The 52412-nt window shown below is 47.0% G+C and overlaps 5 protein-coding genes across 6 annotated transcripts; 4 read left to right on the top strand and 1 right to left on the bottom strand.

Annotated features, from left to right (window-relative positions):
• Nucleotides 1–14652: 14652 nt before the first annotated feature.
• Nucleotides 14653–19380, top strand: LOC136450453 (homeobox protein HAZ1-like). Its single transcript, XM_066450894.1, has 6 exons — nucleotides 14653–14823; nucleotides 16518–17949; nucleotides 18525–18690; nucleotides 18782–18905; nucleotides 18992–19104; nucleotides 19189–19380. The coding sequence occupies exons 2-6, from the start codon at nucleotides 16691–16693 to the stop codon at nucleotides 19363–19365; spliced, it is 1839 nt and encodes a 612-aa protein (XP_066306991.1). The 5' UTR covers nucleotides 14653–14823; nucleotides 16518–16690; the 3' UTR covers nucleotides 19366–19380.
• Nucleotides 19381–21398: 2018 nt separating this feature from the next.
• Nucleotides 21399–30451, top strand: LOC136450452 (uncharacterized). Its single transcript, XM_066450893.1, has 12 exons — nucleotides 21399–22868; nucleotides 23444–23609; nucleotides 23701–23824; nucleotides 23911–24023; nucleotides 24108–24264; nucleotides 25628–25986; nucleotides 26887–27156; nucleotides 27270–27359; nucleotides 27467–27805; nucleotides 27915–28235; nucleotides 28373–28462; nucleotides 28551–30451. The coding sequence occupies exons 1-12, from the start codon at nucleotides 21610–21612 to the stop codon at nucleotides 30042–30044; spliced, it is 4782 nt and encodes a 1593-aa protein (XP_066306990.1). The 5' UTR covers nucleotides 21399–21609; the 3' UTR covers nucleotides 30045–30451.
• Nucleotides 30452–31254: 803 nt separating this feature from the next.
• LOC136452968 (uncharacterized) lies at nucleotides 31255–32109 on the bottom strand. The gene has a single exon (XM_066453550.1). The coding sequence runs from the start codon at nucleotides 31998–32000 to the stop codon at nucleotides 31374–31376; it is 627 nt and encodes a 208-aa protein (XP_066309647.1). The 5' UTR covers nucleotides 32001–32109; the 3' UTR covers nucleotides 31255–31373.
• Nucleotides 32110–32277: 168 nt separating this feature from the next.
• On the top strand, nucleotides 32278–36791 carry LOC136452967 (dynamin-related protein 5A-like). Of its 2 annotated transcripts, none has more exons than XM_066453548.1 (8): nucleotides 32278–32803; nucleotides 32926–33117; nucleotides 33244–33450; nucleotides 33568–33996; nucleotides 34091–34318; nucleotides 34390–34585; nucleotides 35203–35860; nucleotides 36372–36791. In XM_066453548.1, exons 1-8 carry the CDS (start codon nucleotides 32432–32434, stop codon nucleotides 36556–36558), a joined length of 2469 nt encoding a protein of 822 aa, XP_066309645.1. In that variant the 5' UTR covers nucleotides 32278–32431; the 3' UTR covers nucleotides 36559–36791. The 2 variants fall into 2 exon arrangements, with proteins under 2 accessions (XP_066309645.1, XP_066309646.1); XM_066453549.1 differs by lacking the exon at nucleotides 36372–36791 and adding an exon at nucleotides 35996–36074 and having other exon boundaries at nucleotides 32279–32803.
• A 6272-nt stretch (nucleotides 36792–43063) lies between these two features.
• LOC136452966 (VQ motif-containing protein 4-like) lies at nucleotides 43064–43988 on the top strand. The gene has a single exon (XM_066453547.1). It carries the CDS (start codon nucleotides 43134–43136, stop codon nucleotides 43851–43853), a length of 720 nt encoding a protein of 239 aa, XP_066309644.1. The 5' UTR covers nucleotides 43064–43133; the 3' UTR covers nucleotides 43854–43988.
• The last annotated feature ends 8424 nt before the right edge of the window (nucleotides 43989–52412 follow it).

Raw genomic sequence — 52412 nt, 5'->3', positions numbered from 1 at the left:
ATTTATATCATCCATTGAACCTAAGAAGATAGATGAAGCTTTAAGGGATGTTGATTGGATCAATGCTATGCATGAAGAGCTAAACAACTTCACAAGAAACCATGTATGGGATTTAGTTGAGAGGCCTAAGGACCATAATGTGATTAGAACTAAGTGGGTCTTTCGGAATAAGCAAGACCAAGATGGGATAGTAATAAGGAACAAAGCAAGATTAGTGGCTCAAGGTTACACTCAAATTGAAGGTCTTAACTTTGAAGAAACATATGCCCCGGTTACAAGATTGGAAGCAATTAGGATCTTGTTAGCCTATGCTTGTGCCCACAACATCAAGTTGTACCAAATGGATGTGAAAAGGGCATTTCTAAATGGGTACATCAATGAGCTTGTGTATGTTGAGCAACCTCCCAGTTTTGAAGATGAGAAGAAACCCAACCATGTGTTCAAGTTGAGAAAGGCTTTGTATAGATTGAAACAAGCACCTAGAGCATGGTATGAGAGATTGAGGGATTTCCTACTCTCTAAGGGATTCAAGATGGGGAAGGTTGACACCACTCTTTTCACCAAGAAGCTTAAAAATGACTTGTTTATAATGCAAATCTATGTTGATGGTATCATCTTTGGATCAACAAATCAAGAATTTTGTGAGGAGTTTGGTAAGATGATGGCAAGTGAGTTTGAGATATCTATGATTGGAGAACTTAGTTACTTCCTTGGTCTTTAAATCAAGCAAATGAAAAATGGCACATTTGTAAGTCAAGGCAAGTATATCAAGGATATGCTCAAGAAGTTTGAAATAGATGAGAGTAAAGCTATTAGTACACCAATGGGGACAAGTGGAAGCTTAGATAGTGATGCTAGTGGCAATATGGTGGATCAAAAGATGTATCGGTCTATGATTGGAAGCCTACTCTATGTAACCGCATCAAGACCGGATGTGATGTTTAGTGTATGCATGTGTGCTAGATTTTAAGCCTCACCAAGAGAAAGTCATTTGAAGGCAACAAAGAGAATATTGAGGTACTTGAAGCATACACAACATGTTGGATTATGGTATCCTAAAGAAACAAGATTTGAGTTGATTGGATATTCGGATTCCGATTATGCGGGATGCAAAGTAGAGAGAAAGAGCACATCAGGCATAAGTCAACTATTGGGAAGATCACTTGTATCTTGGTCATCAAAGAAGCAAAATAATGTAGCACTTTCAACCGCCAAAGCGGAGTATATTTCGGCCAGTAGTTGTTGTGCTCAATTACTTTGAATGAAGGCTACTTTGAGTGACTTTGGAATCAAGTTCAAGCGAGTGCCATTGCTATGTGATAATGAAAGTGCCGTAAAGCTCACCAACAACCCGATTCAACACTCAAGAACAAAGCATATAGATGTTCGTCATCACTTCATAAGAGATCACCAACAAAAAGAGGACATTTGCATAGAGAGTGTGGGCACCGAAGATCAACTTGCCGACATATTCACCAAGCCACTTGATGAGAAGAGGTTTTGCAAGCTAAGAAATGAATTGAACATACTTGACTTCTCCAATATGAGTTGATGCACCCCCACTATATGACATGCCTCTCCTTCAAGCCAAGCAAGGTAAAGTTGATTGACATGTCTTTCATCCATTGCTAAGGACTTGTTTAGTGCATCTAGTTATTTCTATCATGTCCTAGGCTCATTCATGAAAATCAAATAAATTTGATGCTTGTATGGTACTACTATTGCTTGTATGTTTGAAATGATCTAGTGGTAGCATATGACATGTTTGTGAGCTTGTAAACCTAGTGTTTGATTTAGAAAATAAGCTATAAGTGTTTAACTCAACATGGTACAAGATAACCCTTATTTGGAGGTGTGAAGAAGCTTGTCCTTGGATCAAACCGAGTTAAATATCTTTTGCGAGTAATCTAGATTGAACTAAATTAGGAAAATGATCCTCATTTCACATGGTTTCACCCCAACATATCTATAATTTGAGGCCACCTTTTGTGCAAATTGTTGACATTAATAATCCTACCCTATCTATACTTTAAGCCTTTGAGGTCATTGATGACAAAGGGGGAGAAATAGTATACAAAGATAGTGAAACAAAGGGGGAGAGATAATATATGACAAAAGAAGGGGATCAATTAAAATTTTGAGCATACAAATAGGGGGAGCAAGCTCACAAACTTGTATAGTGCATTTGAATGTGCATTACATATATTTGCTTGCATGGCATAAGTTTTAATTTCAAATATCCATGCTTGTGTGGTGTATGCTAGCTGTAGGTTTGAATGTTGAAATGAAAAACTAGCATGCATAGGCTAAAGTAACTAGACCTATGTTCACTCTATAGAAACTAGATCCTTGCTTATAATATTGATCTCATGAGGTATTCTAGTTTTTGGTGTATGTCTAGTTACTAATGGTGCTAAGGATGGTATATTGGTGCACTCCGATTGTTATCACGCTTCAAAGGTCCATCTCTTATACCTTAGCATCATTTGGTAGAAATTGACTCCTATATTTTCTATCTAATCATATGTGCAAAGCTACAATCCAAACTCTTAGCACATGTGTAGGGGGAGCAATTGCTACCATTTGGAGTTCATAAAACTTATCCATATTTTTTACACATGGTAAATATGCTTGGACAAGCAACATGGATTCAAATGAACTTTAATTCATATCTTTGTATAAGGGTTGTCATCAATTACCAAAAAGAGGGAGATTAAAAGCTCTAGTTTGGTTTTGGTTAATTGATGAAACCCTAAGTGCTAACCTAGTTTATCAAAGATGATTATGAGATAGGTAGCACTACTCCAAGTGATGAAGCAATGGTAAAGATCATGACAATGGTGATGGCATGGTGATGGTCAAATGCTTAAACTTGGAAAAGAAGAAAGAGAAAAACAAAAGGCTCAAGGCAAAGGTATAAAATATAGGAACCATTTTGTTTTAGTGATCAAGACACTTAGTGAGTGTGATCACATTTTGGATAGATAGCCATACTATTAAGAGGAGTGAAACTCGTATCGAAATGCGGTTATCAAAGTGCCACTAGATGCTCTAATTCATTGCATATGCATTTAGGATCTAGCGAAGTATGAACACCCTTGAAAATGTTTGTGAAAATACGCTAACACATGTGCACAAGGTAATACACTTGGTGGTTGGCACATTAGAGCAAGGGTGAAGAAGTTAGAAGTGAAAACGAGTTGGTCGCGAAGACGCTGGCGTCGGTCTACTAACCGGACACTGGGTCTAAAAGCACCAGATGCTGGCAGCGTGCGTCCGGTCGAACTAGTCGGTTGGCACAGTACCTAGGGTATTGCACCGGATGCTGGTCTATGTCTGGTCAAGGTGGACCGGACATGTTCGATCAAAGAAATATGCCTCGGGGAGCTTACTGGAAATGATCGGACGCTGGGGCATCAGCGTCCGGTCAGTTTAGTCGGAGCGTCCGATCAACTACGTAGCCGTTGAAATCTGATGAACAACGTTTGAAGATAGTGACACGTGGCATGAATCAGTGGACCAGATGCTGATTCTAGGGTCCGATCAATATGACCGGAGCGTCCGGTCAGAGCGCGTTTTGCCCAGTGAAGGGGCATAACGGCTCTATTTGATGGGGCCTCTATTTATAGCCCCATGGCCGGCTCAAGCCATAACTCTTGTATATTTTCATTGACATAGCAACCTTGTACGCTTAGCCAAAGTCCTCCCACTCATCTCCATCATTGATATATCATCATTGTGAGATTGGGAGAGAATCCAAGTGCATTGCTTGAGTGATTGCATCTAGAGGCACTTGGTATTCGTGTTGCGCTGCGGATTTCGCTTGTTACTCTTGGTGGTTGCCACCACCTAGACGGTTGGAGCAGTGGTGAAGGATCGGCACGAGTTGGTGATTGTTCGTGGCCACCTTCGGTGATTGTAAGGGGAGTTGTACCTTCCCCGGTGGAGTACCGAAAGGTAACTCTAGTAAATTGCTCGTGTTATTGAGTTACCTCACTTGTGGGTTGGTTCTTGCGGTGTCCTATCATGTGGACGAGGTTTGTGAAACACCTCTTAGCCGTCGAACCACCAAGTGTTGGTCGACATAACGGGGACGTAGCATGTTGGCAAGCACGTGAACCTCAGGAGAAAATCGATTGTCTCTTTTCTTTGGCATTCTCCCGGTGATTGGCTATATATTCATCTTGTGATTGGTTCATTCCCTATACGGCGGTATAATCACCCTACTCACTTATTTACTTTCTTGCAAACTAGTTGATACAAGCTCTTTAGTGTAGTTAGAATTGAGAGCTTGCTTTATTATTTACATTCATCTGGTTGAGCTCTTTAGAGTAGCAAGATTGAGAGCACTTAGTGAGTAATTACATAGCAAGTTTGTGTGCCTAAGTAATCATTGCAACTAGAATTGTTGGATAGGCGGCTTGCAACCCTTGTAGAGATAGAGCAAGTTTGCATTACGCTATTTGTCATACTAATCAAATTGCTCTAGTTGATTTGTAGATTTTTAAATAGGCTATTCACCCCCTCTAGCCATATTAGGACCTTTCACCCATTTAGTGGGTCGATCGCTATCTATGGCTAAACATGCCAAGATGGGTAGCAGTTAGGGGCTCGGAGGCACACTAGTGCGAGCTGCAGCGGCGAGCGACTATCCGTAGCGGCGACGCGATCGTTCCAACGAGAGAGGAGGACAGAGGGGGAGGAAAAGTGGTGCGCGAGCACCAGTGACATACCACGAGTACAACCAATGCATCCGTGAAGTAGGAGAGACCCTGTGTGTTGCTGGCCATGTACGGCCGAGCGGGACGGCGGTGCTCCGTGATGGACACCGACGCGTCACCACGCCGTCGACAAGCATCCTGGCCAAAATAGCACAAGCACCGAATGGAGGAAGTCAAGGCGAGCTCAGGGTTATGAGCAATCGAACTGCTACCACTCCTACATGCCATACCTCCCAACCTACCGATTCGGCAGCGCCCATGATTGGCGACGAGCAAAAGGCCAAATTGTCAGTCAGTAGGGCATGACCGAGCTTGAGGGGGAAGAAACAGCTAGCCTACTTCCTAAGCTACCCGCTAGAGCGAGGAATTATACGGCGAAGCTGCTGGCGCTAGGAGGATAGGAGGAGCGGTGTCTCAGCACACCGCACGGTCATGGAGAGGGCACACGAGCGAAACCAAGCAAGTTAAGATGGGTGGCCCTGCTCGATGGTGGTAGTAGTACGAGCCTATGCGTACAGACGATGAGACCCTGAGGCTTGGCACGAAGTGCTTAGAAAGGTGTGGCCAAACCCGAGTAGGGCTCCCTAGTGTCGGTTAGCGAGGGCAAGTGAGGTAGGGAGGCATCCCATCGCCGTTGTGACTGGGGTCATCGACCTAGATGCGACAGGCAGCGGCACATGCTCAGAGACTCGACGCGGTAGGTAAAATGAAGGGCGAGGCGAGCGCCACGACGACAAGGCAACGACAGCCGCAACTTCATCTTGACCCCGCGCGTGGCTCGGTGGATGGATGTTGGCACGCGCACACCACGGTAGTGGGACCAGACCGCAGCCAGTCGGGTCGGCCAACGTAAGGCCAGGGCACAACGCGGCATCGGCTTGGCGCACGAGCTGGCCAGCGACCGTAGCCCGGTCACGACGTGAGCTCGGCGCCAACAGCATTATGCCCACGATGACCGTGAACTTAGACCGAGCGACTACTATTGGTGACGTGCACGCATTTTAAAGCGAAGCGAAAGCTACCAACGATCACAATTGAGGCCCAATTAATTCCCCTATCCTAAAGTCAACATTACCAGCGACCTAGCAAAGCCATTGTCATGGCCAGAGAGCAACCAGAGAGGGGGATAGAAGGATGCCAACATGAGCTCATCGCGCTGAACGCCAGTTCACGATCGAAGCCCGAAACCAAACCGACAGCGCGTTCTAGTGAAGTTAGGGCAATTTTTGCGACGCCACGCTAACTCCAACTCATCCGTGAACTACACTATGCTAAAATACTCACTTAGAGGCAACCAACAATACGAAAACATGAAGCTAGTGTTTAAGCATTTTAGTTAGAACTTAAACGCCAAAATGACATTGTCTACTCCCCTTTTAGACTTAGAAAGGGCAAGAGTCAGGTTTGAACTCATCAACCATGAACACTTTTGCCACAATTTTTAAAAGGCCTAAACCTTGTTAACTGCAACCCAGAAATACTCCATGCAAAAGTCCGTACTTTATACTAAGCCGTAGGAACAAAATATTTAAACACTATTTAATTAGTTTGCTCAATATAGTTCGCCAAAAATGGCACTTAAATCACAAATTCAACTTCCTCCCGATTCAACGGAAAGATCTAATTTTAATTTCAGATTTGATTTTTGAACTATCAAAAATACTATTGAACAATATTTATTCACCAAAACAAAAGTTGTATTTTTATCTACTAAACTTGCACTTTAATTTTTATTTAAGTACTAAATATAAGCTATATTTTATTTTTGCGTATAAAATTGTTTTTCACGCCAACCGATTAAACCCCTCACTTCGTTCTCCCTGTTAGGATTTCTATTAACATTTTACACACTAAGTAAATTAACCTACGATATTGATTGAATTTCTTCCGACCACAAAAATGAGTCACATAAGTTTTGTTTATCATTTCATGTGTGTGTTAAATTTTTAACATCCGAAAACCTGCTCTGCAAAGTTCTCTTAGGCCTACTTTGGCAGCCTAGATTCCCTGCAGGATCCCGGTCTTTTCCCTGGGCCAATCTGCCCCGTGCCAGTCTTCCCTGGGCCAAATGTTTACGCCCTTTGGCAGCCCACCAACCTGAGGATCGCAGCCCGCTTCCCCTCGTTTTCCGCATGGAAGAAATCCACGAGTGATGAGGCCAGGAGGGTTTCCCCGTGCCGACCGCTCGCGTAGCTCTTCGCCTCTTCCTCCGCTCGCGTAGCCGCTAGTCGCGAGGCCGCCGCCATCGCCCCGGCATCCCATCGCCGCCTCTCCTCCGCCTTCTCGTCGCTTCGGCTCACACCAACGGTGAGCCCGCCTCAACCTATCCCGCTAGGGTTTTGGTTTTCTTCTTAGACTGTTTCTCGTCGCCTCTCCTCCACTAGGGTTTCACCTCAACCTACCTGAGCCTGATCCAGTGCCACCGCCGCCGCCCGCCTACAGACGCGACCGCGCCGGCTCGATCTCCACCCCTGCTCCGTGACTGCCCCCACCTGGCCACCTTGCCTCATCCCAAGAACCGGTGAGCCCTTCCTCTCTCCCAAGAATATCATGTTTTATCTGGTTTCGGGTCTCATCCTCTCTTCTCTTTCTTGTATATCCTAGGGCTGCTGCCGCCACCTTAACGCCCGGCTGCGTGAAGCTTATCCAGTGCCGCCGCCGCCCGCCGACCGGACCGCACCAGCTCAATCTCCACTGCTCCGTGACTGCCCCCGCCTGGCCGCCTTGCCTCGTCCCAAGATCCAGTGAGTCCTTCCTCCCTCCTCCTTGTCCCTCCCAAGTTTGAGCTTCTGCGACTTGAATGTGTACCTTTTACTCATTGGATGTGCTTGTAGTAGCATGCTGAGAATATCATGTTTTGTCCAGTATATAATTTGACAAATTTATCAAAACCAGCACTTATTTCAAAAAATGGGAAACAAGTCAAATCTAATTCCCCATAATTCTCAAGTCTTGTTAGTTTTTTGTTTCTTTTTTTGAAGGAACGTCTTGCCAGTTTTACATGGCAACACTACCAAATACTAGTAGGATCTAAATGCATTTAGGGCCTGTTTTGATTGTGGCCTGTCAAGTATGTATGGTCTAGGTAAACAATTCTAGCCCCAAAATTCTACAATCGGACGTGTGGCAACTATCCCTGGCCGAGGCAAATTTCCCAAGCAGCAATCAAACAGGCCGTTTAGGCTCAGAATCAGCCTTACGTACTTGTCAGCAACCAAACCCAATAGCCCACATGACTGGTATGTTCGGTGGTCCAATCCAATTCTGTACGACAGCAATTGTCCTCGAAAAGAGGATAACCGAAAATTGACAGCATGCAAGTGTAGTTGAGTTGGGTCGTCTGGCCTTGTTAAGCATAGTGGGTCATATTCCTTTGGCTTTAAAATAGATAATTTGGCTGTTGTTTTTGTTGTCAGTCCTGTTCTAAAAAAATGAATGTATACATGCCTGGATGAGTAGGTGCTGGATCATAGAGCTACTCAAGGATCCATGACCACTCACTCACTACCGAGCTTTGCTTGTGCTTGGCTTGCTTCTACAAGGATGGATTGATTTGGTTCTCCTTTGCTTGTGCATAGCATAGCGCATCAACACTTGGACTGGTACTGGGAGGTTATGTTGGTGCTTCAGGTATAGTTGTTTGATCGATAGACGCAATAGTAGTTTTGATTGATGCTGATGATTGTTTGATTGCTTTGGATTCGGGAGTTGTGTGCCTGTTGCTGCTTTCACCTTGTTTCGCCGGTGCTCGCTCTTGTTGTTCAAGGGAGCTAGGCTAGTCTTTAGTCTAGTCTGTGATGCTGATGCTGATGCATGCAAGCGGTTGCAGCACAGTGTCTTCCATGACAACCAGCCACGGGCCAAGGTGCCTTTTGATTCTGCCCTTGGCTCCGTAATGTCAGATTCATGTAACATTTTTTAGATATATATATTAGCCTGCAAACATCTTGGTTGTCTGGAGTGTCTCCCACTTCATTTCATTCTATCTGCAGCCTACTATCGGAGCCACAGACAGCTGTAATGCTAACCAAACCTCTCCAAGTATAGAATGTTATAGAAAATGATTAGGTACTTCTGACTTTTTTAGACTTTTAATACTTGTTTTCTCTACTTATAATACTTGTTTTCTCAACTTTTTTAGACTTTTAATACTTTGAATCTGCCCTTCTAATACTTGTTTTCTCTACTTTGAGTGCTCTCCTTTTCTCTAGTTGATTTGAATTGGTAATATATATGTAATAATATAATTTCATATATGTAACACTAGATGGCTTCTTGGGAAGAGCTTGCTAGGAATTTTTTGTTGGAAGAGGAAGAAGATGAGGAGCTATTCTTTGTTCTTCTCCCTGCTGTAATGCCCTTTCTCGACGAAGAGAAAGCACCTGAGCATACCTCTTCTCTTCCTGGTGCTAAAAAGGTTAAAGAGATCCTCGAAGGACACGAGAATTGGTGCAAGGAAGAATTTAGGATGGAGGCTGAAATATTTAGAACTATAGCAAACTTTCTTAGGGCCGAGAACTTGCTGCGTGACACATGTGGTATGAAGATTGAGGAGCAACTTGGTATTTTTATGTTCATGCTCTCTCATAATGCAAGCACAGAGAGGTTAAAGAAAGAGTTTCAACATAGTGGTGAGACAGTGCATAGAAAAATATATGATGTCTTCAATATCATTCCAACATTAACCTAAAAATTCATCAGACTTCCGAATCCAAGCCACACACACATGAAGATTACATGTGACCCTAGATTTATGCCATTCTTTCAGGTCGGTTAATACATACAGTACACTTTCCTTAATAATTTTAACACAACTCTGGACTTGTTAAGTTGACAGCATGCAAGTGCAGTTGAGTTGGGTCATCTGGCCTTGTTAAGCATAGTGGGTCATATTCCTTTGGCTTTACTTTAGACAATTTGGCTATAGTTTTTCTTGTCAGTCATGTTCTAACAAAACGAATGCATACACTTGTGATTTAATCCAGATATCTAGTACACTTGCAATTGTTCAATTATTTTTCTGATCAACAACAGTTTTCAGTGACTGATCCTTGAAGAACATTTCTGTCTAGTCTTAATTTTCATGTGTGCCGACAACTTTTCCACATTTGTAATTTGCTTATTGTGGCTGTAAGATAACCTGCTGCCGCCTTGTTTTGTTTTGTTGCAGCAGAGAATTGACAATAGGCCATCTCTTGTTGTCCTTACTGTACTATTGAAGTATGACAATAGGCCAATTTAAACTTCACATCACCGAGCACTTAGAACCTCACTTGCTCCTCCTGCTGCTCTAGTTGCTAAGCCTATATGGCAATAATTCTGCTAAGCCTATATGGCAATAACTAAGATCTAACTAACTAATTGTTAGTAAGGTATTGATCTCCTGTGGTAATGTACAATTGTGTTGCTACACAAGCATTGACCCGAGAACTTACTTGATATGTGGTTTTTATGGAATATGATCTGACGATGGTCAAGCATGTTCATTTTCATTGTTTATAAACACAAGCATGTTCATACTACAGCTGAGTTTCTGGAAGTATTCAGGAAGTAAGGTGTTGAGATGTTTCACTTCTTGCATGTATTACACTGCAAGAAACTCAGTTGATAGAGTGATAGGTGTAGCCTGTAACGAACTTTCGATTCCATTCCATGTTTGTGTATGATAAAAGAAAAGAAAGAAGCCTCCACTAGTTGGTCTGAGCTGAACTGCCTCTGCATGTGTTAGTTTGGTGCGGCTTTATTCTTTAAACTTATTTTTATATATGATTCATTCATATACAAACTTGTTGGAAAAAGCCAAATCTGTTACAAGAACTCACCATTTTCGTTTTATGTTATTTACAGAGGTTTTGGTGGAAGAAATACATGTTTTGAGACAAGTGGAGTGTGGTCAAATTTTGTAATGATTATTGAATATTTCTGGCTTCTATGTAGCTACGCAAAGACTTGATTTCAGTTTGAAATACCTATGTAATTTTATGTAAACAGACTCATTCCTGAGATTTTTTTATCATTATGCGATACTAGTGTTGATATGTAGTGGCTTTCTTATATTATTTTCTTTTTCTTAGTTTTTTTTATTTTTCTTATTTTTTAAGTCGTTTCTATACTATATCTATAGTGAAGTTATCAAATAAGCCAAGACTTTATTCCTGGAATCCTGAGCATGATAGATGCACAGCACAGAAGCCTGTGAGCCATCAGGAAGGACTGATCCATGTATGCATGCTCATCTGACCGCTTTGTTTGGGCTGGAGCTGTTTGATCCCATCATCCATCTCCCCTTGCAACTGCATGCTTTCAAAACAGCCACAGGGAAATAACCTCCCACGTGAAATCTCTCCCTCCGGGTGGAGAGGGGATTAGCATGTGCAGAAAAATCCCTCCCCCTCAGTTTTCTTCCCTGGGTTAGTCACCCTTCGTTGCCAAAGTAGCCCTTAGACTTAATCTTGGTGTTAAGCGAGCTCGTAAGAACTAACCTGCTTAGAGGTTCAAAACACAACGATGGTGACTTTGGGCTCTGTGTGGTGCGGTAGTACAGAACTAAAGAGTGATGATCCATGTAGTGGAGCAGCTAAGTGCTCGAAAACAAATGAGAGAAGATGGGGCATTTGATAAAATTTCAGGTTTTTTTGTTGATCCTGGCAACCACAAAGACACCATCACCAACCCTTAAATGAGGAGACCTGAAAAGCAGGTCTTGTGGTTGAATCAGGGGCAGCAGATCCAACAGGAGACCCACTGAAAAAGCTTCACTCGAACCTGCAGAATCAATAGGCAATAAAAATGAGTCTGAGCCCAGTGAAAAATGTTGAGCTAAGGCAGTAGGGAACAGCAAGCCAAACGAAAGATCAAATGGGACCAGGGAATAATATATCTAGAAATGCATATCCCAGGAAGAGAAGAGCATGCAAAAGAAATGGATCACAACATCCAGTGCAGTGCAGAGGAATCGGGGCAGAGGAAAATCCAAACATGGGAAGATGAGGAAAACGCAAGAGGAAAAGAGCAGAGTAGTAAGCTAGCAGAGGATTAACGGAGAGGAAAGCACCATGGATGCGCGGCGTGGAAGTGAACCCCCAGCAATAGAGCGGAAGGAACAGGCGCCGAAGACGACAGACGCAGGCACCGCAGCGGCGGCGGCGTGTGCGAGGCTAAAGGCCCAACCGTCTAGGAACGACGACACCGAGGGTGGAGTCGTAATGAATGCACCATGGGCCATGTCGAATAGGAGAACTTAACTGGAGCCCAATTGCTGCGCAGGAAGGCAATCCACGCAGGCACACGGAGGGCGCTTGCGGAGCAGGCACGCGTCGAAGCAGCAGTGGCACGCGGCGCAAGTATAATATAAGCTCGGTTTAGTTTTGTTCGGTAAAACGAAAATCACGCACAGGAGAGCAGGGAATCCATACGGCATAAGGATGTACATATTTCTAAGGTGATTATGTTTCACTTAAATTACATTGCCTTATTTGGCAAAGCAATCTCAACATTGATAGTTTATACATCCGACGACATCCATGCTATAGCCTCTCTTCCAAATTGTAAGTCGTTCTAACTTTTCTAAATGCATAGCTTTTACTACACAATTAGATATACATTATATCTAGATATATAGTAAAAACTATGTACCTAAAAAAAGCCAAAACAAATTATAATTAGGAATAGAGAGAGTAGTTTATACATTTCCATCACCAGGGTGGAGCTTGAGGTTTAAACTCTTCATCACCATCCCTCTACATTGACTTGGAACATCTTCACAAGACGGGTTATTGGTGCCATAGCACAATAGGATAGGGGCTCAACCAAGGGATCGGGCAGTGCACTGGGATGAAGTTAAGGGCAACAGCTCAACTGACGTGATATGGCTTGAGTTTGTGGTCATGACTAGCAGTACTTTGGTTTCTACTGGTCGGGGGAACTCTAGCAATGATTTACCATGACACATGCAGACAGTTCAGCTCGGATGCGGGTCATGCAGAGGAGGACATATGGAGGGGAGGGTTTTTTTCTCCGTTGACAAAACTCTCACATTGTTGTCTATGCCAAGGGGAGGGCTAAATAACAAGGAAATTTACTACCAACGGGCCATGTGCGAAATTGCCATAGTGTCCTATAGTCCCATGTCTCGTAGCGGCGTAGTTAGGATTTGTAGGTAGTGCGGTCAATGTTACATACTTTTTTATAAATTAGTTTCAGTAGATACACTATAAAATATATTTTTATAATACACTTATTTAGTGACATAAACATTTATACTTTTTTTTCTATAAATCCGATATAAAAAATGTTTTAATACGACTCTATGGATTGTTTAGGACCTATTTGTTGGCTTTTACTAGCCATAAGCTAAAAATAAATATCCTAGCTGTTGAGTGGATTTTTGAAAAGTTGACTTCTGAAAAATGAATTAAAAGATGAAAACATATTGGGAGGAGTTTTTTTTTACTTTTAGTGTGCTATAAGAAGCTAAAAATCTATTAAAAAGCCAATAGCAAAAGGCAACAACCAGAAGTCAGAAGCTAGCTTTTGAACTAAAAATCCAAAATCTATAGCTCAAGCAAACGTGCCTTTATTCAATAACGGAGAGAAACATGCCTTCATTCAGTAACTGAGAGAAACATGCCTTCATCGGGGAAGGAGAGAGAGAGTAGTAGAGAAAGATATATGATGTTTGGTTTGAGAAATGAGTTAGTCCATCATCTTTTCACTCATCACTTTGTTTGTCGGGTGTGTGAAATGAAATTGGTTGATTTATTATCGCTTATTGTTCATAAGCTAATAATTAATATCACTACGAGAAATATAATCATTTTATCAAATTTAAAGAATGGACCTATGATGCATCATCTGATCTAGAATAGGACGATTTCTCGAACCAAATGTCATATGTAGGTGCACCTACTCTCAAGCCTGCCTACTTATTCGCATTAATTTAAAGATAAAACAAGAGCAGATCTGATGGCACGCTTGCTTGCCTTAAATCAGTTGCCCACTAAGGCTTGTTTTGTATAGCTTCACCATTGATGCTAAAACTATTAAAAAAACATTTGGTAAAACAAGTTTGCTAGGAAGATAGCAAAGAGAAAGCTAGAAAAAACTACTTTTCACCTAACTTTATCCGAAAAACTATGCATGTAAGGGAAGCTGAAAAAACAACTTATGCCAGTCTCAATAGAGGTTTCACGTCCCAGTTTTCAACGCATCTATATTTTGGAAACAGTAATGAAACTCTCTCTACTTTTATGAAATTTTTATTATCTCTCTTCATCAATATAGTGCCACATCAGCATATTTTATGTCCATGAAACTCCGATAAAACTCCATTGAGACTGGCGTTATAGGAAGAAAGGAGCGGTTTCATCATAATTAGTTTGGTAAAAAAAGCTAAAAATGACTTTACGAAGCCGGTGCAAAAACTGTTCCTATAGCGCAGTGGTGAGCGCTCCCGTCGTGGAGGCCACCCATCCGTGTTCGAATTCCAGTTGTGGATCGGCCGGGTATGGCACCGGGGGTATTTCCCCCATATTTGTTTCATGCAGGTCCTGGACATTCGCGTGGCGCTACAATGGGACTACGATGTGCCCGTCGTCTATAAGGCTCGTGTGGCTTCAGTGATCTCCAGAAGAACGTTTAAGGTGTATTAGTTGTAGCTTCTAGAAGTGTGCGTACGTGTGGTGGTATGAGTGTACTGTATAGAGTACGGATACTACAACTTGTACTACTGGTCCAGGCTAAAAAAAACTCAGCGAAATCAAACGGCGGAACTGTATCAAACGGCAGCAAACACGCCCTTGTCCCCTCTGCCGTTCCGACAGAGTGGCGATCTGTTTTGGACGCCTTGATTGGACACGTGGCCTGCTACAGATGCAAATCAGTACCGAGGTCGCCAGGCGTGCTCCCGAGTCCAGAGTTCAGACCGCGAGCTCACCGCTCAGCTTTCACGGTTCAGCCTTTTGTTCTCCGTTATTACTCCGGTCACCCCGTGAGGCGTGAGCTCTCCCTGTGTCTTGGCGACGACTGGGCGACCGACGACGAAGCCGTAGGCCAGGGCCCCAGGTCTTCCTCTGGCCCTTCGCCGGCGACGAGCACCCGCCAGGTGTGCCCACCCCTTCTCTTCCCTTCCTACCAGTGGCGGATCTAGATAAGGGGCAAAGGGGGTGCTGACCTTGGATGCTGTTGCTGGATTTGCATCCTCCCTGAGCCGCTGGGGGCGCCACCATGCCGCCGCTCAAGCCGCAGGCTTCCTTGCGCCTTCGCGGAGCTGGCTGTCGAGCGCAGGATCTCGCCGTCTGGGGGGTTGGGGGTCTCGATGAATATCGGCGATTGCTGGGGATTTTGGCAGGATTGGGGAGCACCGGAGTTCCTGTGGAAGACAAACGAGTAGCGCAAGGAAGCGAGGAGCGAGCCATGCTGGGATGCGCTGAATGACCTCGTGTGTGTTAGGGGTGTCCGGTTGGGCTTGGCCCTTTTTGGCTTGGGTTGTTGAGCATGCACAATGGGCGTGCTTAGCCAAAAAAAACCTGAAATTTACTGATTTAGCTACTCTCTAAAATAGATTTGACAAAAAAAAATACTAGAGTACTCCAACAGTATGTAAAACCAAGAGGCTAGATGGCTAGTGAGGTAGGCTATCCAAAAGTAGAGAGCGAATGAGGTGGGATGGAGAGCTACTAAATTTGGAGAGTCATTTATAGAGGCTGTTGGAGACGTTTTTCCTTTAATAATAGCCAAATTTACCTTTAGAAAACAATTTGACTAATCTCTTGGAGATGCTCTTAGCACCAATGCTTAATGCAAGTTAAAAAGGTGGCTGAGCTTATCTAACCGCCTGTTTGCACTGTAGGAATTAACTTCTATGCTGATGCTTAATGATTAACCATACTCTCTCTCCTTAAGCACCCATCTCTAAACACCATGAATTGTTAATGCCCAATGTTTCTTGGGCTGGACCTGGGCTGTAGCACCCCATCCGGGGGATCCAGATCCGCCGATGCCTCCTACTATGTGAAACCGAGCACCCAAACGCTAACCTAAGCTATTTGGTTAGCTGTGTTCAGATTTGATCTAAATAACAGGTGTTTACATGTATTATGCCTACTAACTTTGATTTCTTGCATAAATTATCAGGTGTACATGTGTGCACCCATGTCCTGTGCTCGCAAACCCCGACCTGCAAGCCCAATTTGCAAGCCCTACTAACTTTGATGTCTTAGTGGAGTAGTGGAACTCTAACCTGGTTAGTCTTGGTTAGCTGTGTGAAACTTGGAATGGAGGGTGTTGGTTTACATGTTATAGAATATCGTGTCAAAATCATCGTGCCAATGCATGCTGTGCCATGCATCACCTTTGCGGTATAAAGATCGTCCTAGTAAAACGGTGACATATTGCGTGCTAATTTTGATCAAGAAATGGATCTGTCTTGTTCTTAGATTAGCATCTCATGTTGGCAACATAAAGAATATGACATATGATATATGATATATTGTCTATCTGACTTATTTTTGACATTGAGATGAATATGTGCAGTTGCTGTGCTGCATATATTTAGTTTTGAACTGACTTATGTATATCGGTTGCTTGGGTCGTGTTCTCCACTTGTTGAATCCTGTGCTCCCTTGCATTATTACATTCATTTTCCCCTTAAGTTTTAGTTCTATTCTTTTGTGAGCCATGAAGAAAATAGGCCTTTTTCAAAGCAAGTACTGAGGACATGTGCATTAACGCAAGAACATTTTAAAATTTGTTGGCACTATTAATAAGCATATTCACATTTTTTTCCCATCACTGTAGGTGCTGACACATCTATTTTGACTGGACAACTTACCTTGTTAACGAAAGTTTCTCTGATATTCCGATGGCCTAGCAGTTACTGTGGAGGATGTTCATTTGTGTTTATCATTTACTTGGTCTTGTTCGGGACAACGACGACATTGGGAACAAGTGTACCGCAGACAAACAGTAAAATGGGAAGGAAAGGCTCAGAAGTGTCACCAAGTAACAGGTATCCCTTGAGGTCTGCGCATAGTAGTGGTAGAGTTCTTCGCTCTGCCTCAGCGAATGATAATAAGGACAGTGAGCCTCTGAATGCTGCTGCTGCTACCCAAGCCGCTGTGAAAAAAAGAATTGGCAGTCAATTGGATAGTCCTAATAGCAGTGTCAGGTTGCTTCGCTCTTCATCAAAAAATAAGGACGAGGCACGTAGTGGGCCTCTAAATGACAGGATCCCTGATAAGCCAGCTGCAAATAAAAGAAAACATGCCAGTCCCTCACAGGTGGGAAGTCCTAACAACAGTGTGAGGGTGCTTCGCTCTGCAATAAAAAATAAAGATGAGGCATGCAGTGAGCCTCTAAGTGACAGGATCGCTGGTGAGCCAGCTGCAAATAAAAGAAAAAACGTCAATCCCTCAAAGCTGGGGAGTCCGAGCTGTGGTGTGAGGGTGCTTCAGTCTGGTTCAAAAGCTAAGGATGAGACATGTACCAAGCCTTTAAATGATAGCACTGTTGTTGAACTAGCTTCAAGTAAAAGGAAATGCACCAGTCCGTCAAAGGTGGGAAGTCCCAGCAATAGTGTCAGGGTGCTTCGATCTACATCAAAATATAAGAATGAGACATGTACTGAGCCTTTAAATGATAGTGATGCTGTTGAACCAGCTGCAAATAAAAGGAAAGGTGTCAGTCGTTCAAAGGAGAGAAGTCCCAACAGCAGTGTCAGGGTGCTTCGCTCTGCCTCAAATAATAAGATTGAGGCATCTATTGATTCTCTAAATAATAGTACTGCTGGTCAACCAGCTGTGAAAAGAAGAAAAAGTGGCAATTCCTTTGAGGCAGGAAGCCCTGTGAGGAGTGCCAGGGTGCTTCGCTCTACCTCAGAAAGGAAGAATGAGGCTTCTAGTGAGCCTTTAAATGATAGTGCTGCTGCTCAACCATCTGCGAGGAAAAGAAAAGGTGGGGCAATTTCAAAGACCGATTGTCCAAAGGTTGGTGTTAGGGTTCTTCGCTCTGCCTCAGGAAAGAAGAATGAGGCAAGTAGCGAGCCTGTAAATGATAGTACTTCTGTTGAACCAACTGTGACAAAAAGAAAAATTTGCAAGCCTTCAAAGGATCGCAGTCCCAAGAAGGACTACTTAAAAATTTGTCAAAGAGTTAGATATATTTTGAACCGAATGAACTATCAACAAACCTTTATTCAGGCTTATGCAAGTGAAGGTTGGAAAGGACAAAGGTTTGTCATCCAAACATGTTTCATATTGCTGTTCAATTCCATTTTGTGCATTTTCCCCTTTTCTAGAATTAGCGTTTGATTTGGAGTATTTATTAGGTCACTTAATTCCAAAAAGGATAGAATTAGTTGGTACTAGGTAGGATACAATGTGTACAATATCCTCATATACTAAGTGTCTAACTCGGCTTTCTTTTTTATGTGTAACTGTTATTCCATATTTACTGTTTTTATTATTAGGGTGGTATGGCAAATACTCCCTCCGTTCCAAATTATTATACGTTTTGGCTTTTCTAGATACGTTGTTTTTGTTATGTATCTAGACATGGTTTATATCTAAGTGCATATCAAAAGCTATGTATCTAGAAAAAACAAAACGTCTTATAATTTGAAATGGAGGGAGTAGAACAGATCTTGGATCTTGGTTACATACTGGCTGCATTCAATGTTCCATATCTGCCTATAATATTTTGGGAATGTCTTGCAATTCACATTCCACTATGCATTTTTGTAATTCTATTAATAGACTTCAAGTGTGTCCTCTTGTCATGTACCGTGTTGATGGTATAAATGTGCAGTTTGGAAAAAATAAGACCTGAGAAGGAGCTTGAACGAGCCAAGGAAGAAATCCTCCAATGCAAGTTAAGAATCCGGGAAGCTTTTCGAAATATGGACTCTCTTTTATCCAAGGGGAAGCTTGAAGAATCTTTGTTTGATTCCGCAGGAGAAATTTCAAGCGAAGATGTAGGCAGTCTCATGTTATTCTTGATATCTCACATTCTTATTTAAGCCTGGTTGTCAAATTAGTGCAGAGATAATTTGTTTCATCTTTCAGATATTTTGTGCCGTATGTGGTTCAAAGGATGTTACTTTACAAAACGACATCATTCTTTGTGATGGAGCCTGTGACAGAGGATTCCACCAGAACTGTTTGAACCCTCCTTTGCTAACTGAAGATAGTAATATCCACTACATCTTTTGGTTTCCCTATGTTCTCAAATCATCATTGCATATGTTGCTCATTTATAATTGTTTTTATTTGTAGTACCTCTGGGGGATGAAGGATGGCTTTGCCCTGCATGTGTGTGCAAAGCAGACTCTATAGATGCACTAAATGAACTTCAAGGAAGCAAGCTCTCTATTCATGACTCATGGGAGGTAAAAACCTACGAAGTACCTGTAGAACGGAGATAAATGAGGCTAAATTAAATTCCAACATGATGCTGCCTTTAATCTCTGCAGAAAGTTTTCCCTGAGGCAGCTTCAATTGCCAATGGTTCTAAACAAGTTGATGCTTCTGATCTGCTGCCGGATCATATAAAGGACAGTGACAACCTTGCATTGGCTGAAGGGCATATGGTGAATGAAGTCAGGTTTTCTGCAGAGGATGACAGCAAAGGTCAGATTCTGATGTCTTAGATTTCATCACCTTGTTTGAGCATTCCAAACCTTTTAAAAACAGGTCTGTTCCCTCTATTCAAGGTTGTTAGGATTATTGCCTGGCAATATCAGATTACATCATAGAATTGGATTGTAGTATGGGATCATATTGGACTTTACGATATATATATTTTTAATGAAAGATTTGTGATATGGGCCTGATTGGCACAGCTTAAACTTTTCTATAAGCTAGCTTTTGATAGTTTACTACAACAACTACTTGTTAGAAAGCTGCTAAATGCAAAGGAGAAGCTGTCCCGTTGTGGCAGCTTGCTGGCTTTTCCTCCTATGGGGCCCACATGTCATGGAGAGGGAGAAATATCTTCCTTGTTGTCATGCCAAATAAGGAGGTCGTAATCAGCCTCGTCGGAGGAGAGCTCAGGCAGAGGTAGCTTGGTCCAGTGGATCTTAGCTGAGGGAATCTCTGCTCAGGCCTCGTGATAAGCCCATCCCTCATCTTTGCTTTTGGCCCTTGAGCCAAAGGAGAAAAAGCTGGGGGCGCCAGAACCTCCTTGGTCCACGCCTCCAAAATCAGTGAGGTGGACATAGGGGTGGCTTGGATGGAGGGAACGACGTGGATGTGGAAAATCGTAGGCAGATTGGCAGAAGAGTTGCGTGCGGGAGGAAAAAGCTGGTCTCCCGCCGCTGCCCAGAAAAGCTGGCATCCAGGTTCATTATTCAGACTGACAAGTTGTATTATTAGGGGTGTCCGGTTGGGCTTGGCCCTTTTTGGCTTGGGTTGTTGAGCATGCACAATGGGCGTGCTTAGCCAAAAAAAACCTGAAATTTACTGATTTAGCTACTCTCTAAAATAGATTTGACAAAAAAAAATACTAGAGTACTCCAACAGTATGTAAAACCAAGAGGCTAGATGGCTAGTGAGGTAGGCTATCCAAAAGTAGAGAGCGAATGAGGTGGGATGGAGAGCTACTAAATTTGGAGAGTCATTTATAGAGGCTGTTGGAGACGTTTTTCCTTTAATAATAGCCAAATTTACCTTTAGAAAACAATTTGACTAATCTCTTGGAGATGCTCTTAGCACCAATGCTTAATGCAAGTTAAAAAGGTGGCTGAGCTTATCTAACCGCCTGTTTGCACTGTAGGAATTAACTTCTATGCTGATGCTTAATGATTAACCATACTCTCTCTCCTTAAGCACCCATCTCTAAACACCATGAATTGTTAATGCCCAATGTTTCTTGGGCTGGACCTGGGCTGTAGCACCCCATCCGGGGGATCCAGATCCGCCGATGCCTCCTACTATGTGAAACCGAGCACCCAAACGCTAACCTAAGCTATTTGGTTAGCTGTGTTCAGATTTGATCTAAATAACAGGTGTTTACATGTATTATGCCTACTAACTTTGATTTCTTGCATAAATTATCAGGTGTACATGTGTGCACCCATGTCCTGTGCTCGCAAACCCCGACCTGCAAGCCCAATTTGCAAGCCCTACTAACTTTGATGTCTTAGTGGAGTAGTGGAACTCTAACCTGGTTAGTCTTGGTTAGCTGTGTGAAACTTGGAATGGAGGGTGTTGGTTTACATGTTATAGAATATCGTGTCAAAATCATCGTGCCAATGCATGCTGTGCCATGCATCACCTTTGCGGTATAAAGATCGTCCTAGTAAAACGGTGACATATTGCGTGCTAATTTTGATCAAGAAATGGATCTGTCTTGTTCTTAGATTAGCATCTCATGTTGGCAACATAAAGAATATGACATATGATATATGATATATTGTCTATCTGACTTATTTTTGACATTGAGATGAATATGTGCAGTTGCTGTGCTGCATATATTTAGTTTTGAACTGACTTATGTATATCGGTTGCTTGGGTCGTGTTCTCCACTTGTTGAATCCTGTGCTCCCTTGCATTATTACATTCATTTTCCCCTTAAGTTTTAGTTCTATTCTTTTGTGAGCCATGAAGAAAATAGGCCTTTTTCAAAGCAAGTACTGAGGACATGTGCATTAACGCAAGAACATTTTAAAATTTGTTGGCACTATTAATAAGCATATTCACATTTTTTTCCCATCACTGTAGGTGCTGACACATCTATTTTGACTGGACAACTTACCTTGTTAACGAAAGTTTCTCTGATATTCCGATGGCCTAGCAGTTACTGTGGAGGATGTTCATTTGTGTTTATCATTTACTTGGTCTTGTTCGGGACAACGACGACATTGGGAACAAGTGTACCGCAGACAAACAGTAAAATGGGAAGGAAAGGCTCAGAAGTGTCACCAAGTAACAGGTATCCCTTGAGGTCTGCGCATAGTAGTGGTAGAGTTCTTCGCTCTGCCTCAGCGAATGATAATAAGGACAGTGAGCCTCTGAATGCTGCTGCTGCTACCCAAGCCGCTGTGAAAAAAAGAATTGGCAGTCAATTGGATAGTCCTAATAGCAGTGTCAGGTTGCTTCGCTCTTCATCAAAAAATAAGGACGAGGCACGTAGTGGGCCTCTAAATGACAGGATCCCTGATAAGCCAGCTGCAAATAAAAGAAAACATGCCAGTCCCTCACAGGTGGGAAGTCCTAACAACAGTGTGAGGGTGCTTCGCTCTGCAATAAAAAATAAAGATGAGGCATGCAGTGAGCCTCTAAGTGACAGGATCGCTGGTGAGCCAGCTGCAAATAAAAGAAAAAACGTCAATCCCTCAAAGCTGGGGAGTCCGAGCTGTGGTGTGAGGGTGCTTCAGTCTGGTTCAAAAGCTAAGGATGAGACATGTACCAAGCCTTTAAATGATAGCACTGTTGTTGAACTAGCTTCAAGTAAAAGGAAATGCACCAGTCCGTCAAAGGTGGGAAGTCCCAGCAATAGTGTCAGGGTGCTTCGATCTACATCAAAATATAAGAATGAGACATGTACTGAGCCTTTAAATGATAGTGATGCTGTTGAACCAGCTGCAAATAAAAGGAAAGGTGTCAGTCGTTCAAAGGAGAGAAGTCCCAACAGCAGTGTCAGGGTGCTTCGCTCTGCCTCAAATAATAAGATTGAGGCATCTATTGATTCTCTAAATAATAGTACTGCTGGTCAACCAGCTGTGAAAAGAAGAAAAAGTGGCAATTCCTTTGAGGCAGGAAGCCCTGTGAGGAGTGCCAGGGTGCTTCGCTCTACCTCAGAAAGGAAGAATGAGGCTTCTAGTGAGCCTTTAAATGATAGTGCTGCTGCTCAACCATCTGCGAGGAAAAGAAAAGGTGGGGCAATTTCAAAGACCGATTGTCCAAAGGTTGGTGTTAGGGTTCTTCGCTCTGCCTCAGGAAAGAAGAATGAGGCAAGTAGCGAGCCTGTAAATGATAGTACTTCTGTTGAACCAACTGTGACAAAAAGAAAAATTTGCAAGCCTTCAAAGGATCGCAGTCCCAAGAAGGACTACTTAAAAATTTGTCAAAGAGTTAGATATATTTTGAACCGAATGAACTATCAACAAACCTTTATTCAGGCTTATGCAAGTGAAGGTTGGAAAGGACAAAGGTTTGTCATCCAAACATGTTTCATATTGCTGTTCAATTCCATTTTGTGCATTTTCCCCTTTTCTAGAATTAGCGTTTGATTTGGAGTATTTATTAGGTCACTTAATTCCAAAAAGGATAGAATTAGTTGGTACTAGGTAGGATACAATGTGTACAATATCCTCATATACTAAGTGTCTAACTCGGCTTTCTTTTTTATGTGTAACTGTTATTCCATATTTACTGTTTTTATTATTAGGGTGGTATGGCAAATACTCCCTCCGTTCCAAATTATTATACGTTTTGGCTTTTCTAGATACGTTGTTTTTGTTATGTATCTAGACATGGTTTATATCTAAGTGCATATCAAAAGCTATGTATCTAGAAAAAACAAAACGTCTTATAATTTGAAATGGAGGGAGTAGAACAGATCTTGGATCTTGGTTACATACTGGCTGCATTCAATGTTCCATATCTGCCTATAATATTTTGGGAATGTCTTGCAATTCACATTCCACTATGCATTTTTGTAATTCTATTAATAGACTTCAAGTGTGTCCTCTTGTCATGTACCGTGTTGATGGTATAAATGTGCAGTTTGGAAAAAATAAGACCTGAGAAGGAGCTTGAACGAGCCAAGGAAGAAATCCTCCAATGCAAGTTAAGAATCCGGGAAGCTTTTCGAAATATGGACTCTCTTTTATCCAAGGGGAAGCTTGAAGAATCTTTGTTTGATTCCGCAGGAGAAATTTCAAGCGAAGATGTAGGCAGTCTCATGTTATTCTTGATATCTCACATTCTTATTTAAGCCTGGTTGTCAAATTAGTGCAGAGATAATTTGTTTCATCTTTCAGATATTTTGTGCCGTATGTGGTTCAAAGGATGTTACTTTACAAAACGACATCATTCTTTGTGATGGAGCCTGTGACAGAGGATTCCACCAGAACTGTTTGAACCCTCCTTTGCTAACTGAAGATAGTAATATCCACTACATCTTTTGGTTTCCCTATGTTCTCAAATCATCATTGCATATGTTGCTCATTTATAATTGTTTTTATTTGTAGTACCTCTGGGGGATGAAGGATGGCTTTGCCCTGCATGTGTGTGCAAAGCAGACTCTATAGATGCACTAAATGAACTTCAAGGAAGCAAGCTCTCTATTCATGACTCATGGGAGGTAAAAACCTACGAAGTACCTGTAGAACGGAGATAAATGAGGCTAAATTAAATTCCAACATGATGCTGCCTTTAATCTCTGCAGAAAGTTTTCCCTGAGGCAGCTTCAATTGCCAATGGTTCTAAACAAGTTGATGCTTCTGATCTGCTGCCGGATCATATAAAGGACAGTGACAACCTTGCATTGGCTGAAGGGCATATGGTGAATGAAGTCAGGTTTTCTGCAGAGGATGACAGCAAAGGTCAGATTCTGATGTCTTAGATTTCATCACCTTGTTTGAGCATTCCAAACCTTTTAAAAACAGGTCTGTTCCCTCTATTCAAGGTTGTTAGGATTATTGCCTGGCAATATCAGATTACATCATAGAATTGGATTGTAGTATGGGATCATATTGGACTTTACGATATATATATTTTTAATGAAAGATTTGTGATATGGGCCTGATTGGCACAGCTTAAACTTTTCTATAAGCTAGCTTTTGATAGTTTACTACAACAACTACTTGTTAGAAAGCTGCTAAATGCAAAGGAGAAGCTGTCCCGTTGTGGCAGCTTGCTGGCTTTTCCTCCTATGGGGCCCACATGTCATGGAGAGGGAGAAATATCTTCCTTGTTGTCATGCCAAATAAGGAGGTCGTAATCAGCCTCGTCGGAGGAGAGCTCAGGCAGAGGTAGCTTGGTCCAGTGGATCTTAGCTGAGGGAATCTCTGCTCAGGCCTCGTGATAAGCCCATCCCTCATCTTTGCTTTTGGCCCTTGAGCCAAAGGAGAAAAAGCTGGGGGCGCCAGAACCTCCTTGGTCCACGCCTCCAAAATCAGTGAGGTGGACATAGGGGTGGCTTGGATGGAGGGAACGACGTGGATGTGGAAAATCGTAGGCAGATTGGCAGAAGAGTTGCGTGCGGGAGGAAAAAGCTGGTCTCCCGCCGCTGCCCAGAAAAGCTGGCATCCAGGTTCATTATTCAGACTGACAAGTTGTATTAGGCACGAATGCTAGTTTGAGAGCTTGGTTGATGGGTGTGTGTGGTTTTGCAAGGGTTGTTACCCCCCCCCCCCCCCCCCCCCCCCCCCCCCCTTTTTTTCTTCGTAATACATATGCAGGTCTCCTGCACGCTCGAGAAAAAAAGTCCATTCTTCATAAGCTCTACTTTTTAAGTGCGTGTTTGGCACCTGTTGTGGCTTAAAAAAAGTAAAAGCTGAAAACTTGTGCGCCAAACAGGACCTATGTTATCAAAGATTGAAGCCTATAGTATTAATTAGTTTACTTGACTTGTTGTAAATTTATGTGAATTCGTTGACATTTATTTTCAATCCACCTTGACTTTAAATAATATGTTATCACAAGCAACTAATCATGTAATGTAAAAATTCATTTAGATCAATTATTATGTAGGATCTTAGGAATTAGGATCATGATCCTATGTAAGATCTAAGATCCTACCGAACTTATAGGATCGTATGGAACTTTCATATAGGATCGGGGTACTATGAAATTCAAGAGCCATAGTGGGATGGGATGGGCTCTTTTCAGCTTGGTAGGATCTATCATAAGATTCTAGGATGAACTGGGATACTAACGACCGTGCTTCCAATGATGCAAGTACAGCGGATGACCTTGGCTTGCCTTCGGAGGACTCAGGGGATGATGACTTCGATCCAGCAGGTCCAGATTCTAGTGAAGACCAAAAAGATGGATTGAACTCAGAAGTGTCAGATTTCACATCTGACTCTGATGATTTTTGTGCGGAGATTGCTAAATCTTGCGGCCAGGATGAAGTCTCGGAATCTCCATTATCAAATGTGATAAAACGTACTGATAGAATGAAACTCAGGGCCGCCGATAACTGCTCTAATGAACAAAACCACAATCATGCATTTATGGACATGAAACTAGATCAAGACATGGTGCTACCAGTTTCAAGCAGGCGGCAGGTTGAACGGTTGGATTACAAAAAACTATATGATGTATGTATGCCATCTCTCTCTCATTTTCCCCGTACCATGAATACATGTTTTCTGTATCCGATGTTTCCTACTTCTTGTTAAGCACTAATATGAATAATTTAAGTCCTAGTTTAACAATATAAGAGATAGGAAAGGTAAGAATGCAACCCTTTTTCATCCAGTAAACATCAAATGCTTATCTTTGTTTCATAATTGAATGTAGTCAAAATAGAAAGGTTGGGAACAAGCAACCTTGGTCTCTTTGCCATATATACAACACAAATCTCTTTTCCCCTTTTCCATCTATTTCTCTCCTGTGTTTCTTTTCTAGTAGCAGCAAGAGCGAAAGCCAATGCTTCTGACAAAAGAGAAAAATCAGATTATGTCTGGCTCATCATGCTATTTGTATTAATGATTGCAAAACTTCATTTTTCTATATGCCTGCAGACCTTCAAGCAGAAAGATGCAGCCCCTATCTTATGTTATACACATGGTGGAAATATTTCCATATCATTAAGGGAAAAATGCTTCAAGCAATTAAAACTAGGCCATTTTTCTTAATATAATGATACACTGCATGTTCGAGAAAATAAAATTAAAAGTAGGCTATGCTGTCAAGCATTTATGCATAGAAAATGGCACTTAACTGAAGACAATCAAAGCCTTTTTATTCGCAAGCAAGTTGTAGTCGTCTAGAGATGAAAACCAACAAATAAATAACAAGGTAAAAAAGCACAAAAAAAGAGTAAATGGAAATAGTGATAGGGGTAGTAACATTCATAATTTATTTGTCATTGGAGTTCCATCTTTAGTGAAGCAATCAGCTTATGACTTATACTAAAACCACATTGCACACAAAAGTATGCTCTATCCTTATCCCTTTCTCTAATCTCTTTCATTTATTGCATTGGTAATACAAAGGAGGCATATGGGAAAGAATCATCTAATTCAAGTGATGACGAAGAGTGGTCTGGAAAAGAACTATTAGAAGGCAGTGAAACAGATTCACTTGGCGAGCGACTTCATCCTGTAAAATGGTGCTCTAGAAGAGCACCAGCAGGGCAGCAGAATAATGAGCATACACCACAGAGGGAGCGGCTTCATGGTTCTGAAAGTGAGCAGAAAGCTGAAATTCTTCGCTCCAATGGCGGCTATAGCACAGGACGGAAGTTTGGTCCTGTAGTTACCCAGGTATAGAAAATTTTTAAACATGTCGTGTTAGCTATCTGGAGTTTAGTGTTAACAAGTTGAACCAATTAATCATGACTTGAGATCAGTTATGCCATTGACACTATCTCTTGCAGAAATTGAAGGTACATTTTGAGAAAGATCCATATCCTAGCCGTGAAACGAAAGAGAATCTATCAGAAGAACTAGGCTTGACATTTAATCAGGTACTAAATTCTGCATTTGTTCTCCCTCCCAAGAATTTTCTGCTGTGCCATGCGCTTGTTGGAGTTTAGTTATACTTCTTCTTCCTTAATAGAGTTTCTGTTATCAGGTCTCCAGATGGTTCTCTAGTACTCGTCACTATTTAAGGGTTGCTTCTGCCAAAAAAGAAATGCATCCTGACGGCCATACTAGTGAGAATAATGATAGCACAACTGTAGATAGCATGCAAGCAAGACAACCCAATGCTGGGGTGATGGAAAAGTTGACTAGGGATAGAAATGACATTGTTCCTGAGACACTGATGGCGCAGAACAATCTTAACCAAGGGGTGATGGAAAAATTGATTAGGGATAGAAATGACAATGTTCCTGAGGAACCGGTGGTGCAGAGCAATCTTAACCAATGTAATATTGAAGAAATCCCGCTTTCTGGAACAGAAATTGAGATGGTAGGTTTTGATAACGAGTCTATTCATTTAGAAATAGAAAATGAACTTTTGAATCCATGCCTTAGCTTTACTCATCTCCCTTCCATTTGTTTCATGTGCAATTGTAAAGGAGTCTTACGGACAAGAAGCATCTGACTCGAGTGATGAAGAGTGGTCCCCACTTAGCACACCACGAAAAACAAGATTACAAGGCAATGAAAAAGCATCAGTTACTGAATCACCACGCTCTACAAAACGGTGTTCCAGAAGAGCAGCTAGGGAGCAGAATAATGAACATACTCAGTGCGAGCAGCTTCATGGTTCTGCAAGTGAGCAGCAAACTAGAGAGCAGCTTCATAGTTCTGCAAGTGAGCAGCGAACTGAAGCTCTTTGCTCCAATGTCAGCAGTGGCAAAGCCTCAAAATATCATTTTGGCCCTATAGTTAGTCAGGTATATAATACATCTCTCCTTTTAGTATAGTTATAATTATTATCCAATTTTTATTGGAATCACTTTGTGCTAACAAACCAGTCCAATTAATTGTAGTCTGATATAGATTACATTGTTGACACTGCATTTTCTTGCAGAAGCTGAAGGAACATTTTGAAAAAGATCCATATCCTTGTCGTGCAACAAAAGAGAGTCTGGCACAAGAGCTAGGACTGACATTTAATCAGGTATTACTGCCACCCTAAAGAATTTTATTCTACATTCTTATTGGGCTGTTATTGTTCCCTTTTGTCTTAATATAGTTTCTTCTAACAGATCAGTAAGTGGTTCTCTGCTACTCGTCATTATTCAAGAGATGCTGTTGCCAAGAACCAAAAACATCCGGGAGAAAAGACTACTGAGAATAATAATAGCGCAACCTTTGATGGCACACAAGTAATTGAACCCAGTGTTGGGTTGATAGATAAACCAACTGCAGATATAAATGACATGATTTCTGAAAAATTGATGGTCCAAATTAATCTTAACGAAGGCATTGAAGAAGATATCCCACCGAGCCAATGTACCAGGTGTGAAGAGGAAGTAACTATGACTCCAGCTGCCATCTCAAGGGAAGCTGGTCCTCCAGGATATGGTCCTGGAGAAAACTTTCTTCAGGTCAGTACAAGGAATACTAGCTGTGAGCAGAGTGTGATAATGGCTCCTACCGCTATCGCAAGAGAAGTTAGTCCACCAGGATATGCGCCTGGAGATAACCAGGGCAGTGGGGCTCCATGGAATACAAGCTGTGAGCGAAGACTGTTTATGAGTCCTGCGGCCAGCTCAAGAGAAGTCGGACCTCCAGGATATGGGCCTGAAGAAAACCGAGGCAGTGGCATTTCCTGGATTACAAGCAGTGAGCAAATATTGTTTATGAGTCCTACAACCATCTCAAGAGAACTTGGTCCATCAGGATATGGGCCTGGAGAAAACCAGCGCTGTAGCACTTCATGGAATACAAGCTGCGAGTCGGGAGTATTTATGAGTCCTGTGACCACCTCAAGAGAAGACGGTCCACCAGGATATGGGCCTGGAGAAAACCAGGAGAATGACAGTACGAGCTGCGAGTTGAGAATGTTTACAAGTCCTACAACCATCTCCAGAGAAGTTGCCCTACCAGGATATGAGCTTACTGGAAAAAACAAGGGCAACAGCGCTTCGTGGACTACGAATTACCAGCAGGGAGTGTTTATGAGCCCCAAAACCATCTCAAGAGAAGCCTGTCCTCCAGGATTTGGGTCTGGAGAGAACCAGGGCAACGAGACTCCATGGTATATGAGCAGCAAACAGAGAGCGTTTACGAGTCCTACAACCATCTCGAGAGAAGTAGGCCCGCCAGGGTATGGACAGGGAAATCAGGGCAATGGTGCTTCTTGGAATACGAGTTATGAGCAGGGAGTGTTTATGAGTCCTACAGACATCTCAAGAGAAGTCGGTCCGCCAGGATACAGGCCTGGGGAAAATCAGGGCAATATCACTTCGTGGATTTCGACCAACAAGCAGAGAATGTTTACAGGTCCTTCAACCATCTCGAGCCAAGTCGGCCTGCCAGGATATAGCCCTGTAGGAATCCAGGGAACTGGTGGCTCAAGGAGTATGAACTTGGAAGCCTTTCCACCAGGATATGGACCTGGAGAAAACCAGCGCGGTGGTGCTTCAGGGAGTGTCATAAGCCCCCAAGCTCGGTCTGTGGAGAGTGTAGAATTTTCAGACGAGGCTAGAAAAAAGGCTATACAGCGGGAGCTGAGACGGCGGCAGAAGTTCAGGTGATGCCGTGCTGTGAACTTTTGATCCTGCGCATCGAATTTTGACAACGGATTACTTTCAGACTATACATATCCAGTCTTGATGGCTGAATGAGTGACGACCTTAGTTGTCGAGAAGCAAAACCCCTTGTTGCAGCAGCTGTGTATGTGTTTCTTTTAGGTACTTGCTTGGCTTGTCAAGAATTTCTTATGTGGACCTCTTCAACGTGCTGTGAATTTGTGCAGTTGCCTTTCTTCTGCATGAGAGGCCATGTTATCTGGGTTGCACGGCATGCAATTTGTTGACATTGCTACAAGGGTCAGAAATACTGACCCAGGAACACCTACCTTGCGTTGTGCTTTGCGTACTGACCCTTAAAGGGAGTTGTTATATTTCAGATGTCTAAATTTTTACAAGTCTTGAGACAAAAATCTTACAAAAGCAACTAAAATGACAACTCACAAAAATCTTACGCGAGCAACTAGTACAATTAAAAGGATAGCTCATAAGAGATCTATAGCTAAACAATGCCAAAATTGAATGTTGTCTGAACCAAAACCAAAAAAAAAAAAAATCAGGCACATATAGGAAAAGTGCCGTTTTTAACGTGGACGTTGATTTAACACGTCATCATCAATTCTATGATTCTATACAACGGTTCTGAAGCCGCATTTTTACCGATGAGGCTAGTTGGGCTGTACAACTCCGTGACAGAACAGCCCAGCCCATCTGATCCATTAATAGTTTCTCAAAAAAAAAAAACTAATCCATTAATATAAGGGTTATTTTGATCTAAGTCATTACAATTCTTCGAGTTTTGAGAAACGCCATTATAATTCACCTATTCGGAGATTTGTCATTACAATTTCATCTCTCCCGCGTTCTTGTCATTTTCTACGGCTGCCGCGTACCAGGCCCACTGTCAGGCACGTATGCCTACGGAAAGACGTACGGACGTCGAGTCCCCATCTCCTCCGACTGCGGGAGGCGGCACGCGAGGAGGAGCGCTCGCCCGCGGCTTGCCAGTCTCGACGCGGCCTGCTCGCGAGGACCGGCGGCCTGCAGGTTGGTGCGCACGAAGGACGCGGCCTCGCTCGGAGGTGTCAGCACGCCACCGGCTCCACAGGCACGAACAGGGAGCTCCACAGGCCTGAACGTGCTCTCCACGGACCACGGCGGCGGCCAACTCCTCCAGCGGCCGCTCGCGTGCAGGCCGCTACGGGCGAGTGCGGAGCTCGTCTGGGCAGCATTCGTTGAGGTCGACGAGGCATCCCGTGTCAGGGCAGCCGCGCATGGCATCGCCGTCCCCCTGGTGCCCGTCGTTGCTGCTGTACCAGGGCATGTGCACCAGCACTACCACGAACGCCGCCCGCCGCCGGTCGACCATTGCCAGGTCGCGCTGGAGCCACCGGTGCTGAGAGCTGCCCGCGGCGTGGTCGGCGTACGAGCCGCGCGCTCGGTACGTCTCGGAGGCTTCGGGCACGAGGTCGGCGGCGAGCGGGTCCTCCGGCTCGGGATCATGCTCTCGCTCCTCACCTTGGCTCTGCTTGCTGCGGTGCCTTGCCTGGCATCCAGTGTGTGCCTGGCATTGTTGGATGGCCACGGTCTGGCGGGGACAGCGTGCTGCTTGGAACGCTGGCCTTCCTCTCGAACGGCACCGAGCTTGTTGGAGATGGGCTTGACCCGCGCCGCCGCTGAGGCCTGCTTGATTGGCTTGAGGCCCTGCGCGTCGCGCGGCTGCTGCTGCTTGTCAGTGGTGAGCGGGTTGGGGTTGACAGCAGCGGCGACGTCGAGCGGGCCCATGCTGAGTCCCCGTGTCCGTGGCGGCGCCGCCGCTGCCGCCTTTGTCGGTGCAGAGGTGGTGGAGGCGGGAGGAGAGGCGTAGGATCTCCGCCTCGACATCAGGCTTGGGGCGGAGTCGTCTGTGAAGTTAGCCACGGCAGCGAAGAACGCCAGGCCCACCACGGCGAGGTCGTCCATGGGCTCGCCCTTTGCTCCCGCGCTTCGTCGCCCTCGCACGGTGGCCTGGGCTGCGGGCGAGCGCGGCTGCTCCCCCTCGCACGCAGGCCACGCCGTGGGTGCGTACTCGCCCGCCGCGGGTGCGCTCGGTCTGACGGGGGAGACGGGTACTTGACTTCCGTATGTCTTTCCGTAGTCATACGTGTCTAACAGTGGGGCTCGTACGCGATAGTCGTAGAAAATGGCAAGAACATGGGAGAGATAAAATTATAATGGTAAATCTCTGAATAGATGAATTATAATGACGTTTCTCAAAACTCGAAGGATTGTAATGTCTTAGATTAAAATAACCCTTAATATAACGGCTATCCCGAACCCAAACGGCTCCCATCCCATCTGATCGATCCCTCGCCGCATTTCAAATTCTTCCCCAAGTGCTGCCGTTCGCACCCATGGCGGCCAGCTCCCTCTCGTCCCCGGCGGCCAGCCGGACGCCGAACCTGAAATCGGCGCTGGCGCCGTCACCATCCCCATCCACCCGCCGGGCGGCAGCAGATGCGGCGTCGGCGGCAGCCGCGGCGGACTCGAAGGCACGGTTCGAGGCTTACAACCGGCTGCAGGCGGCGGCGGTGGCGTTCGGCGAGAAGCTCCCCATCCCGGAGATAGTGGCGATAGGAGGCCAGTCGGATGGGAAGAGCTCCCTCCTGGAGGCGCTACTTGGCTTCCGCTTCAACGTCCGCGAGGTCGAGATGGGCACCCGCCGTCCTCTCGTCCTCCAGATGGTCCACGACCCAACCGCCCTCGAGCCCAGATGCCGATTCCAGGTGCGTGTGCGCCGATTCCTCTCCTAGGTTTTCTCCCGTTGCTTCTCCCAGATCGAGTCTAGTAATGAATGTGAACTCGACGAGCGGTTGTTTGACGTGGTTTGTTGTGCGGCGCGTTGCAGGAGGAGGATTCCGAGGAGTACGGGAGCCCGATGGTGATGGCTACGGCCATCGCCGACCTCATCAAGCAGCGGACTGAATCACACCTCCGGAAGATCCAGGCCGCTGTCTCATCCAAGCCCATCGTCATGAGGGCTGAGTACGCCCACTGCCCCAACCTCACAATCATCGACACCCCAGGTTTCGTGCTTAAGGTACAGAGGTGAACTTGGGGCTTCTTAGTTCTCAGACGTCAGTGATGGTGTTGGTCCGACCTCGTCTGGAAAAAAGTGATGGTGTTGGTCAGCTGTCCGACTGATGTTATTGTTTGCTTGCTGCAGGCTAAGCGAGGCGAGCCAGAGAGCACACCGGATGAGATACGGTCGATGGTGAAGTCACTCGCGACCCCTCCCCACCGCCTCGTTCTGTTCCTCCAGCAAAGCAGCGTTGAATGGTGCTCATCGATCTGGCTCGACACGCTTAAAGAGATTGATCCCACTTTCAGGCGCACCATGATAGTCATCTCCAAGTTTGACAACCGCCTCAAGGTATGCCGTAGAACAATGCGCAATTGGTACTTGAGCTTGCCTTGTCTTCACTCTTCAGTGCGAACAAGTTGTGTCATTGTGTCTTAAGAAAATGTCATTGTTCTTGGTCATTTGAAGGAATTCACGGAGAGGTGGGAGGTCGATACCTTCTTGAGTGCAAGTGGCTACCTTGGGGATAATATCCACCCGTTCTTCGTGGCTCTTCCAAAGGACCGTGGAACAATTTCCAATGAGGAGTTCCGCAGGCAGATCTGTCAGGTTGATATTGATGTGCTACGTCACTTGCAAGATAATGTGAAAGGGGGTTTCAATGAAGAGAAATATGGATCATACATTGGGTTCAGCTGCCTCAGGAGGTACCTCGAATCTGAACTTCAGAAGAGGTACAAAGAAGCAGCTCCAGCTACCCTGGCATTGTTAGAGCAGAGGTGCACTGAAGTCTCAATGGACCTAACGAGACTAGATTCCAAACTACAAGCAACGTCTGATGTCTCTCATCTCCGGAGATCGGCAATGCTTCATGCAGCTTCTATTTGCACACACTTGGTATTACAAACACAATGCAACTTATGAACATTCTCGTTTATGTTGCTAACACTTGATGGACTTCAACTAATTGAATTTCCTTTTGGTATCAAAGCATGCATTACTTGATGGAGCTGCTGATCCAGCTCCAGAAATATGGGGGAAAACTACTGAGGAGGAACAAATGCAGAGTGGTATTGGCAGCTGGCCTGGCATTAATATGCCTGTAAAACCTGCCAACTCCAGCCTTAAGCTGTATGGTGGTGCAGCTTTTGAGAGAGTAATGCATGAATTTCGCTGTGCAACATATTCAATGGAATGCCCACAAGTGTCAAGGGAGAAGGTACTCTTTAGCCTGGAACCATACACACACACAATTTATTGGGAGAATTACTTATATACTTGTGTCACTAGGTTGCGAACATACTACTTGCCCATGCTGGAAGAGGTGGAAGCAGTAGGTTGATTGAGGCAGCAGCTGAGATAGCTCGTGCAGCTGCACGATCATGGCTTGCTCCTCTTATTGATACTGCATGTGACCGGCTTGCATTTGTCCTACAAAGTCTGTTTGATCTTGCTATGGAGCGCAACCGCAGTAAGGACTCACAATGTAAGAGCTCGACCTTGCTATTCATGCTGGTTCATCTTGCTTTCTACATTTGCCTGGGTATCATTTGGTTCATAGTGAAGTAAATTATCACTGTTTAGTTAGTATGTAGCTTATATTTTGTTCAACATGTTCGTCAAAAGGTAGGTATGGATTGCATTTTTCTCTACCACATATTTAGTCATCTGCATTCCCCAACTTCAGATTATTCACACTTTTGCTATGACTATTGATCAATTTTCTATAACAGCATGGGTATTTACTGGCGAGCTACTTATTTCCCTGCATTTTAATTTAAGATGGATCCATAGCAGTGTTACTGTTTCCAAGCTTTAAGCCACCATGTCCTGTCAGTTTTTACATTACTTTGTACTTTCACCATTTGCTAAAATGTTTTTTCCCTTTTTTTTTGGGGAGGGAGGTAACAGAAAATCAAAATGTTGAAGATATAAGCCAGCGTGCCCTGTCAGATTTTACATTGTCAGCACTATTACTTTGTACTTTCACCATTTTTGAAGATATAAGCCACCATGTCCTGTCAGTTTTTACATTGTCAGCACTAAGTGGTATTATTACTTTGTACTTTCACCATTTGCTAAATGTTTTTTTGGGGGTAACAGATCATCAAAATGTTGAAGATATGGATAGTTATGTTGGCTTTCTTGCTGCTCTCCGGTGCTCATATTATAAGTTTGTCAAAGAATTGTCCAAGCAATGCAAGCAGATAGTGCGTCATCACCTTGATTCAGTTACGAGCCCCTACTCCCATATTTGCTATGACAACGACTTTCTGAGTGGTGTTGGATCTGTAGCAAACTCCATGAGTAGGTTTAATCACTTTACTGGAGTTACATCCTTTGATCTAGCAGACAGTGGATCAGCATTAGAGGAAGCTCAGGAGAACTTGCCTCCAAGAGATCAGCAGCATATGACACCGCCTAATAAAGGGAATGAGTCAAAGGAGGTTCTCAGAGAAAGCCAGCTAACAGTACCTGAGACACCTTCTCCTGATCTGCCATCTGATATACATGGTGGTAAGAAGAAAGATAATGGGATCCCAAATGATGGTGGCCCAAGGAAAAGACAAGCAAGGATGGCAGCATATACAAACAGAAATCACCATAACAGTATGATTAGTGCTGATGACATGGGCTCGAAGTCAGGGTCATCATACTCCACCATATGCGCAATATCTGCTCAATATTTTGCCAAAATGCGAGAAGTCCTGATTGAAAGAAATGTTCCCTCTGCATTGAACTCTGGATTCTTAACACCATGGTATGTTCAAACTGATATTTATGCCATACTTGTTACTCTTTCTGCTTTGTTCAGTTAGTGAGTTTACTTTATAACATACATATTGAAGTTGATGTTTTCAGCTACTTGACCACATCTACTGACACTAATTTCCAGATCACCTGTCACTGAACTCACAACAGATTTTGTCAACTGGCTGACCGCATGATCATATTCACCATGAGTAACCAGTAACACTACGGAACCAATTGATCACATATAAATCAAACACTATCACAAAATAGAAATTTTCAGTCTACTGATGTCCATGAAAGTTGCATTTTAACTATTCTTGGCACTAAATAGTTTGATTTGCAAGACTAGATTTGGACTGCCTGAATCAATTTTCGGTATAGCTGCTAGCACATCTAGTAGGTCTGTAGTTTGTCCAGTATCAGTTTGCTAGCAGGTTGTAGCCATCATTACATACACATGCCTGCCCCAATATGTTTGAAGTTATTTCTGACGTGTTTCTTCCACTGGTGAAATGCAGCGGTGAAAGGTTATTTCTGGCACTTGGCTTTGAGCTATTCGCTGTGAGTGATGACAAGTTCATGGACATGTTTGTCGCCCCTGGGGCAGTTGATGCTATCCAGAATGAGCGCCAATCTCTTCTCAAACGTAAGAAGATTTTGCTGTCCTGTTTGAACGAGTTTAAGAACATATCCCGGGCTCTGTAATGATGATCTTTCTGGAGTGTCTCCTCAGGCTTGTTGCGATGGCCCATTCTTCTTTATCCCCATTCTCATGTATCTTTCTTGGCATAACCTATTTTCTTGTTGTCTGTACCACTCTGTGTCAAGTTTCTTGTTGACAAGTTCTGTATCACTTACATTTGTTCAGAATCAAAACTTGATACTAATACAAAACTATTGACTTAGAGTTCTGATCTCATCAGTTTGGGCACAGGCCCTGCGAAACTTTATATACAAATATCTAAAGATGCAGCACTATTAGTATAAACATTGTGCCTTTTTCAACAGTGGTGTATACATTCAGCCTGAGCATATGTTGTGCGTTTGTCCTGTTTCTTTATTACTTGGAAGTTGGTTGTGTGAGCGCACCATTGAAAACCGATTCAACAGGTGCTGGTATCTGAGGTAAACAGGCAAGGCAAAGTGTGTTTTGATTCACATCACACCTAATAAAAGTGAGAAAATAGTCCGCTGTTGGTTGCAGGTGACGGCTCCATGTATCCATCTGACCATATTTTTCAGCTGCCATCCTGTCATCTGCATGAAAAAAACATCTGGTGTCACGCAACTTATTCAGCTTTCGTTCCCATTTCTCTGTCATGCTTCCCACTTTACGCCTTTACCCCGCCTGTATGTACAGTTCACTCATTATAGCGACTTGCCTTGTTGCTATTAAAGTCGGTTGAAGCTGTTTTGTTGTGAGAGAAAAATACTGTAGATTCTAGCTGATAAGCTGGCTGATAAGTTCAAGCAAACAGGGACCACCTGACCCCACCCACTTGCTGCTCTGAAAGTTTTGGCAGGCCTCTAGAGTGTGTTCACGTGTCATCGCGTTGTACATAGTACCAGCCTCTAGTTGCCCGTCCCTTGATGCTTTTGGCCATTTGCTTTGTCATTTCTCTTCAAACCAAACCATGGAAATCTCCGCACTGCCGCAGCAGAACACCAGTCTAGAAGAAGGTTATGTACCTTTCAGAAGGAATGTCCTGTAGGGCATCTCGAGCAAGTGGTCTCTCTCTCCCTCCCTGGCTATATTTGCTGAGGGTCGTCAAAGCATGGTGGCCAGTCCTGTTCCGCCATGTTCGCAGGGCATGGGATTCAAGTTGCTATCATGCTACTGCTATGTTGCTATCACGCTACTGCTATGTGTTCCCCCAAAATGCCACGAGTGTCCCTCCAGTCCTCCACTGGCACAATGCTACTTGGTGCTGATGGTGAGCCCTGACTCCCAACCGTGGGGGACAGAGAGCATATATAACCAAAGGACAGAAGAACTGGTGCTGGATCGCCCCAACCCACCATTTCGCCGGCGGGCGCCGCACCAGATCCAGATGGGCATCTCGCGATCGATCTGGTCTGGTCCTCCACTTGTGCGGTGGTGCTGTGGTCCATGACAAGTGCGAGGATGGAACTGGAACCGAACCGGAACGCCAGGGGACGTACTGGGGAGTGAGTCAGCACTCAGCGGTCGACTGTGGGAGGCGTACCGTACCATCCATGTTGGGTGGTCTTGTTTGGGGACACTTTGATCGGTCGAAGAGCACAGGCCCATGTTACTCCACTCCGCTACAGACTGTATGTATGTGTGCATCTTGGTGGTGGCTGTTCGACCCCATCGAGTCATAACGGCACTTGGTAGCTCTCTCTCTCTCTCTCTCTCTCTCTCTCCAAAATGGAAAGTTGTGTAGCGTGGGGGCTAGCTGAGAGTGACAGCAGGTGTGATCTGGAGCGATGGCTTTGTCATGGTCACTGTTAGATGTGGATTTGGCCAGGAAGTGTGGCTGCACACTTAATTTGTTGGTCAAAGAAAGGTCTAGTGGCCCCGCTCCAGACGCAGAAACGCCAGAGCTAACAACGGCAATTTCCCTCCTACCACCAGAGACCAAAGACGACTAGTCGCTCACCAGGAATGAACGCCAAAGTTCCCCATGCCGTGATGGTGCGTGATCTATGGGCACGCCAGAAATGCATATAGAAGGAAACATGCTTGCGCATTTACATGCAACCAACCACACTGGCAAAACGATCACTTGGAACCAATCTGCAATTGGCAGATGAGATGCAGCGCCGGTCACGGTATCTCCGTAGGAGCGCACTGCTGCCTGGCATGCGTTCCCAGATCAGAAAACGACGAGCCACCGCATCGCTGGAATAGGCGGGGAGCCACTGGGTCCGACCGAGTCTGAACTCTGAAGTGCACTCCAAGGCCAATACCGCGAGCAAGCAGGCCGGTGTGTGATGGGAGTGCTTGCCCGAGGCGTTCGCTGGCACGTCCCGTTGCCGTGGGACACTGGGACACATGATAATTTGATCGAATCGCCTCGGCCCCGCGCACACGGCCGGCACCTGTGACCTGTCCAAGTCCAACCGAACCACCCTGTTCCGCCACCGGCCGGGGGAGTGTGGCTGAACACTGAACACTCGCGAGCGCGCCGGGTCGCCGAGCTCGTGAGCAGGGAACCACGCAGTGCACGCACCGAGGGTCTGTGCCTCCGTGGCCTTGTGGCAGGGACGTGGGTGGGCTCGAACACGGCGGTGTTCACAGGCCACATATACATTCCGTGGTGGGTGCAGTAGGAGCAGTTGCATGTGCGTTTAGGTGCGCTAGCTTGGAATGCAGAGGAGTCTTTCCATTCCTGAAGCCTCACACTGTTCCGTGTACTAGAGCTTATGTGTTCCAAATACGCTCGATAATGAACAATGATTGGCAAGTTTGACGAGAAAACTCGTTAGCATTGGTGCTGCGATTATTTGAACTGTCAACTCTCAATTATGTGATTTGATGCCCCCTGGAACTTGTTCAAAACTACTTCCTTCTGTTGAGACGTTAATCAGATGTAATCTCCTACTGTATATCGCGTCATGCATCATGATCGTTGGTTCGTTCGCCATGCCGGCCGGGCCAATCCAGATAGTATAAACAAGTTTCGCTCGGTTCACTTGGCTTAAGCCGTATTGTTTTAGTCAACAAACAGTATTTTTTTCTTACACCAAATCAGTAAATAATACTTTCAGTCATGACTTACCAGCTAAGCAATGTACTTTTTTCTGGGCTTTTGTTGTACTACCACAAGTAGCGAAATGTGGCCAACAGCATCATCATTTCCAACGATTCCTGTCCTCTTAGGTGGCACGCAATTGGCGTGTGCGCCTGCCTGCTTCGCCGAATGAAGCCGGTGGCCGGAGAGAATAGTCAAATCTAAAGCGCCCGATGCCGTTCTCGTAGCCGTTGAAACGGGAACTGGATGCCGGCTTTTTCAGTCTCCTCCTTTCTCATCGTGCGCCCAAATTTGTTTTGGTCCGTGGACACGATTCGGTTTCCACAATCATCCCCGAATCTGTTCGCGATGACGCGAAAAACGTTGTAGTTTTTCGAATGTATCGGAGATGGGAAAATTCATCAAAGACTATGGGCAAAACAGGTAATAAAACTGCATCTTTACACCCTTCCCGTCTGTGACATCGTCGTCTACTCGTCTCCAACAAACCAAGCATGCCCTACTACTCCTAACCTAGTACTAGTACAGTTTGATGAACTGCATGGGCTTATAAACTAAAATCAGTCATACTTTTTTAATCATAAAATAATATTTTTTCTCACCATAAATCAATCGCAACAACAATAAGTCTCGCCAAACAGATAGCCGGAGCTGCACAAGGCAGGAGCAAGGAATTCTGCAATGCATAGCCCCAAGAAAGGGAGGAGGCGGCAGTCTCAGTCAGGGACACGACAGGAGGAATCATTGGGGGGGTGGCCCAGCTGCAGAAGTGAAGCAGCAGCGGCAGGTGGAGCTAGAGTCAAATAGACAGTAGGGGAGCTTTTGCTTGTCCAAGTCAATGGATGCAGCCTTTTCCATCGGCACGAGAATCTTTGGACCGTTCCTAACCTAACGCGCGAGACGTGACCAAAATGAGCCATGAGCAAGCACCACAATGCTCAAGTGCTCCCCGTGCCTCGCTCGAAAAACCCAGGGCATCTTCCCTAGCAAGCGTTGGGTTGGGGTCTTTTTCCGTTTCAAGTATCGACGGAGAAGCTGCCTTCCTCTGTCTTGCGAGTTCGCTTTCCCTTTTTTCTCCGCCATGTTTGGCTTATCCCGTATTCGACTTGTTCGGCTTCTTTTTTCAGCCGGAACAGTATTTTTCTCTCACAACAATTCAACCAGAACAGTGTTTTCAATCAGTTTCAGCCAAGTTTCAGACTAGTGAATGGGGCCTCATGCTTCTCACTTTACTCTTCGTTGCGCTATACCGTGCAATATCTTGGCCACAAAAAGTCTAAACACATGTGCACCCAATATGTACACAATTAAGCATAACTAATCTATTAACATGTGCAACACACGCAAGAATCTGATAATAAGAAGAAGCAAAAGTATGAAGTTCCTGTTAGTACCTGTAACATCGATATATGTCCTATATACTCGTTTCATTGGTTGTGATGAATTTAGGATCACATTATATGTTTTTCCATTTATATTCAAAGTTTTTCTCTCTTTATTTACATGGCAGTTCCATGCGTCTTCTGTATGTACTTAGTTGAAAACCAAGCTTAAGTTATGGTACCCTTAACAGGCCGTGACATGATGAATCTAGATTTTAACTTCTAAATTTTGATTTTATCGGTTACTATAGTTTTTTCTATCAGCATGTTAAGTTGGAGCTCTTTTGTATACTATACCTTTTATTCAAAACCCTAGTTCTTATATTTTACTAAAAAGAAATTAGGTACTAGACACTAGAATGCACTATAAATTGCTATGATGGCATAAATGGTCATTTAAATCGCCACCACGCCGGTGTGGGCAACACAGCTTGAAGTGAGATTAAGGAGAGCGAGGATAGTAAACTAACCTTAAGAAATATCTAAGAATCCTTGTTTACTTTTAAGAAGTTTTAAAAACCATGTGTCCATGGGGCCATGGCTACCTTTGGTCGTGATTATTCACTAACTACATCCACTATTCAAGATGTTAAATTTTCTCAATGAAAAAAAATCATGAAACCAAATTTTATCAAATGAAACTCATGAAACCACTAACCTCTATAACCAAATTTCATCAAAGAAAACTCACGAAACCACTAACATAATCTGACCACTAAAAGGTGGACCAAATAAAATATAGAAGTTGAGGACCTTTAACATCAAATATTAGAATTTACCCCGTTCACAAAACCAGCCATCCTAATAAAAGTTATTCCTACGAGATGTTTTTACCCTGATAATATTAATACCACGAGCGAAGCCTGAAGAGTGACTGCATGAAGATGGATAGGGCAACTCCAGCAGAAGCTCTCAAAATAAAGTCCCTACTTTTGAGGGCTATGTTTTTTACTGCGCTCCAGCAGTGGCCCTCAAAACAGAATCCTCAAAACTATTCTAGTAGAGAATGACATGGGAGACCCGCTTGTCATCATCTTTCTTACCATCTTCTCCATTGACTAACTCGACCATGCGTCTGCCTGGGACGAGGAGACCGGGGCGGTGGGTCCAGCCCCCAGTCGCGGGCGGGAGGGGCCGCCGTAGGTCAGAAGGGACCAACAGGATCGGCTCGTAGCAGGCATCCACGACGAGGATGAGGTCGCCGCTGCCGGGAGGCTGCGCGGGGCTTCGGAAGAAGCCGTGACCACCTGCCGCGAGGAGGAGGTCACACGCAGCCAGGAGAAGCCATGATTGTCAGCCAGCAAGCTAGAAGGCGAGGAGGCCACGCCATGAAGATGTTGGTCTAGGGAGAGGCATTGAGGAGGACCCGAGGAGGTTGCGCCACCAGGGGAGAGGCCAGATCTAGGTATTGTCGGGGAAGGGGCGCTGGGGGGGGGGGGGGGGGGGGGCTGGAGGAGGTCTCGTCGGGAGGGGCGCTAGGGAGGAGGTCGCGTCGGGTGCTGCCGGGAGGAGCCAAGGATGGGCGTCGAGGAGGAGCGTGAGGAGCGGATACAAAATGACGTGCGATACCAACACCAGAAAACGTTGAGTAAGGGCTCCCTCCATAGCCCCCAGGAATGAGGGCAGGACGCAGAATTTGAAGGACCCTCAAATTTGAGGATTCTAGTAGGGACTCTACTGCACCTCGTTTGTTGCCTCAATCTCTAAAATTTAGTTTTGAGGGCTGGTGCTCTAAGCAGGAGGAACCTTGAGGTTCAGTACTTCAGTCCAAGATTACCTCTGCTACTTCCCCACCTGGCCACCACCACACTACCCAACACAAGCGAAGAAAATAAGAGGAAAAGGACAAAGAAAAGTAGAGAAAAAGAAAAGAAGAAACCCGCGCGAAATGGAACAGACTTTGGCGACAGAGAGAGGGGGGGGGGGGGGGGGGGGGGGGGGGGAGATAAGAAGACGGAGAGAGCATGCATCCAAAGTTTTTTTTTTTTTTTTTTTTTTTGAAACAAAGAGCATGCATGCAAGTCTCACTCACACCACAAGCAATGCACCTCTAACTCCCCTCCCTCTGCGTTCTCTCTCTTCTTAACGTCCCCATACCCTCTTCCTCCACTCAAATCCTCTTCCCTCTCCTCCCCGGCCCTCTTCTCTTCTCCACCAACGCCAAAACCCACACACTCCAATGGAGGTTTCCACCAAGCAACTCCTCCCCATGCCTCATCAGCAGGACCCCAACTCCCCTTCCTCTTCCACCTCTTCGTCGTCGTCGTCGTCCACCTCCCCATCTCACCCCCACCACCGTGCGCTGCCCCACAACCTCCCGCAGTCCCCCAGGCCCATCCCGCGCACCATCGACACCACTCCGTTCCCCACCACCTTCGTCCAGGCCGACACCACCTCGTTCAAGCAGGTCGTCCAGATGCTCACCGGCGCCGAGCAGCCCACCAAGAACGACGCGACGACGACAGGGGCAGCTGCTGCCAACAGCGGCAGCGCCGGGACCGGCGGAGGCCAAGCGGCTAGCGGCGGGCCGTGCCGGCCCAAGAAGCCGTCTTTCAAGCTGTACGAGCGGCGGAGCAGCCTGAAGAACCTGAAGATGATCGCGCCGCTGGCGATGGGCCCGCCGCCGTCGCCGCGGACGAGGGCCACGCCGGAGATCCTGTCGCCGAGCGTCCTGGACTTCCCGTCCCTGAGGCTCAGCAGCCCGGTGACGCCGCTCACCGGCGACCCCTTCAATCGCTCGCCGGCGTCGACGTCGTCGTCCTCCGAGGAGGCCGAGCGCGCCGCCATCGCCGAGAGGGGCTTCTTCCTCCACCCGTCCCCGAGGGGCGGCGCCGAGCCCCCGCGCCTGCTCCCGCTCTTCCCCGTCACCTCGCCCCGGATGGCGGCGCCGTCCGAGTGAAGATCCGGCCCGCCTCTCATCTCGTCGCGGGCGCGCGCCTCTACCGTACCGTAGCCACCACCGCCAGTACTACTACAACCGCCGCCGTACTGCCCTTCCGTTCTGGTTTTGTAAGGTGCTTGCTTTGCTGTTCTTCTTGATCGACGCTGCTGCTGCTGTAATTTTTGCTCACGAACGAAGAAGGGAGTTCTTTTTTTTCTTCATTTCGGAGCGGCGACACGCGAGCGATCTGATGATCCAGGCTTCCTGATCGCTCGCGGGAGCCTCCGGAATGAAATGATGGATGGATGAATTAGATAATTAATTAATGATGAAGCTTAATCTTGAGATTATGTGCAGCGTGTGTGTCTAGCCGGCCGTCTCATTTGCTGATTCTGACCGGTTCGCCGATCTGCCCTGTGATGTCAATTCCGTTTGCTTTTTCCCTTCATTTTTCCTTTGGTTTGATTCCTTGTGATCGCAGGCCACTGTTGGTGCGTCAGCGCTCATAAATACGGGCTCTTTGTAATTTTCCGCGCGTGCATGCAAAATCTGGGGAAAAGGCCACTGTTTCTGGTCAAAATTCGGTTTACCAGTAACGCTTGCAACACAAGCTCATCACGTCTCGACATCACGTAAGTACTACTCCACTGGCAGACCCAGACAAGAACGGTGATTGCATTGCATCTGCTCCTGAAAAAGCTTCAGGCTCTCCTGACAAACCCTGCGTCTGTCTGTCAGTCCTATATTTCCGAGATGTTCTCTTCTCCGGCAGGCAGGGCGGCAGGTGGGAGGCTTGGATCGTCTCTTCTCCGTCAGTCCGCCTGCTGCACCTGCATGCCCAGCCCCCCTAATTTTTTATTTCAAGCCTAATCATTGTAGCAAAAGCTTGATTTCACCCTTAAATCTTCATGCAAATCAATATCTTCATTGTTTTAGCCCCCCTTATCCCGCATCGTGCATCCGCCACTGAGCTGCGCCGGGTCCGCGTGCACCACATGGGCTCCCGGCTCCGGCTACAGCGCCAGCCACTCTGACCATTCGTTGCACAGTTAGGGGTGTTTGGTCCTCGTGCACTAAAGTATTTTAGACTAAAATCTACACTTTAGTTGACTAAACAGCCAAACACTTGGACTAAAAGTGGACAAAAATCATTTAGTCGTTTAGTCCACAAAATTAGACTAAAATAGACTAAAAGGTGTTGGGGACACCTATGTCTCTTATTTATTACCCTCTCTCTCCACTTTAGTTCATTTTAGTTTAAAGAACCAAACAGCACTTTTTTAGTTTATGAACTAAAATAGGCTAAAATTTTTAGTCCATGGACTAGAGAACCGAGGGCCTTAGCAGTCCAGCTCAGATGACCGAGTTAAGACCACAAGGAGCCTGCAATTTGTCTCGCTGCTGCGTCTCGCGGAACTACTAGCAAAACGGAGTGGAGTCGAGTCACCGTGAAGGCTTCGCCGCACACTTGATGCGGGAGCCGCGGAGTGGAACGGAAGGGGGCCTCGAGTCGAGCCCAGCAGTGCAGCACCGTGCCGGGGGCCGAGACCTTTGCGTGCGCCCGCATGGCCGCAGGTCTCCGGCTCTCCGTGCGATTTCCTGCGGGTTTTCTTTTTGAGAAAATTCCTTCATTACTATTAAAAACTATAACAATCCCTTCGTTGTCATTCAAAATTACATGTTCCCTTCATTACCATTAGTTTTAGATTTTTCATTCCCTCGTTGCCACCGCTGTTACATAGGCGTCACGGCGTGACTTCGCTCCCATACCCGACGTCCGGACACCGTCCGATGGTTCAAAAAAAAAGTACTTCTCTGTTCTCGGCATCTGGCATCTGGCCGTAACCCTTGGAGCTCCCGCGCCATCACCGCCCTCCCGCTCTGCTGCACACCGCACGTCACGCCGTCTCTCTCTCTCTCCACGGCGTCCTTGCGCGGTCGTGCATTCGGGCAGCGGAGCTGACCGGCTGGCGGCCTGCATCCGGTGCGGTCTGGTGCGCGCGTCGCGTGCGCAGCGCGGTTGCAGCGGCGGCGTGGCTCTGCACCAGCCGGCAACGGCGGCCCGGGCAAGGCCGCGGCGGCGGTGGCGGCGCGGTGCGCCCTGAATCCATACCTTCCAAATCCAAGATTCTGTCTGCCCATACTTCCTGCTGCGACGGGTGGAGCACAGAGAGCTTTCCGCCGCCGCTAGTGCGCACATCGGCAGCTGCTGGATCTACATGACGATGCCGGAGCCGCATGCAGATGCCTTAGAAACCCGAAACCTGAAATAGAAACTAAGAATCCCTCGGAACCAGCACTAGAAGCAGTGACAACACATGCAAGCCAAGTTCACAACGTATTATCAACAAGCATGCAGACTGAACGCAAGAGAATTAACTAAGTTGAAAGATAAACAGATATCTGAAACTGAAACTCTTTAGCCCGAGATATTTAACTGAAAATGTTTTCTTAACTCTGAATACGAAGTGTGAACCTAACTGTCGGGTACCTTAGAATGGGGTACCCCAAGCAAAACATCAAATGGGTTGCCCCAGTCCCATCTAAAAAATAACGATGATAAAAGCAAAAAGGTAAGTCGTGGGCCCCTCCCCGTCGCGGCCAGGCCCATTGGGTCCTCCTCCTCCTCGCCTCGAGCCCCGAGAAGGAGGTCTCGACATCCTGGCGAGGCTCCCCAGGGAAGGCCTCGGCAGGGAACGCCGTCTCCGCCTCGCCCGAGGCTCTCCACAGAAGGCCTCGGCAGGAGGTGCGTTCTCCGTATCGCGCGAGGCCTCTCGCGCGAAGCCTCGGCAAGGAGCCTGATCCCCGTCTCGCGCGAGGCCCCATTCTCCGTGTCGCTCGAGGCCGGCTCGCCCGCGGTCCGTCGCCCCCCGCCTCGGCCGACCCTCCCGACAGCCGGTCACGTCCCATTAATGCTTTCAACCACTCCCGTGATCTCAGCCGGGCAGCGGCTCAACGTCACAGAAAGACCGACGCGACCCGAAGTCGCATCAGCACCATACCGGCTAGGACAGGGCACGGTGGGGATTACCGGCCACTGTGTCCAAACACTGTGACCACGATCAGCTGCCGTCAGCGCCTGGGACAGGATATGGCGGGGATTACCGGCCACTGTGTCCAAACACTGTGACCACGATCAGCCGCCGTCAGCGCCTAGGACAGGATATGGCGGGGGTTACTGGCCACTGTGTCCTACCACTGTGTCCACGATCAGCCGCCCGCTCAAGGCCTCGGCGCTATACACCAAGGCCTCGGCACTGTACATCAGGGCCTCGGCAATATTGGGGTCCGCGCCTGCCGAGACCCCCCACCGCAGTACCAGCCTCGGCCCCGACCAAGTTTCGGCCTCGTGCATAGTCCGTCCCCAGCGGCTTATGGTCGCCGCCACGTCCACTCCGAGGCATTCCTGGGGCTCCCACGACGCACAGGATCTGATGGGACGACCACGCCGTCCTAGTACTCCAAGGATGGGCCACTCCGACGACCACGCCGCCACAGGAACAGGCCACAGGGCTTGGACATACCGTCCCTGGCGGCACGACGCCGCATAGTAATACCTGTACTGCCCTTGTCCCCCCTTCAACTATAAAAGGAGAGGACTTGGGCCACTTAGAGGGGACGCCCGGAGAACACACACACGCACACCTTCCAGCCGCTTGAGAGCAACGTCTCAGACGGCCCCACGGCACCCTGCCGAGACCTAGGACAAGTTCTCTCTCTCCCTTAGCTTGTAACCCCCTACTACGAGCACTTCGGTGCAAGGAATACAAGTTCTATCCCTCGGACTGGACGTAGGGCGCCGATTGCCTGAACCAGTATAAACCTTGTGTCTCTTTGCATCACCATCCGGAATCGGGAGCACGCAGAACAAATTCACTAGTCGGTTGAGGACCCCCCGGTCCGAAACACCGACAGTTGGCGCGCCAGGTAGGGGACGTCTGCGTGTCAGTTTCGTCATCCCAGCAGGTTCCGGATGGCAGACCCCGTGCGACCATTGCGTCTCGGCACCGTAGTTTGGTTCGGGAGCCTAGAGTTCATGTCTCTAGGGCATGAGTACGACATGGTACTCCTCGCTCCTCGAGCCCCACCGCCCGACGATGAAGTTACGCACCGGCAGCCCAGGCGCAGGCGGCGCCCGGGTGGCCGCTCTCGCCGCGCTCGCCAGGCACGACACGAGCAAGACCACCCCGACGCTACGCGAACCCGAGGCGGCACGACACTCCTCGCCGATATCCTACGACCAGCTGTTGGTACAGGGTCCCTGGCTGGGGACCTGTCTGACCTGAGCTTGGACAAAGGGAAATCACCGGTGGCTCGCGATGATGCCCAGTCGTCAAGCTCCGCTCCACCACTCCCTGAAGAACCGACCCCGGCGGAGCAGAATCTGGCAACGACATCATCCCCATACCCCTTTGGGTTGAAAAATGCCGCCGCTTCTTACACCTACGCATACGCTGCTGCTCATGAGGGTCCCTTAGAACGCTGCCAGCACTTCGGTCTCGACCTAAGCACCCACGCTGACTCCTCGGATGAGGACGAGGCATGGCCCGGAGTGGATTTCTCCAGGCTCCACGACCCTGGGACTTTGCGCCAGTTCTTGGCCGCAAGCGACTACTGCTTCGGTTACTCCGACTCCGACGACGAAGGCACTTACGACCCCACTCGCGAGTGTTTTCACGTCGGGCTCGGGATGCCGAGGGCAGGCGAAGAGGATGAGGGGGCAGGTAGCCGCTCCCCACTTCGTCCAGGGGCGGGCGCCGTCACGCCCCCACGTAATGCCCTACCGACTGCATGAAATGAGAACGTCGCTCTTGCACGACCTCAGCGCCTAGACCTAGAGCAACTCCGTGAGCTCCAGGCCAAGGTTGAGCAAGACCAACTCCTTCTGCAGCAGCTTCGAGACTCTCTCGAACAGGAACAGCGAGGCCGCGGTGAAGGCGGGGGAGCCCGACGAAGAGCTCGCGATGTGTATCACCGCATCCATGACGACGAAGGGAGCGAGCAACCCCCAGTCTTCAATCGCGCCAGCCAGAACATTGCGGCTACGGTAATGCTGGTTCACGCAATGCCCGAGCCTTCTACCACGGAGGGGCGGCGGGTCCGCGGCGAGCTCCGCGATCTCCTAGAGACCGCTGCGGTTCAGCAGGCCGAGAGTTCCGCCTCCCGACGGTGCGGGGGCGCCTCGAACCTTCTCACGGCACCGCCTCGGCAGGACAGGGAAGCCCCGGCTCGTCCCGACCCCGACCGAGCACCGATAGCCCATAGGGTCCCCGTGCTTCTGGATCGCCTCGGTAGTCGACGCGAGGTGCAGGGAGACCATGAGGTGGTCAGCGGGCGACAACGCCACGACAACGAGGGGCCCGCTCGGGGCTACCACCCACACCGAGGCGGTCGCTACGATAGTGGTGAGGACCACAGTCCTTCCCCTGAGCCGTCAGGCCCTCGGGTCTTCAGCAGGGCCATCCGCGCTGCTCCTTTCCCCGCCCGATTCCGACAGCTAGCCAATCTCGCGAAGTACAGCGGCGAGACCAACCCGGAGCTCTGGCTCGCCGATTACCGCCTGGCCTGCCAGCTAGGTGGCGCGGACAATGACCTGCTCATCATCCGTAATCTCCCTTTGCTCTTGTCGGACTCGGCACGAGCCTGGCTCGAGCATCTCCCTCCCTCGCAAATCCACGACTGGCGTGATTTGGTTAGGATCTTCGTCGGGAACTTCCAGGGCACGTACGTGTGCCCTAGGAATTCCTGGGATCTTAAGAGCTGTCGCCAGAAGCCGGACGAGTCTCTCCAAGACTTCATCCGGCGCTTCTCCAAACAATGCACCGAGCTACCTAGCGTCGGCGACTCGGAGATCGTCCAGGCTTTCCTCTCCAGCACCACTTGTCGGGACTTGGTCTGAGAGTTAGGTCGCAACGTCCCGCGCTCTGCTGCCGTGCTCCTCGACATCGCCACCAGCTTCGCCTCAGGAGAAGAGGCTGTCGGAGCCATCTTCCCCGACGCCGATACCAAGGGTAAGCGGAGGGAAGAGGCCCCCGAGGCCTCAGCCTCCCACCTCCCTAAGAAAAAGAAAAAGGGGCGCCTGGGGAGGCAGGAGGTCCTAGAGGCTGATCTGGTCGCGACCACAGAGCGCAAGAATCCCCGAGGCCCCAAAGGCCCTAGGCCCTTCGACGACATGCTTAAGAAACCCTGCCCTTACCACCAGGGCCCGGTCAGGCACGCTCTCGAAGATTGCACCATGCTGTGGCGCTACTACGCCAGGCTTGGGCTCCCCGACGATGACGCCAAGCAGAAAGGCACCGGCGGTCGGGACGAAGACAAGGACGACGGGTTCCCCGAGGTACGCAACGCTTTCATGATCTTCGGTGGGCCCTCGGCATGCCTTACGGCGCTGCAGCGCAAGAGGGAATGCCGAGAAGTCTTCTCGATCAAGGTGGCCACCCCCCAGTACCTCGACTGGTCTTGAGAGGCGATCACCTTCAATTGAGGTGACCACCCCGACCGTATTCCGAATCCCGGGCAGTACCCACTGGTCATCGACCCGATCATCGGCAACACCCGACTCTCCAAGGTGTTGATGGACGGAGGCAGCGGCCTCAACATCCTCTACGCCAACACCCTGGAGCTCTTGGAGATCGACCGGTCGAGGCTACGAGGCGATGTCGCACCCTTCCACGGCATCGTGCCAAGGAAGCGCACGTGACCCCTCGGGCGCATCGACCTTCCTGTCTGCTTCGGCACCCCTTCCAACTACCGCAAGGAAGTCCTCACCTTCGAGGTAGTCGGGTTTGGGGGAGCCTACCACGCCATTCTGGGGCGATCGTGCTACGCCAAGTTCATGGCAGTGCCCAACTATACCTACCTCAAGCTCAAGATGCTAGGCCCTAATGGTGTCATCACAATCGAGTCCACGTACGAACATGCATACGACTGTGACGTCGAGTGCATCGAGTACGCTGAGGCTCTTGCGGAGGCCGAGACCCTCATTGCCCACCTCGACCAACTCAGTGGCGAGGTGCCTGACTCCAAGCGTCGCGCGGGGGCGTTCGAGCCCGCTGAAACCATCAAACTCATCCCGGTCAACCCCGCATGCCCCGACGACCGAGCGCTGAGGATCAGTGCCACCCTCGACATCAAATAGGAAGCCGTGCTCATCGACTTTCTCCGTGCGAACGCCGACATATTCGCATGGAGTCCCTCAGACATGCCGGGCATACCAAGGGAAGTCACCGAGCACGCCCTGGACATCCGGGCTGGATCTAGACCGGCGAGGCAACACCTGCGCCGCTTCGATGAAGAAAAGCGCAGGGCCATCGGAGAGGAGGTACAGAAACTCTTGGCGGCCGGGTTCATCAAGGAAGTATCCCACCCAGAGTGGTTGGCTAACCTCGTTTTAGTCAAGAAGAAAAACGGGAAATGGAGGATGTGTGTAGATTACACCGGTCTGAATAAAGCCTGTCCAAAGGTCCCCTTCCCATTACCTCGAATCGATCAAATCGTTGATTCCACTGCAGGGTGCGAGACCCTGTCTTTCCTCGATGCGTACTCTGGTTACCATCAGATCAAGATGAAAGAGTTCGACCAGCTCGCGACTTCTTTCATCACACCGTTTGGCATGTACTGCTACGTGATGATGCCCTTTGGCCTCAGAAACGTAGGTGCCACGTACCAGCGGTGCATGACCCAGGTCTTTGGCGACAACATCGGGCAGACCGTCGAGGCCTACGTAGACGACATCGTGGTCAAAACCAGAAAGGCTGAAAATCTCATGAATGACTTGAGGGTGACCTTCAAATGCCTTAGAGAGAAGGGCATCAAGCTCAACCCCGAGAAGTGTGTGTTCGGGGTCCCCCGAGGCATGCTCTTGGGATTCATAGTCTCGGAACGCGGCATTGAGGCCAACCCAGAGAAGGTCTCGGCTATAACCAGCATGGGACCAATCAGAGACCTCAAGGGAGTACAGAGGGTCATGGGATGCCTCGCGGCCCTGAGCCGCTTCATCTCGCGCCTCGGCGAAAAAGGTTTGCCTCTGTACCGACTCTTGAGAAAGTCCGAGCGTTTTTCTTGGACCCCCGAGGCCGAGGAAGCCCTCGACAGACTCAAGAGGCTGCTCACCAATCCTCCCGTTCTGATACCCCCGACCTTGGACGAGGCCCTCTTACTCTACATCGCCGCAACAACCCAAGTGGTCAGCGCCGCCGTAGTAGTAGAGAGGCAGGAAGAAGGGCATACTCTGCCTACCCAGCGACCGGTCTATTTCATCAGCGAGGTGCTCTCCGAGACCAAAGCGCGCTACTCCCACATCCAGAAGCTAGTCTACGCCGTGGTCCTGGCCCGGCGCAAACTGTGCCACTACTTCGAGTCGCACCCAGTGACTGTGGTATCATCCTTCCCCCTGGGCGAGATAGTTCATAACCGAGAGGCCTCGGGCAGGATAGCCAAGTGGGCTGTCGAGCTTATGGGGGAAACCTTGACCTTTGCGCCTCGAAAAGTGATCAAGTCTCAGGTCTTGGCCGATTTCGTGGCTGAATGGACAGATACTCAATTGCCACCTGCTCAGATTCAGACGGAGTGCTGGAC

The sequence above is a fragment of the Miscanthus floridulus genome, chromosome 5, assembly GCF_019320115.1.
Source record: "Miscanthus floridulus cultivar M001 chromosome 5, ASM1932011v1, whole genome shotgun sequence".
Classification (NCBI taxonomy): Eukaryota; Viridiplantae; Streptophyta; class Magnoliopsida; order Poales; family Poaceae; genus Miscanthus; species Miscanthus floridulus.
The sequence above is the reverse complement of the archived record's forward strand: the minus strand, read 5'-3'. Positions and strand labels throughout refer to the sequence as shown.

Coding starts and splice junctions, on each gene's coding strand:
- LOC136450453 (XM_066450894.1), top strand. CDS start 16,691: ATGGGAAGGAAAGGCTCAGAAGTGTCACCAAGTAACAGGTATCCCTTG. Junction 17,950..18,524: donor GAAGGTTGGAAAGGACAAAG/GTTTGTCATCCA, acceptor ATAAATGTGCAG/TTTGGAAAAAATAAGACCTG. Junction 18,906..18,991: donor TCCTTTGCTAACTGAAGATA/GTAATATCCACT, acceptor TTTTATTTGTAG/TACCTCTGGGGGATGAAGGA.
- LOC136450452 (XM_066450893.1), top strand. CDS start 21,610: ATGGGAAGGAAAGGCTCAGAAGTGTCACCAAGTAACAGGTATCCCTTG. Junction 23,825..23,910: donor TCCTTTGCTAACTGAAGATA/GTAATATCCACT, acceptor TTTTATTTGTAG/TACCTCTGGGGGATGAAGGA. Junction 25,987..26,886: donor ATTACAAAAAACTATATGAT/GTATGTATGCCA, acceptor GGTAATACAAAG/GAGGCATATGGGAAAGAATC.
- LOC136452968 (XM_066453550.1), bottom strand. CDS start 32,000: ATGGACGACCTCGCCGTGGTGGGCCTGGCGTTCTTCGCTGCCGTGGCT.
- LOC136452967 (XM_066453548.1), top strand. CDS start 32,432: ATGGCGGCCAGCTCCCTCTCGTCCCCGGCGGCCAGCCGGACGCCGAAC. Junction 32,804..32,925: donor AGCCCAGATGCCGATTCCAG/GTGCGTGTGCGC, acceptor GGCGCGTTGCAG/GAGGAGGATTCCGAGGAGTA. Junction 33,997..34,090: donor CTTCTATTTGCACACACTTG/GTATTACAAACA, acceptor TTGGTATCAAAG/CATGCATTACTTGATGGAGC.
- LOC136452966 (XM_066453547.1), top strand. CDS start 43,134: ATGGAGGTTTCCACCAAGCAACTCCTCCCCATGCCTCATCAGCAGGAC.